Source organism: Cibotium barometz, chromosome 57 (genome assembly GCF_041138505.1).
Source record: "Cibotium barometz isolate CiBa-2024 chromosome 57, ASM4113850v1, whole genome shotgun sequence".
NCBI classification, from domain to species: Eukaryota; Viridiplantae; Streptophyta; class Polypodiopsida; order Cyatheales; family Cibotiaceae; genus Cibotium; species Cibotium barometz.
Window position 1 is genome coordinate 8,522,526 of NC_141102.1, and position 72,089 is coordinate 8,594,614.

Here is a 72,089-nt window from a genome sequence, read left to right on the forward strand (position 1 = left end):
CGTGGTGGGAGGAGGCGCGGTGGCATTGGAAGAATCCTCACGATAGTTGCTGTTCACCAGGTAATCTCTTCTTGGATGTGTTTCAAGGAGGGTTAGGGTGAGCCATAACATTTTTGGCACCACTGTCGGGGAGCCATCCCTTGGTTTTTTCCATCGTTTTTCCTCTAATCTACACATAACACATTGCCCATTATCTTGATTAATGGTTTCCCATGAAAAATATGTGGATTTGATGGTGATTTGTGTGAGATTTGGTGTAGAGTAGGTCTCTTTTTTATTTTTGAAATGAATGCCTTTTGCTTAATTTTTAGCTTATTTGTTGTTTTTGTTGTTGTTTTTGTTGTTGTTATTGTGGTTTTTCATGTTCTTAGGGCTTGCACATAATTTGTATTAGGCTTAGTTTGTAACCATTGCATCCAAAAATGCAATAGAATGCAATTTTTAGTGAATGTTAGCTCTCTTTAGTGTTAAACATAGAACTAAGATCATTAATTTTAGTTTAATTGTGTGGTTGTTGAAATTATTTGGATTAGAGTGTTAGTAAGCATTAGGAGTAGCTTAATCTTTCAAAAAAATTCTTAAAACCATCAAAAAATCCTTGAATTTGACTAATTTCTCTTAATGGACTAGTTTTTGTCATTAAGGGTGATCAATCTTCGGCAACCGCACAAAAAAAAATTTCAAAATTTATAAAACCCGTGAAGTTCGTCGACATGAAACGGGGTCCGTCGGTAAAAAAACAAAACACCCCTGTTTGGAGGCCCGTATCTCCTAAACCATATATCCGATGAAGGCGCTCCATGGCTCATTAGAAAGTTGATATCGAGCTCTTCGACTTTGGACTTGGCTGTACGAAGTCAAAATCGACCACTTTGGCCTCCGACCAAGAGCCTCAAAATTCGACCCCGAAAATCGAGACAAAAAACAGCCCAAAAACCATGAAAAATTAAAAAAAACAACGCAAAGACGACGAGCCATATTCGGGCTACGTTTTGAAGGTCTAAATGACAGAATCATGGACTAATCAGGAAAACAAAGTTGTAGTACTCCAAAAATACTACAACTCCCTCATATAGAGTTTTTCAAAATTCCTTTTGGAACACCCTCAAAAACATGCTGCAAAACAGGGAAAAGATTCTTGAATTTTTTTCGTCTTGAGACAGTGATGGAAAATAGGTTTTAGAACCTCCTTCTCCGTCTGGGAAGTTACTAGCATACGCTTTTTCCAAAAAATTATCTCAGGTCGTTCACGTGTGCGTATAGTGCCACCTAAGCTATTTAGGGCTAATAACAGACACCCGTTTGACCCAACGAAGAGAACGCCAGGCCTCTTGAGATTGTAACGGGCTATGAGAAAATATAAAAAGCAAAAAAAAAACGTGTTTGCTCATTAAGGAGCATTTAGGCACTGTGACATGGCCACGATGGAGGGATTGCCGGGGATCACACAAGGACTGAACCCAATGGGGCTGACATCTAGCACCACTGTGCTTTGCTAGAGCGATAGAGTCATCATGATGGTCAACGACAAAAAGTTGACAATGCCATATTGCAAGGAAGAGGATCCAACTTTAATGGATTTCTATGATGCTGAACACAAAAGGATACAAGCCTCTTCCACAAAAGCCCCTCTACACAATGACCTACCATCTGCATCAACAACCGACTCCATTAGAGCATCTACTCCTTCAAACCCATCCTCACCTACAAAGTTTGATGCCAAAACCTCGCAAACAATGACTATTCCTAAAGAAGTTCCCATATCCCAACCATTTATCTCTAATAAGGAACTCAAAGCGAAGACCCCGGAGTCTATGCATCTTCATTGACAAACCTCACCAAAGTAGACAACCACATGGTCAAAGGCCTCGTCATCGTCGACAGCCACTCCACAAGAGACTCTAGCCTCATCATTGTCAACAATGCCCATGAGTCTCAAACTTATAGCCTCAGCGCAACCAAAGTCAAGGAGGGCCCAAACCTTCCACATCAACCCAAAAGAAAACTCCACCACAATCAAGGTATCTTAATAGTATCAAGATGTGGGTGGAGAAGCAGCTACTTGTAGCTCAAGGCTACTATGAAGGTGCCAATCAAATTTGGATGCCTCGACAGTCAAAGCCTCTTCCTCAACGCAGCACTCTGAGGCCAAGGAAAAAGAAAAGTACTCCACAACATAGTCCACAAAAGCCTATGCGAGTTCCTCAAAAAACTTCACCAAGTCATCAAGGGTGGGTACCAAAAAACACTGCTGCAAGCACAAGGGTACTACCAAAGAAATACCAAAGCTTGGGTCCCCAAGCGTATCACAAAGTCCCCTAAGCTCGCACAAAGAAGGAAGCCTTAGCACCAAGCACATCGGCCACCAGTTTATAATGTTTATCAAAGATGGGTGCCTATGCATGTGCTTCAACAACAAGGATACTATGATGGTAATTCCATCATATGGTTGCCAAAATCGAAAAATGTGAAGAAAACCTCACCACCGACTTCAACCCCAACAACTTCACCTAAAGTTCAACAAGAATGGAGGCCCAAGAAACAACAAGCAAATCACTCAACCACGCTCGTGCATTTAGCACCAACACAAGAGCTTGTGTGTTCAAGCAAACTATCAGCAGTCTTACCTACTACCTCGACAACATTTGAGCAACAAATTCAAGAATCAATACCCACCTTTGCATGGAGACTTATGAGCGCATCAATGACAATATAACAATGCTCTTATCGCCCCTCTGGATGTGAGAAATAAGTGCACAAGAAGTTGTTGCTCACAAGTCATGACCTAGCTGACCCATAAAATCAATTAAAATAAAAAACTATCGAGGTCAATACCTGCAACTTCACAAGCTCAAAACCTGCAGGCGGCATAGGGGAGATGTTGCAATCAACTTGCCACATGTGAGTGACATCACTATTACAAAACCACACCCACTCTGATGTCTTCCCTTGGGGATGGGAATATTGTGACCAAAAGCATGGGGCTAGCACACCTTTGTTGCAATTTGTGAGTAGTTGACCACATTTCCCCTCACCTGCAACCCATCCCAGACACTTCACCTTGCTTTTTAGTTTTTTTTGTTGAATGGCCCAAAATGTCTTGTGGAAATCTTGCTCTAGCATGTGCAGGGCAGGAACCTATGGTTCTGTTTTATGACTTCTTAACATGCCCCCTATGGCTCTATAGGAGTGGAGAAATGCAATTGGCGTGGTCTTAAAATGCAAAATATATATAAAGTATTAAACTGCATAAGAGAGATATTAAAAAATAAAAGAAAAGTATATATATATATATATATATATATATATATATATATAAAGTATTAAACTGCATAAGAGAGATATTAAAAAATAAAAGAAAAGTATATATATATATATATATATATATATATATATATATTGAGAGAGAGAGAGAGGGAGAGAAGGCTTATTACATGTTTATATATATATATATATATATATATATATATATATATAAAGTATTAAATTGCATAAGAGAGGTATTTAAAAAAAGATATATATATATATATATATATTGAGAGGAGAGAGAAAGGCTTAGAGAGAGAGAGAGTATTAAAACTAAGAAGAAGAAAAAGGGGGGAGGGCTGTACGCGAAGGGCGCTACAGCCCTTCCTCTTTTTTTTTGCTTAGGTTTAATGCCTTCTCTCTCTCTCTCTCTCTCTCTCTCTCTCTCTCTCTCTCTCTCTCTCTCTCTCTCTCTCAATTAAATGCCTTTTCTCTCTCTGTAAAGATTCCCTCCCCCCTTTTTTGCTTAGGTTTAATGCCTTCTCTCAGTCTCTGTCTCTCTCTCTCTAAAGCCAAAAAAGGCCCCTTCTCTCTGTCTCTCTCTGTCTCTCTCTCTCTCTCTCTCTCTCTCTCTCTCTCAAAAGGCATTAAACCTAAGCAAAAAAAGGGTGGGACAGCCCGGTGCTATAGCTCTCCCACCCTCTTTTTGCTTAGGTTTAATGCCTTCTCTCTCTCTCTCTCTTTCTCTCTCTCAATTTAATATTTTATCTCTCTCTAAAGCCAAAAGAAGCCCCTTCTTTTGGCTTTAGAGAGAGATAAAATATTAAATCGAGAGAGAGAGAGAGAGAGAGCATTAAACCTAGGCAAAACCAAGGTGTCTGGAGGACTAGTCTAGGTGGCAATAGAGGCATGCAGGTTGTAGTTTACAACAGCCATGTTTTTTTATGATTTTAATGTTGTTGAGATATCGAGCTCGTCTAGTGAGGCGGTGGACACTGATGACCCGCCTGGGGGATAGGCCCCGCACTTACACCACTGGCATGGTTGGTGAGATCTTGGGTGATATGCGACCAGTGGGATGACAAGCTATGTGACAGCCATTCTAGAGACTGGCATAGTTATAGCGCCAGCTCATTTAGTCGGGTTCACACTATAGAGAACCCGTGTATGTATTGGTTGAGTACCTTTCATATTGTGTGTACTCTTATTCTTGTATATGGTGTGTTGAGTGTTGAGTAGAGAAGAAGAAGATTTCAACCTCTCACCTTGTGTGTTCTCTATTAGGGTTTTGTGAGTGTGTGTGTGCGCTTGCAAGAGCTCAAGCTCTCTTCCCCCTGCATCTTTTCATGGTATCAGAGCCTGGTTCGTGCTAAGGGCTGAGCTACAAGCAAGAGAACCACATGAAGCGGTACGAGGGTAAGAGCTTCAACTACTCTTCCCTATTGTGTTGGTGACTACACCCTTGTCGGGAGCTCTACGGGAGGCACCGGCAAACGATCTCTGATTGAGAAGATTTCTTCGCGGGAGTAAAGAACTATACAGTCCTTCGGACTACAATTTCTGGGCCGAAAACGCGTTTCGGGCGCGTCTGGGCCTCCGTTTTTCAGAAAGCAGGCGATTTTGAGCACTGCGGTTAAGTCATCAATTCTCTGCAGAACTCTGTTTTAAGAACTGCAGGAAGACAGATTGACTGTGCAGACACTGTGGGTGCTGCAAAGAGGTCTACAGCTGCCATTGGGTGTATGTATGCACATTGAAGTCACTGGTTGTGACATTTGAGAGTACTACAGTACCATTGTGCAGAAAATACAATAGTTTGTGTAGAAAAACCAGTGCAGGTTCTGGTAAAATTGTGTGTTTGGCAAGATGTCAAATGATGGGATAACTCAAATTGTGGCTGAGAAGCTGGATAAGAATAACTTCCATGCTTGGAGGTTTAGGTTAACGAATTTCCTGATGGGAAAAGGCTATTGGGACTACATAGAAGGTGAGCATGAAGAGGCACCGGAGATACCGGGATATAAATCCGACTGCTGCAGATGTGAAAGAGTTTAAAGACTGGAACCAAGGAGCCAGGAAGGTTATGTATTGGCTATCCATTAGTATACAGGACACCATGATTGGGCACATTCAGGATGCCAAGTCCCCCAAGGAGGCGTGGGACACCTTGGTAAAGCTTTATGAAACAAATACCAAGGCACGTAAGATACAGTTGAAGAATGAACTTCATACTGTGGAAAAAAAGAGCATGTCTGTGAATGACTATGCGTTGAAGATAAAGGGTATTGTGGAATCCCTTGCATCTATTGGTGTGTCAGTAGATGATGATGACAAGGTGGAGGTCTGTCTACGTGGTCTCGGGCCACAATACAAGGCGTTTAAGACGTCCATTCAGCTCGGGAAAACATTTCCAACTTTACAGATTTGGTGTCTATGCTGATTATCGAAGAGAAGAGCTTGGGTGAAGACCAACAGTCTTCACAAAGCAAAAACAGTTCAGAGCAACAAGCCTTCTACACGAGTTCAGGAAGAGGACGAGGTAGAGGAGGCCGTGGACGCGGTCAAGGAGGTGGCCGAACAGGTAATCAGAATTATGGTCAGCAACAGCAGCAACAACAACAGTCCCAGAGTCAACAACAACAACAACAACACGCAGGTGGAAGAGGCAAATTTAGAGGCAGGGGGAGTCAAAGAGGCCGTGGAAATTGGCAAAGGCAATATAATGATGCACGTGAATGCTATTATTGTGGTAAGCCTGGACATGTGCAGTCAGAATGTTATAAGAAGCAGGCTAACATGCAAAATGGGAAAGTGCAGCAAAACAACTATGCATCCTCAAGCAGAAATAATGAGGACAATGAAAGGTTGTTTGTTATGCAGCATGTTGTGAATGCCATGTCTGAAAATGTTGATGCAGCACAAAAAGATAATGTATGGTATGTGGATTCAGGCGCTTCGAACCACATGACAAGTCATGGGGAGTGGTTCAAGGAGATGAAAAATCCGAAAAGACCAGGTTTTGTGGAAACAGGGGATGACACTGCTCATCCAATTGCCCACGTTGGAGATGTGCCATTGTCTATGCAGGATGGCAAAGTGAAGTACCTTGCAGATGTACTTCATGTACCGAACATAACAAAGAATCTGGTTTCAGTTGGCCAGATGATTGAGCAGGGTTTGCAGGTTCGGTTTAACCCTGATGGGTGTTATGTTGAAGATTTCAAAGACAAGTGTAGGTTGGTTGCAAAAGGCAACAGAGTGGGCAGAATGTTTACGTTGAATGTAGACATGCCTGAAATGAGTGCTGCGATGTTTGCAAATGGTTCAGGAATTGTTGCAGACACAGACATATGGCATAAAAGAATTGGACATGTGAATGTGCAGAGATTGAAGTCTATGCAGACAAAAGGAATTGTGACAGGGCTGCCAAAATTTAAAGTGGAAGGTATGCATAAAATCTGTGAAGCATGCCAATTTGGGAAGCAAACAAAGCATGTGTTTCCACGTAACAGATATGTGAGCAGAAATGCACTAGATGTTGTGCATTCAGATGTATGGGGTCCTACGAAGACCATATCTATGGGAGGCTGCAGGTATTATGTGACTTTCATTGATGACCACACAAGGAAAGTGTGGGTATATTTCATGAAAGAGAAGAGTGAGGTGTTCACTCACTTTCAGAATTTCAGAGTTTTGGTTGAAAAGCAAACAGGGAAATATGTAAAGTGCCTAAGGTCAGATGGAGGGGGAGAGTACTTCTCCAATAAGTTCTCTGAATATTTGAAGAAGAATGGTATTCGGAGACAGTATACATGCAGATACACTCCGCAGCAAAATGGAGTTGCTGAGCGGAAAAACAGGCACATTGCTGAGATTGCGCGAGCATTGATGGAAGAGAAGAATATGCCGCATTGCTATTGGGCTGAGGCTGTTTCTACAGCAGTATACATCATGAACAGGACTCCAACTGCAGCCATACATGATGTAACTCCAGAGGAGAGGTTTACTGGCAGAAAACCAGATTTGTCTCATCTGAAAGTCTTTGGATGCATTGCATATGGGCATGTGCCAGATGAGCTGAGAACTAAGCTGGATCCAAAAGCTGAAAAATGTGTGTTTATTGGATACTCCCTTGAGCAAAAGGGATATAGGTGTTATAACCCTGCTACACGTGAGTTGAGGGTAAGCAGGGATGTTGTCTTTGATGAGATGAGCAGCTGGTATGCTGCTGAAAAAGAAGCTGTTGGGGCTGATGTGAGTGGAAGTGTGGTTGCACAGAATGCAGGTCAGCAATCACAGTCTTTGAGTGGACCAGGAGAGTCCTCATCTAGTGGGTCTGTTGATAGACCATGGAGTGGCAGGCTGCGTCATAATACCAGTCCTGCAAATGTGATTACTACATCACGTAAAGGAAAAGAGAAAGTGGTTGAGCCCCTTGGTATGCCTGACATTTCTGCAGGGCATTCTCATGTTGATGGAGAGACTAATGGCTCAGATATGAGCCTTGATGAAGAGCTTGGGATCCCAGCTATGAGAACACCTAGTGTAAAGAAGGCTATGGAAGCCATGAATGAAAAGTTGCGAAGATCAGGGAGAGTGAAGAACCCTGTGCAGAGATTTACATATGATGGTTATGTGGCACATCACTATGCATATATGGCAAAGGTTGTGCAGGTTGTAGAGCCCACATGCATTGATGAGGCTGTTGGAAATGTGTGTTGGGAGAAAGCTATGGATGAGGAGATGGATGCACTATATGGAAATGAAACTTGGGACTTAGTGCAATTGCCTGAAGGCAAGAAAGCCATTGGATGCAAGTGGGTGTACAAAGTTAAACATAACAGTGATGGGAGCATAAACAGGTACAAGGCTAGATTGGTAGCCAAAGGATATGCGCAGACATATGGGATTGATTATGAGGAAACTTTCAGCCCAGTTGCCAAGATGGCAACGGTGAGAGTTGTGATAGCAGTGGCTGCGTCAAAGCAATGGTCTTTACATCAGATGGATGTAAAGAATGCATTCTTGCATGGGGATTTGCAAGAAGAGGTGTATATGTTGCAGCCACCTGGTTATGAGGATGTGGGTCACCCCGAGCATGTTTGCAGGTTGAAGAAAGCCTTGTCACTATTGGCTTTCATGTAGCCAATGCAGATTTCTCGTTGTATGTGAGACATGGTGATAGAGGAGTTGTGCTTGTTGTCATCTATGTAGATGACTTGATCATTACGGGGGACCATGATGCACAGATCTTTGATGTAAAGATCCTGCTTAGACAGAAGTTCGAGATGAAGGATCTGGGGGAGCTCAGATATTTCTTGGGCATTGAGGTGATTAGGTCACCACATGGTATTGGATTACTGCAGAGACAGTATGGCTTGGACATGTTGTCCAAGTATGGTATGACAGGCTGTAAGCCTATTTCTGTGCCATTGGATCAGAATGGCAAGTTGAGTGCAGATTCAGGAGAGATCTTGGAGGATCCTACTATGTATAGACGCATAGTAGGAAGTTTGATCTACATGACGATCACCAGACCAGATTTGAGCTATGATGTTGGGTTGGTGAGTCAGTTTATGCAGGTTCCACGGAAACCGCATTTGGATGCAGTGAGACGCATACTGAGGTATGTGAAGTCTACTTTGCATTGTGGACTATTCTATGAGACTGGGACAGAGATATGTGTACATGGGTACACAGATGCTGATTGGGCTGGTAGAAGATCTACCAATGGATTCATGTTTTCTTTGAGGAGTGCTGCTGTGACTTGGAGCAGCAAGAAGCAGCCTACGGTTGCTCTATCGAGTACAGAGGCCGAGTACAGAGGAGCTGCTATGGCAGCATGTGAGGTAGCTTAGTTGAGAAAGCTACTTGCAGATTTGGGTCTATCAGTGGATAGACAAGTTGTCATTTTCTGTGACAACATTAGCAGTATACAGTTGGCCAGGAACCCAGTCTTTCATGCTCGTACGAAGCACATAGAGGTCCACTACCACTTCGTCAGAGAGAAGGTCTTGGCAGGAGACCTTGACCTTGTTTATGTCAGCACAGAGGATCAGGTAGCTGACATCTTCACCAAAGCATTAGGTACAGAGAAGCTCCGCAGATTCAGGGCTTCGCTTGGTGTACATGAGATGGAGTTGAGCTCGAGGGGGAGTGTTGAGATATCGAGCTCGAGGGGGAGTGTTGAGATATCGAGCTCGTCTAGTGAGGCGGTGGACACTGATGACCCGCCTGGGGGATAGGCCCCACACTTACACCACTGGCATGGTTGGTGAGATCTTGGGTGATATGCGGCCAGTGGGATGATAGGCTGTGTGACAGCAATTCTAGAGACTGGCATAGTTATAGCGCCAGCTCATTTAGTCGGGTTCACACTATAGAGAACCCGTGTATGTATTGGTTGAGTACCTTTCATATTGTGTGTACTCTTATTCTTGTATATGGTGTGTTGAGTGTTGAGTAGAGAAGAAGAAGATTTCAACCTCTCACCTTGTGTGTTCTCTATTAGGGTTTTGTGAGTGTGTGTGTGTGCTTGCAAGAGCTCAAGCTCTCTTCCCCCCTGCATCTTTTCAAATGTTACATATGACATCCACATGGGTTTTGATATTGGGATGAGTATACCTAAAGCCAAAAAAAGGCCCCTTCTTTTGGCTTTAGAGAGAGATAAAATATTAAATTGAGAGAGAGAGAGAGAGAGAGAGAGAGAGAGAGAGAGAGCATTAAACCTAGGCAAAACCAAGGTGTCTGGAGGACTAGTCTAGGTGGCAGTAGAGGCATGCAGGTTGTAGTTTACAATAGCCATGTTTTTTATGATTTTAATGTTACATATGACATCCACATGGGTTTTGATATTGGGATGAGTATACCTAATGTGTATACAGGAGAGCCATCAAGTTTTGAAGAGTTTGGACATGTGGGTCGCACTAGGATAGGTCAAAACAATGAGCAACAAGGTAAGCTATAAGTAGAGCACAACAAGCAAAGTTGGGGTCCGCACAACCATAATAGGAGTACTATTGGCAAGCTGACATCACGAGGGTCTAGTAAATATATTGGACTATCACCAAGTCAACAAAACCAAGGTTTTTGGATCCATCTACAACCATGGTCTAGGTGGCAGTAGAGGCATGCAAACTGTAATTTATAATACAACCCTATTTTTGCTGATTTTGATGTTACAGATCACATCCACATGGGTTTTGATATTAGGATGAGTACACCAATGTGTATATAGGTGAGCCATCAAGTTTTATGTGGGTCCCCTAGGACATGGCAAAACATTAAGCAGTAGGACAAGGTAGAAGTAGTGCACAATAAGCAAAGTTGTCAATTTCACTAGGTCTGCATAACCAAACCGTAAGTGCTAGTGGAAAGCTAACATAACCAGAGTCTAGTAGATATATTGGACTATTATTAGGTCAAAACCTAGGCAAAACCTAGGCAAAACCAAGGTGGTTGTGGACCCATTTATAGCCATGGTCTAGGTGGCATGAAAGTTGCAGTTTACAACAGCCTTGTTTTTTATGATTTTGATGTTATAAATGACATCCACATGGGTTTGGATACTGGGATGAGTAAATCTAGCATGTATACATGAGCAATCAAGTTTTGAAGGGTTTGTACATGCAGGTCAAAATAGTTAGCAACAAGGTAGGCATGTATATTGCCACACATACGGACGGACCATACACCCCACAATGATTACAAATTCCACAAAAAAGATCACATGGATCCCATTCTAACCACGCATGCCACACTGGGACGATAACACAGATCTTAGACATCCCATTCCGATTATGTACACATGTTATATAAACCACCATGGATCCCATTCTAACCATGCATGCCACACTGGGACGATAACACAGATCTTAGACATCCCATTCCGATTATGTACACATGTTATATAAACCATACATCGAGATGATAACTGACTATGTAAATATCTCAAGAGATTTATTTCGACCATGTACATAAATTATGGACCGTACAAACCACACCTAGATAACACCGAGCATGTAAAGATCTCGGTTAGCCCATTCTGACCATGTGTCAACCATGTCAATGTCGCATAAATTCCATTACCATAGTATATAGGCCACAAAGACCATGCGGACCAAACATGGGCTATATTGAACATATATAGATTACTTAGAGGCCATCCCAATTAAAAACATGCTACATGGACCATATAGGCCATGTATTTAGCCCATTGTCACCTTATGTACATACTATACAATTCACACAAACCTTGTACATACTATATTGAACCCATAAAGATCACATGTAGTCCATTTCCACACCAATAGACCATATAGACCATACATACTATACAAGGGCTATATTGAACACATAAAGATCACATGTGGCCTTTCAAAGGATACGCATATAGTTTGGACCTCCCAAGAGGACAATACCAACCATATAAAGATCAGCTCTGATCAATTTTGAACTGATGTGGACCATATAGACCATAGACCACACAAACACTATATTAAGCATGTAAAGATCACATGGAGCCCATTCTGATAATATATGTATTAAATAGACCGTATGAAGTAGAAATAGGAACAACGCTACCACACAAAGACTATATTAAGCATGTAAATATCACATGGAGCCCACTTTGATAATATACAAATCAAATGGACCGTACGATGTAGAGATATGAACAATACTCCCACGTAAAGACCACATGTAGTCCATTCCAACCATACAAGAACCATGTGGATCATACAAACCACTCAAAAATCCCATTCTCAACATGTAGTCCATTCCAACCATACAAGAACCATGTGGATCATACAAACCACTCAAAAATCCCATTCTCAACATGTACACTGACGAGATACAAATCCCATATACAGCTACTACACACACGAACCATAGACACTACATAGAGGATATACCGACCACATAATCACCACATGCATCCCATTCTAACCATACAGGCCACGTCAAGATGATACTAAGCATTTAAAGACTTTGGCTAGCCTATTCCAACCTAGTATGTGCTTGAGTTGGCACTATATGGACCATACAAGCCACACCAGGGCAAGGCCAGGCATGTAAAAATCTCAGGTGGCTTTTTTCAATCATATGTAGATCACATGGATTGCACATACCATACCAAGATGACACCGCAGATATAAAGATCTTGAGCAGTCCATTCTGACCTTGTACAGATCCCATGCACCACCATGCAAAGCACACCGTGAGATGATCGAGAATGGCAGTCCATTCTGACCATGTACAGATCACATGGACCACCATCATGCAAAGCACACCGTGAGATGCTCAAGCATCTAGAGATTGTATAGAGCCCATTCTAACCATGTATGGGGTGATGCATGGCCCATATAGACCACACCAAGATGACACCAAGCATGTAAAGGTCTTGGGTAGCCCATTGGGACCATGTATAGGTCACAAAGCACAAGGCAGAGCATAGTTTGAGAAGCCCATGCAAATAGAAATGGCATAGAGCCCATTCTGACCATTATGGATCACATGGACCATATAGAGCACATTGGGAGAAGAACAAGCATTTGGAGATTCCATGTACAAATCACATGGACCATGCATAGCACACCAAGAGAAGCCCATTCCACACATGTACGTACCATATGGACCATCCAAGGCCATGTAGACCACACCGATGTTAAAAACCCTAATATAGGATTGATCATGGTGATTAGTAACATAGATTAAGCACAACTAAGGTGGGTTAAACCACGCCAAAAACTCCATGACTAGAGAGAGGGAGAGTAGCACACTCAACACAACATCTCTATTGCATATCACAATGAGCCATACCGATGAGGCTTCTAATATAGATAGCCCTCATCTCACTTTACATGTGTCACTCTCTTTTCCACATGAGTGGCCACAACTCACACCACACAATATTTAGCACTTTTAGAGTACTTTCCCACACACGCATAAACCGAGCTTACATATTTCAACACCCCCTCTTAAGCGAGGTGTATCTCACTCACTTATCACCACCCATACAATTTAGAATTGCCCTCATGCAACACATCTCTCAACACTCCCACTCAATGATAAATTGGAGTGTTATCATGTGGCTAGATGCATGTAGACCCACTCACATGTGTCAATGTGTGTGTGCCGTATCTACCCAACATAGACACCAAGTTCGTTTGAGCACCACTTGATCGGACGAATCCACCCTCATCCTTTTTGAACCATTATAGTGTTCGAGAAAGGCACCAACCCATGCACACCACCACTTGTGAAAGCCAACTACTCTCACAACCATCTCGAAATCCATCGAGAATCACACATGCATACAAATCACTTTTGAGACTCTAGGTGGGCTCGGGCAGAGAACCCTCATACCATGGGTGAATCAATCATTCCTCGTTTTGAGCACGCAGGCTCGGGTGTACAATCATACGCTGTGGGTGAAAATAAAAAATTACAAAGCCTTTTGACCAAAGCCAGTGGACCCAATGTGTGAACATGAGATAATGTCTCCACAGCTTCAGAGCATAAACTACTGAGAGTAACTCCAAGTCATGGACATAATTTCTCTCACATGTTCTGAGTTTTCTAGATTCATAGGCCACTGCATGACCTTCCTGCATAAGAGCACCACCTAAGGCAAACCCACTGGCATCAGTAATAACTACCTCAAGGGTTTGGTAAAATCTGGAAATTTAAGGACAGGGTTGGTTACTAAGGCTGTCTTCAGCTTATCAAAGGAACTCTGACACATTGTAGTCCACTGAAAAAGGGTACTCTTCTTGAGAAGGTTAGTTAAAGGGGATGCTATCTGAGCATACCTAGGTATAAAGATCCTATGCGCACATGATCTTCATGATCTGCAGCATTCTTTGAGTATACCAAGATATCATCAAAGAAGACAAGAACAAAATCATCCAAGTATTCTCTGAGAATATCCTGCATAAGACGATTAAATGTCGCCGGGGCATTAGTCAATCCAAACAACATGACTGTGAACTCATAATGCCCATAGCAAGTATTGAATTCTGTCTTTTGGGATGTCCTGTTCCTTGATTCTGATCTGGTAGGTAGTACCCGGATTTGAGATCTATCTTTGTGAACATTTGGGTCCCACTTAACTGATCCAGAAGTTGTTCAATCCTATGAATAGGATACTTATTCTTAATTGTTCATTAATTCAATCCTCTGTAGTCAATACAGAGTCTTAGCGTTCCATCTTTCTTCTTTTTTGAAAGAGAATGGGCGCACCCCAAGGTGAGACACTAGATCTGACGAATCCCTGCTCTAATAGTTGTCTTAACTGCTCCTTAAGTTCTATGGCTTCAGGGACTGGCATTTTGTATGCACGTTAAGCCACTGGCTCATGATATACTTCGCGAGACGGAGGCATCTCAGTCAGCTCTTCAGGGAACACATCTGTATACTCACTTAACCACTCTAGTTCTTTAGCCTTGCATTTTATGTCTACTGGATTCATCATAACGACATTAACAGCTTGCCTCTTTCTGAGCCCTTTTAATAATTTAGAAGCCTTGACTAATTGTAGCATTGGGGATCCAAAAATTCCAGTTCCTTGGACTTTATTCGCGTGAAGGTCAAGGAAAGAGATGGTTCCTTTGTGATAATGAATATCAGCTTGAAATCCATTCCAAGGATTCCATCATAGACCCAAGGGTAGGACTCTGAAAACTGGCACTCTGTTACGTTCCCATCTAGGCTAAACTGAATAAGGTCTGTCTCAAGGTGTGTAAAAAGAAACTTTCCACTGGCCAATTCCACTTGCATAGGCTTCCTTGGCCCACAGAAGGAGATGGGGAATCCTTGAGCTGGTGCCCAAACCCCTGACATCCGAAGCACATGTTCTCACTTCGAAGCTCTTCCCTTTGCATTCTTGAGAGAGCCGGAGTTCCTGAGAAAGTACTTCGAGGGAAAGATCTTCCTTCATTCTTGAAGCTTCCCCTCTCCTTATTCTGGTTGGGATTCTGGTGTCTCTTTGGAGGCGGAAGGTTGGAAGAACTTCCCGGTGTCTGGAATCTTTTGAAGGATGAGGGAGCTGGCTTTGGTGGGACTTTTATGATGAAAGCTTTGGCGAAATCCTTTGCCATTATGACAGCTTCTGTTATCATGGACACTGGCTTGGCATTCTTGACCAGTGTGTCTAAGGGTTCGTTCGTTCCCCGAATGAACCTGACCATGAGTTTCTCTTCGTCTAGAGAAGGTGGTCAATACTTGAGTAGAAGAGCAAATGCCTCCTGATATTCTTCGATGGTTTTGCTCCCTTGGTTTAGCTCTAAGAATTCATTCATTTTGGTTTCTAAAAACCCGGGGGGACAAAATCTCTTCCTCAAATAGGTTTTAAGATCGTTCCAAGACTGGGTATTCCTGTCCAGATGGTTGGTGTCACAATGGTTCCTCCATGCCAGCGTGGCTGTTTCCACTATTTTCAGCTTGGTAAGAGCCATTTTGCTCCACTCATTATAGCATGTGATATCAAAATACTCTTCCATAGCTTCCACCCATTTCTCCACAGCCTTGCCTAGGTTCTCCCCTTCTCTTTTGAAGGGTCCTGGCTGAGTTCTGTGAAGAGCCTTATGAACGTCGGGGTCAAGCTCTTCTTCTTCAGAGAGAGGGTTCATTAATGAGGCTTACGGAATGAAAATACAATATGTAAATGCTCTTTTTGAGTTTTTATTATACAAATTTATGATAAGAATTCATTTGTCCTTATTAGCTTTCAACAAAGCTCTGATACCAGTTGTGAGATCCCCCTTCAGGGGCGTCGGCGACGACGGAAGCAGCGTTGGCCTCCCACGCCGAGAGGGGATCCACACTCAGAGCCTCACCCGCGCATGTCCGGACGAGAGACTAGCTTGGCGGTTCCTCCGAACACCGAGCCCGAAAAAACTCCCCTCGCCCGGAAGGCACGGGCGATTCCGCCATGGGAAAATCTTCTAACGAGGGAATTACTCTACGAGTCAAAGTCTTAACAAGTTAAACTGATCTGACCAAACCTGAAGTCACATGGTCAGATCAAGAAGGTACTTGCACTTGGTCCATGGAATCACCGCTTTTTTCCTCCTTTAACGAGGCACAACCTCGCTAATCCCCTCCCACAGAACAAGGTCTTCTCATGACTTAATCTAACTAACGTAACTAATCACATCTTAATTGTTTCGCAGGAATCCTTAGATCCAGCACCGGGGCCCATGGGTTAGCCAACCACCCGCCGACCACCACTGTATTGGTGGGATTCCTTTATAAAGATTTGATTGTGTTTTGCCTGGGTACCGAGGAAAAGAGTTCCCAGGCCCCCTAGCCACCCGGCGATTCATGCAAAAATTAAGGTAGGCATACCACGTTACGTACACACCCAATATGAAATTACCATTTATAATAGATTTGGCTAGCTTTAAAACAATCCTTCAATAAAAATCATAATATTATTGATCATCATCCTCCAAAATTCTGAGTCCATTATATTACAAAATGTGTCCTCTGGACTCTTCGTTGAAGACCGGCCAACCAACGAGATCCAGTATCAAAATTTGATTCACAAAAATCTTTCCTTTTAGTCCATCCGAATCTTCCTCGACGCACGCACGGGTGTCCTAGCAACCGCGAGCCCATGCATTGCCTGGTCAGAACCCTCTAGGATCCTTCTTAGGTGTCCTAGCACTTTACTCAGGGACCGCTTCGTCGGTCCTCGCCCATCGTACCAGAAGCGCACCATTTTAACCATACCGAGGCTGGTCATCAAGACCTCGGCAAGCTTTGCCGCGAGCAACGTCCCTCGACGCAACGAACCTCCTCTTAGTAAAACACATGCCAAATGCTTTCTCCAGAATTCTAGCATAAAAAAGTCCTTTAAATGAAAACAGAGGTTCCAATGCAAGTAAAATTTCCAGTTTGAGATTGGTTCCACAAAACCCCTTTTTCCACAATTCCCAGTTTCATAATGAGGATCCTTGATCTCTCATCAGGGTAATCTACCCATCATTTGACTGATTGTCCAACTAGATTCTTGGTGAGTTTGGTCAAAGAAAAACTAGTTTAGTTCAACGGTAGTCTATTCTTTGTATTTAGGAACTGGAATTGGTCACGAAGTTTTTGCTTGATTCAGATCGAGAGATGGACAAGTAGGTTTACTGTCCATCCCTCTCATAGTCTAACCAATTTCATTCGGTTTAGTTCTAACAAGGATTCCTTCAGATAAACATCTAGTTTTGGGTAAATACCAATTTAGTGATTTAACCACATATAAAATATCTAAAGATATTCTTTCTACCATTTAATTTCTCAACCTTAATTCCCTAGGTAGAATTATGGTGGAAATTCATCTTTTGACACTAAAAATTAATTCAAATCCTTCTTTTCTTAAATATCATAAAAATTCTTCTTTTAACTTAATACCAATATCTATTTTTTTGAATAAACTTGAAATACCTCCTCTCTTTAAATTAAATAAAAATATTCAATATTTCAAATATACCCAGAATTCTTCTTTTTCCATTTAAATGATTGAATTTCAAATATGATGGGAATTCCTCTTTTATCATTTAAATCTATTCATGCATAAAATAAATTTAACTAAAATTTCTCTTAAAAATTACATAAAAGTATCCATTAATCCTAATATGACAAGAATTCCACTTTTTTCATTTAAACGATTGAATTCCAAATATGGTGGGAATTCCTCTTATAGACGGGATAAGATGGGCCATAACAAGTGCAACATCGATTGGGATGCACGAACAGCGGCCTCGAGTCAAGTTATGGTCCTCATGAGAGATGAGGAGCCCATACCCGCTGCTCCCACATTCCAAGAAGTCGTCTCTCTTACACCCCCCACCATCACTCCACCTTCACACCCTCACAAATCCATCCCACTCAAGAAGAGGCCGCTCACACTTCCAACCACATCATTGTCTCTCACACCCTCCCCACCACCACACTCGGCAGCAACCCACTCCAACATCCCCCCAATCACACAAGCTGCCGAAAACTAACTACATTAACACTTCTAACTGTACTAACATACGCACAGGCATGCCTTCTCTAACTTTGGTGCCTAAGAAGCTCCTAAAGCACACAGGGTTTCTATGAGGGCACATTGGTACGGTCGTGGCAAAGTCGGAACGGTCAAGGAAAATCTAAAGTCCTAAAGGGTATGGCTGTGGCAAATAGGAAATTCTAAGGGTACGACCGTGGTATATTTGGTACAGCCGTGGCACTTTTTTGGGGTATCCTGAATCAGGTTTTGTACCCATGGGCTATGCTGCCAGCACTTATACAACAGTCTATATTTTGCTAAGACTTATGATGCCAACATGCATACCAGGGAAGGATAATGAGGGCCATCCACAAAGGGTACAACTCATTAGAGATGCCCTATAGTTTCTTCTCACCACCACACGCTGGACAGACAGATTCAGTAGGTGCAGCATGACTACCCTGGCCCGCGTGCACCAGGGACAAATGGTTAACTTGGCAAAGTATTTGCACAAAGAACTTCACGGAGTATGTTCTAACCTGTAGGGGAAGCTGGTAGCGGCCACTTTATTGACCAAAGTACTTTATCATGTGGCTGGCGGGTGGCTGGTAGCGGCCACTTTATTGACCAAAGTACTTTATCATGTGGCTGGCGGGTGGGAGTAGTTACCCCGCGCCATCTAGTTGAGTGGCCCAGATGCGGTGCTGACATCTCTGCCCCTGCCCACAGTCCTCTCCCCACTCCCCACCAGCTAAGAGGCACCACCACTCCCCACCAAAGCACCACCCGAAACCCAAGGGCAAAGAGCAAGCACCCCCACCGCCCAGTCCAAGCCCTACACACGAGGAGCTGGCAGCTGAGGAAGCACGAAGAAAGGCTGAGGAGAAGGAGAAGCAAAAACATGGATTTTTCCAGCATAACCTCTTGAAACACTGCCCCAGAGTACTTTACAGATTTCCCCCCTTTCCCAGAGGCTGGACCCTTCTCCCCTCATGCATCTCATCAAAATACATTAGACACTCTCCGTTGGGCACGGTTAGGCAGTTTCAAATCCAGCTAGGCATACGAGGAGAGCGTGCATGCAGCCCATGGCGATGTGCCCAATTTTGTACTGGGTTTTTCACACATGGCCAGGGAGTTGATCACTCAAATGACGGATTGTATCTACCGTCAAACAGGTGGTGGCCGCAGTTTCACAATGGGAGATGCTGCTGGCCAAGGCGCAGGAGAGGCAGATCTCTAAAGATCTCTACCAGGTTAATCTACATAACCTCCAACTGCAGAACAAGATCGATGAAAAGGAGTAGCAGCTCAGGCAGGCCATTTCCAGGATCACAAAACTCCAACTGCAAAACAAGATCCTAGATTACATAACCCAACTGCAAAACAAGATCGATGAAAAGGAGTAGTAGCTCAAGCATGCCATTTCCAGACCTTCATTACAGGAGCATCAAGCTCAGCCTCCTCCAACACAATGTCTTTGTGGATGAGCCACTCTCCCGCCAGACCTACACCTATCTCCTCACCAAGCTCCCTATCGCGCCAGCATCGCCCTCATCCCCCACTTCTACTTCCAGGGCCTCATTTCATTCAACCACCCCACGACTTCCTCCCCACCCTCTCCAAAGCCATTTTGATTAGCTGGAGTCACCTCCTTCACTTCGCCATTCCATCTGACCCAGCCGAGGTTATCGACCTATCCGTTTTCTGGAAGGTCTGTGCCCACACCCCTACCCTTTCCCAGAGGACGACCGATGCCTTGCAACATCTACATGGTAGGGGATGGCACGTCGTCAATGAAGCCCACCCCTCCCTCGGCATTGACACCCTTCCCCCTTATTCTGCAAGGACGGGCTGGCCTCCTTATCTTATACCACAGATGTCATGAGAAAATGGAGGACATGGCAGCCACCGAAATCTGCCAGTTTGATGACTCCCACGTTGCCTTCCCAATGGAATTCACCTCCGAGGAAGTGGCAACAACAACTGAACCCTTTTTCCAATCCCAAGGACCCGCTGACTCAACAAAAGGTGATCATGCACTACTCGACGGCCATGATGGAGGTGACGACGGCCACGACAGCCTCCCACCTCCACCCCCACTTTCCCCTCCACCACCCAGTTCCTCTCACCAAAGTACTAGCACCCAACCACCACCACCCCCATCTGGTACATCCACACTACCACTCTTCCCTCCCCAAACCTCTTCTTCCCCCATTCATTTTCCTACACCACCTCCCTCACCAACCCCACCGTCCTTGTCATTACAGCTGGGAATGCACACTGCATTATTCCGTGACATCCCGCTTACCTCAACCAAACCCCCACCCCTCTTTGATGCAAACCTTGCCACAGGAGCCTCCACATCGACAACCCCTCCACCCTCGCACCGACACATCACCCCTCCCACCCAACCCTAGAAGAAGGCGAAATTCTGCCCCACCGCCACCACTAGACATGAGGAGATCGACCCTTGTCTTAACCCTCTCAACTGGCAGGACCCCCTCGACCGCACGGAGTTCAAGCAAGCGATTGCTATCCTACTCGATCAACAGCTTCAGGACACGCCCACCACCCGCATAACGGACCGCATGGATATCAACGTCCTATGTCCATACCTTGAGACCAAACATCGACCATGGCGGCGAGAGCATCCACCCAAAGAGCGCGGAGGATACCATCGGCCACCCGTTGTTGCTACTCGCCCCATCACGTTCAAACTCATGAACGAGCACCCAGCCTGAGACGCCCATTTCTGTTGAAGCCGTTCATTTGGGAAACCTACTACAAGGCGCCCGAGCACTCCGCATCAGCCCAAATGACCTACCCATAAGAAGACGATGAATGTGAAATCTCTTCCAAACCACAAGGAGCAAAAGAAGAACCCGAAGCAGCAATTCAATTTTCCGTGGTTCGCTCCTCCAATGATGCAACAGCCCTATACGGAAGATACAATGATCAAGCACTTCAACAAGTTTATCCGCTATGATCAAGTCCCAGACACAACCGTGATCGCGACGATCAGATTTTTCCACTTGATCATCACGTTGGTGGAGTCCTCCTTTCCAAGTTGGAACCATTACCATGAAGGTGCGCAGGGCTTGGCGTTCGACATCAACAAAGGACCAATGCTCAAGCAGATTTTTGGATATTATAAGCGCATAATGTGGATGCCCGCCTGGAGACTGCAGACTTTTGAAGATATGATGGAGACAACATTTTGGGCCAGCTACAAAGTCTTCCATCGAGGCCCCTCTACTCCAACCTCACGCCGCAACTCCATCCAAACATATTCGATCTACTACCGATAGATTTGACCAGCTCCAAGGACAGACCTAAATTAGGAAGGTAGCATTACTTTTACAAGCATGGCCACACTTATTGTATTCATCTTTTGTAACTGTGCTAAGCGCTTAATGTAAAAGAGACTTGGGATGACCGAGCTTACAGCTTATGTAATGCCGGTCATGAGCAATAGTTATACATAGAGCTAGGAAGAAGGTTAGTTTTGGACCCCCAATTGTAAACAGGCGACTAGCCATTGTTGTAACTATGAGCTCTTGTATATAAGACATTTATGAAATATGAAAAAAGACAATCCCATTAGTCTCATTTAAGCTTTGCCTCTTCTCTCTCTCATTTAAGCTTGTGGAAATATGCTTGCTTATGTTGACTTGCTTGCATGCTTGATTGTTGGTGTGTGCTTGTAAGGATGGTGATGCTCTAACCTCTCTTCCTCTTCCCTCTCTTTGCTCTCTACCAAGTCCATCTTGCATGCATGTGGCATGAGATAAAGGTTGACCTTTCCACAACTCCCTCCTTGCTCTCTACACCTAGCCATTGAATCTTTCCTTGGGTGACACAGGAAGAGGTGGAGTGAGCCCCTAACGGCTTCACATTGAAAAGTTAAGCCTCATTAGGATTGACTAAGTACAACTCTCCCGACTCAACCCTTGCATGTTGTCTCTTCTCTTCTCTCTCCCTCTTGTGTGCAAGGTAGTATGTTAAGTTCAACAATCTTCTACTGAAAGTCACCTCTCATCAAAGGGCCTCTTGTATATATTTTCACTCACCATCATATACACTCACTCACTCATTTTCATGCTGCGTTGATTTGCTCTGATCTCTTGTACAGATTGCCCATTCGCAGCCCGTGTCCTTTGCAATGCTTGTCTTTGGCAGATTATCTTATGCAATGATGTACTTTCAAGTTTTTTTGTGCATTGTGGATATTACATTTTAAGTGTTGGCACATATTGTTCACGAGACGGTGCCCAAGGACGTTCACACCTAGCCGGTGTAGTTACACTTTAAACTTTCGTATACAGATTTTTCTTTTTTGAGTTATGATGTATCTTTCAAGTTTTTTTGTGCATTGTGGATATTACATTTTAAGCGTTGGCGCATATTGTTCACGAGACGGTACCCAAGGACGTTCACACCTATCCAACGTAGTTACACTCTAAACTTTCATATGCAGATTTTTCCCTTTTGAGTTATTTCCTCAGCAATATTACAAGATTACTTAGACCTACCTACATTTTACAAAGGCAAACCAAAATAATAAGCCTACTAGTTACTAGTAGTTTTTGATGGATCCTATGCATTTTCATGGAACCTGATGCCAACCCAAAAGAAGGGGAAATCTCACTCACTTGTGGCATAGACAAGAGCCTTGGCCTGCTCATCAATGCTCTCCCAATTTATGGTGTAAAGAATCCATGTATAGTTAAAAGCACAATACAAGTTTGTCAGTAGTTTGTTATAGTGGGGTAAGCTCAGTTAGTGATGTGCTCATACACACTTGTTTACAAACGCTCCAACAAATTTATACGGTCGGGTGGTGGTGGTGTTAATAGAGACTACAGAGTGTTCCCAGAACCTACTGGCCTGAGAGAATACATGTAGAGTACAATTCAGAACTTTATCTTTGAGTGCTGCTAAAAAGGTATCCCATCAATCTTGCACATCTCCTCGCATAATATGATCAAGCCTTCCAAACTCCTCGGAAACACGAGATTCTTCCATTGGCAACCCGTAGATACCAGTCCTCGAGGAGGGACAATCATTAGTACATTCTCCTGCCTTTGCACTATTCCCATCACAGTCACTGTGCTTCCCTCTTTGATATACCTGCAAGCCCACAAATCAACAAAACCTATAAATCAACAAAACCTATTGTATCACACAAAGATATAACTAGACTGGTAATGCTGATGAGGTTAAGCCAACAGTAATTAGTGGCTCAATTATAGGATGTTAGGCACTAATTGAGCATTCGTCAGTTCCTTTAATGAGCTAGTGTGAAGTGAGTACTAACTGAGTATTAGTACGTTCCTATTGATGCTCATGAAATCTTACAAGGTAAGGACAATCTCAACCATGGTCTGTAACGATTAGGCACATTGATAGGCATTCCCCAGAGGGTGGGATTAGTAAACAGATCGAGCCTAAGTTTGGCACAAGCCTCACACCAGGAAGGTGGGTTCTTGTGGTATGGGACAGCCGGGCTTGGGTGAAGAGTCAAGCATGGTGTTGGTCTTACCGCCATGCTCCTGAGCAGAGTTATGGCCGGATGGTGAGATGGTGAGCTATCCAAGATCTAAACCAGTCAAAGAGATGAGATGCATTATTAGCTTACCCTTCCTTTAGACGCATCACCCGGTCATCACACGAGAGGTTTTTGTTGCCCATCCAACGGACAAAATCAGCTGGCGACTCCTTGTTTCTTACAGAAATATCAACAACTGTACTCTCATGAACAAGAGGTGTTACAGGTGCACCATATCCGGCTTTAACTAGAGCTCTGAGTCCAGATTGAAAATCAGAAATGTAGAAATCAACAACATGCCTCTGCATAACACCAAAAACATAGATCAATTGTCTTCAAATTTCCCAATTTGATCAGTACAGCAGGTAGGGAAGCACTGTAATTTGTACCTCCGAGTACCTCAGTGCCCATGTGAATCGCCGGTGCCCAGATTTGGCTGGCTTTGACTTTAACCCTCTGTACTCATGAAGCCCGGTAGATGTATATATACATCTATTTGCCCTCTGGTAGGATGACTCCAATGGCACACTCCCACATGTGACAACCTACATAGCAAGTGTGCACCAGGTATTTTAACTGAAGTGTTAAAAAGAGGTGAAATGTCATACTTCATATCAAAAAACTGTCATAATTGAAAGATTAATGCGTGTTTATGTCCACTTTAGCCTCAAAGAAGACCTTACCCCAGTCACCTTGACATGTTGGCCGTCCTTTGCATTGCGTAAATCTGCATCCTCATATGCAGCCAGGAAGCTACCAGGAGACCTATCCCCCCAGTATAGATTCCAGCTGAGAAGCAACACAACACACACAAAAAGACACCCGACGACTATTAACAAGATTGGGTTATGCACGGTCACAAAGATAAATCCACCTGCTATGAAGCCCACAATAAACAAGGGCACAATGGTCCACAAAATGACCCTTGGAAGGCTTCTTTTGATCACCAAAGTCTGCTGGTTGATGTTGTTTATGGCATTGTGTGCAGCTGACCCCTTGATGGGTGCACCAGAAGCATCTAGAGGCCCCGAAAATGGCTTCTTCGGAGCCCCTGATGCATTGAGAGGGCCTGATGTGATGGGGCCAGATGTTATAAGGCCTGTTGCTGGCAAGAGACTACCAGAGTTCTGACGAACTATAGTTGGTGCACCACTCCCTGAGAGGGGGCCCGAGTTTTTCTGGCTGTTCCCTCCAGACCCAGGCCTGTTAGCACCACCAATGTCACCAGCACCCCTTGACAGTGGCCCTGAATGAGAAGCCGGACGGCTGCCTCCAGTCAAAGGCCCTGAACGATTCTGCCCGGAATATGCCAAGTTCTGCCTTGGAAGCCCAGCAGAAGTGAGCGGTCCTGAAGTAGAATAAGAAGGCTTTGGAGTTCCGCTGGAAGATAAGGGCCCCGAGTTTGATGAAGCCCCACCATAGCCACCCCCAGGTTTGCTGTGATGAGAAGAGGTTGGGGTAGATTTTCGCGACTTTGGAAGCTCCACAACAGGGATGTCAAACATCTTGCCCAACTCTCCAGATTTCTTAATGTCCCCACCGGTGTATGGCATGACCGTTGATGTGAATGAGGGCTGCCTTTCCTTGTACTGTTCCGGGTGCCCGGAGACATATAAGCCACTGCTAAGCTGATGTGAAGGAAATCTGGTAGTATTGGATCCCATGGTCTTTTAATATCTTCTGATGTATGCCCAAAAATGGCTTAATTTCTGCAAAGAGACAACCTCTGTATGCCAAGCTCCTCTTTAAGTACTTAAGCTATAATTTCTCTAGATTAAACACAGCCTGCAAAGAGTTTCTCTAAATAAACACCAGATTCCTCTTACGTAAGGCCAAGATTCCCATTTTACACTTGACCAGCTTTTCCAAAAAAAGTCTTATATAGCCCGCTTGCTTGCACTGTGAGCAAGCTAGCCTATGAGCTCAAGTCATTTGTACAAGGGTAATCTGTCAAAAAGCAAGGGTTACTAGGCCAAAGAGCAACGGGTACTGAGCCAATATGCAAGGAGACGAGTTCCAAAAAGCAGGTACTAAATACCGTAATTAATTTGTAGGGTTAGTAGACTTGGACGATTTTAAGTTTTGCAAGTTGTGCACAACTGGAAGAGACTGCTGGCAAGGCGCACCTATGAAGAATTGAACCCGCGACCTGCAAAGAGTTTGGTGGCAGATCTTTGAGAAGGGGGGCACGTTTGAGAAAAGCTTTGCAAGGTCGGCTACAGAGCGTCAGGGGGAGGTACATTTGCGAAGAAATGCCAAAAAAAAAGGGGGGGGGGGGGGAGGGGAATGAAAATGCAGAGAAAAAAGGAAAAATGCGAGCTTAGCAAAGCATTCTTACCTGTAAGCTTGGAGCCCAGAAGCGAGGGCAGTAGGGCGGTGAGCGCCAACAGGAAGAAGAGCAAAATACCGAGGACCCAACAACAGAAAAGTTGAAGGAAAGACGGGAGATCTTGCCTTTCATAGCAAGTAACTGTCGAGGATGGGATTTTCTTGGGTTAGGTTAAGGACTGATGATAATGCAGAGCCCAATTCTGTTGAATTGGTTGTAGAGTATGATGATGTAGGGAAGAGGGTATCAGAAGGGAGAGTGGCGAGATTAAGAACGGGTGTGCGCTCGCAGAGAGAGAGAGAGAGAGAGAGAGAGATGGGGAGGGGGGGGGAGCGAGGAAATCAAGGCTGTTTTGCTTCTGTCCTTCAATAGAGGTCTCTTCACACCATAACCCACACACCGTCTCCCTGTGCGCTCTCACGCCCTTGTGGGCACGCGACCCTTCTTCAACACCACCACCTTATTGTTGTCGTTCTTTTCACATCACCACCCACCAACACCATAGTAATGGGAATCATTCTTAATACCCCTAATCTAGATTGCATCACCATTGATTGCCACCTTGCCATATTGTGTGCTCTCCATCTAAGAGTGCATTCTCACGGAACACCACCTCGAGCATGTTCTGCAACCATTCCAAACGTATATGCTCTTCATTCCTCACCACCACAAGAGGTATCATTTTGTCAATGCTAGACCCTTGCAAACATTCCAATCGTATATTTGCTATTCATTCCTCACCACACAAGAGGTATCATTTTGTCGATGCTAGACCGTTGCAAACCTGCCTCCAATTCTATGAAGACCTTGTTGGCACAACTAAGCCTAAACCTACTAGAAATTCACTTTTCTACAAAGCTAGCATGGGACCACACGTGAGGCATAAAGTGGAAGTACACTCACCTCCCACAACCTCTCTGCTCCAAATGCACATGTCTAATAACCTCAATGGCATGTCCGTACCTTCTAACCTTGATGAGCCATGTCATCGCACGCATGCATGTGCAAATGCACACATTAGAGTGAGCATGCTTCCGTTATGTCAAGATTGGCAAGGAGAATAACTCTTTGTTGATGGAGTTGAGAAATGAATGTACCTCCACCTTGTACCACTATCTTAGATGTTACACTCATTGTTGATGGAGTTGAGAAGTGAATGTACCTCCACCTTGTACCACTATCTTAGATGTAACACTCATTGTGATAATGTGGATGCTACCTAAGTGTCTCCTATGTATGTGTAAACACATGCACACACATACATGCTCGTGTATTTTGTTAGATGGGTGCTCAAGTTATATGTGTGCATGCATGCCTACTCTTGTGCAAAGGCAAGGTGTAAAAGATGTGGGTATGCATGTGTATACATAATAAGTGTCACAACAAAGGCAAGTCACATAATGTATACACAAAATAAGTGTCATAAGTGACACTTATTATGTGTATACATAATGAGTGTCATAAAACGAAGACAAGTCACACCACTTCCAAGCAAGGGATTCAACAAATGTTACATGCACACCAACAAAGATGCATGTTCCAACCCTCTAATGCACAAACAAACAACCCATGCATGTGCAAAGTGTCGCATACTCTCAATCGCAGTCACATATCGCACTCATCAACTCTTCACATGATCATCAAAAAATTTGGTACATTTGAATTGCTTGGAGTGCCTAATGTAAAAATCTTTATACCTAAGCTTCAATCCAAAACTTGCTACTAAATCTATTATTGAATATTATTTTAACTTAATTAAGTTAAAATGGCATGTTTGATTAGATTTGCTTGTTCTATGTGGGAGAGCATTTGATACATGGCTAAGCCTCGGCAAGAGATTGATCTTATTTTTAGGTTTTATTATACTTTATGATGCCATAAAACTTGCTTTGTGTTGCTACTACTTAGTATAATTATCTTCTCTTTAGGTTTAATTTAGTTTCTTTCAATTAGGTGTCGATGCTCAAAAATCAAAAACATATCATTACTTACACCACATGAAATCTCTCACCTTTTTCACTCTTTTTACATTCACCTCTCACCAGATAACCTTAGAGTAAATAAAACATTTTTCTTCTTCTTACCCTCACAAAAAAAACATTCACCTCTCACCAGATAACCTTAGAGTAAATAAAACCTTTTTCTTCTTCTTACCCTCACAAAAAAAACATTTGTTAAAATCATCATGGCCATGTTATAAGTATCTAAAGAATGTCCACATCTTGGGCATCATGCTTGTACCATGAAGTGTGTACCATGCAAAAATGACAATCAAGGCCATACACATGTAAATGAGCTAGATCTGGGAAATGGGCACCCTCAAGTCACTTAATCTTGGGCAACCTAGTGAGAAATGGCTTACAAAGTACATATAATCTTGGGCTACCTAGTGAGAAATGGGTTACAAAGTACATATAAGTCGATTTCTTCTTCTTCTTTATAAAGGAATTCCCATTTGTGCAATAGATTGAGTGTGTTCTCTCTACTCTCTCTCCAACTCTATGCTAGGATGTCTAATTATGTTGATGCTTAGGGTTTGGGAAGACAACTCCATCATCCATTAGGTTACATGTCATCTCTTAAGTACATGTGGATATATTGATGCTTAAGGTAGCAATGTCATTCATTAGATTGTGTGTCCTCTTCTCTTCCCTCATCTTCTTCTCCCTTCTATCTTCTTGTGGGTCTAGCCATTGCATGTAAGTAGTTTAGAGCTTGAAGCTTCCACACAAGCTTTAGATTCATCAATCGCTACACCTACAACATAAGAAACCACCTCAGTGTGACGAGTGTGGGAAGATCACTTTGCCACTAATATAGGGGTTGAACATTAAGGCTGACTTTGTGGTAAAGACTAAACATTTTTGCACCATATTGGTAGGGAGCACTGTTAAGCTTTGCTAATTGCCGTTTTCATTTCTTTGTATGTAGAGTCTCTTGTGCAACTTAGTATCAACACTGCTGAGAAAAGCATATAGTTCTCATGTTGTTTTGGAGGTGTTTTGTGTTGTTTTTTTGTTCAAATTAAAAGGCTTGAGCAAAGGAAGCATAAGTACAAGATTTTAGTCTAAGGAATGTGATTTCAAGTAAGGTGTGTGCTTAATTTTTGTTTTTATTTTGTATATTTTATGTTTTCTCTATTTTTGCTTATTGGAGTAGAGATGAAGATATCAACACACACACAGATGTAGCAAGCAAGGAGAGATAGAGAGAAGCATAACACTCAAAGTAAGTTGATGAGAATGGTTTGTGGAAATCCATAATGCAATAGTAGAGGTGTTTACCACCATCAGCCTTGGCTTACTCAATGAGGCTTCTGAGTGTGAAGATGTGATCGAGGGTGGAGAAGGTCTACCTGAACCTTGCCTGGCATCATGCTCTATATCCCTCTCTCTCTACCCTATGAGTGCACCTCAATGTTCTTTGTATGAGCATGAAACATTGGGTTCCTCGATGGCTAATTCTCTCTGGCTGTTAGTGAAGATGGAGGTGGGGGACTATTATCTCAACACCAAAATCTACCAAAAGGAGTTTGAGCCATGCACACTCTCTATTGTCGCTATAAAATCTATTTTATACTCATCTTCACACAGCTCAAATTGGTCACCATTGGCTGCTTCTTTGCTAATCCATGATACACATGAATCACCAAGGTGAAAGAAAAAGCCATGATATACATAAATCACCAAGGTAAGCCACTACTAGTGATACTCACGTGCAATAACATCCAGCCCAATGGGAGTGAGTGAAAGCACATTGTAGCTGAATATCAATAGCCTAAGGGACTAAGTGTCATGTAAGTATCGCTAGGTGGTGTAACCACAATGGTTAACGTTTTCCTAAACGTGGTTACGCTTCATGTAATTCATTTTTATTCTGCAAATCGCACTAAGCGTTCCAAGTAAAAAGGCATGGTATGACTGAGCTTACGACATGTGTAACGCCGGCCATAAGCAACAAGCCTAGGTATACATAGAGCTAGAGAACCAATTTTGTGTCCCCAATTGTTAAATGGGTGGCCTACCATTGTAAAAAGGGAGGTCATGTATATAAGTAACTTATGAAATATGAAAAGGATATACAATCCCATTATCACAATTGAATCTTCTTCTCTTTCCCTCTTTCTCTCTTGTAGCTATGGTGGTGAGCTTGTGTGTGGATGCATGCTTTGCTTGCTTGATTGTATGTGTGTGCCTGTAGATGATGCTTGTGTGTTGATGCATTCTTGCTTGCTTGCTTGATTGTATGTGTGTGCTTGTAGGTGATGCTCCCTTTCTTGCCTCTTCTCCTTTTTCTTGATCTCTCTCTCTCTTTCACTCTTGCACACACCAAGGAATTGAGATAGAAGCTGATCTCTCCATAGCTCCTTCTCTCATTGCTCCCTATCTAGCTCAAGGAAATCTCCACTTGGATGACACAAGTTGGTGGTGGAGTGAGTCCCTAGTGGCTTCACATCAAGGAGTTAACCCTCTTTAGGGTTGGCTAAGTGCATGTTCCCGAACCGACCCTTGCATTGTCTCTCTTCTCTCGTATACAAGGAGAATGCTCATTTAGGTGAACATCTTTGGTGCCGATGCCAGGGATAGCACTTAGCTTAGGGTCCTCCACAATCTATTCCTAAGCTAGAGTCTTGATTTGTCCAGATGGAATGCAAATCTATTGGAAGTTGGTTAAGAGAGAGAGAGGGAGAGAGAGATACACACAGAAAAAATGGATGTATGAAGGGTGCAATCATTGTATGCTCTCAATTGGTAGTTGACAATCTCCAATAATTTTAGAAAGTAATCATGAGTGATGTTGCCATTCCATCATGTCTATGCGTTACTCTCTGCACTATGTTGATTAAGCATGTTGTGTCTCTATTTTAATGAACATGCTGTGTATATGTGAGAGAGTGAGTGAGATGTGCAGTGGCGAGTTGCAGAGTGAGAGTTGAGAGAGTGTGAGTGAAGGTCTGCATAACAGAGTGGTGTTCTGAGTGTCCCCATGACCACTTAAGAGTTAGTGTTTGTATCTAGAAACTCTGGTGGATGACTGCAAGTCTCCCACGGCATTACATGACTGGTCTGTCATGCCAGACTGTTGTCTTGCCATTTGCTGAGAGGAAAATCAGCGAGTAACACCTGGCGATCTTGCTGGGGACAAATTTCCTACTGGGAACTGTACTAAGGAAAACCCTTACCACAACTCTAATGGACCACTATTGTAACTCCACTGAGTGGGAAACTTTATAGAATCTTGGCTAGAAATATCTCAAGTTGAGGAAATCGCGGGTGAAGCAGAAAAACCTCCACTGAGTAGCGTTTTGCACCTTCAAGAAGTGAAGGAAAATGCTGAAAAAGAAAGTTGTGGGTCCACTTAAAATAAGTGTGCAGAGAAACCATAACATGGAAGGAATTTTCTGAAAAAGTTAGTGTGGAGAACCTTTCACCACACAACCCAACCACATTCAGGTATGCTTTCTGCATGATCGTGAATCTAAGGATGAAGAAAAGTAATGACTTCCAAGAGATCTGTTTACGATCAAGAAGTCAGTGTGGAAACTTTTGCAGCTCTGCACGAGCAAGAGGGAGTGTTAGAATTCAAGCACAATTCGGACCAAGAAAAAGAGTGCCAAGAGCAAGAAGCTGGGCATAGTCCAGGTCCGAAAAGCCCAAAAAGGGTGGAGCAGCAAAACCAAGAAGAACAACCACAACAAAACCCTTGGAAAAGGTTCAAGGGAGGCATGGCCTCATTAACAAAAAATTTCCCGGTGTTCTCAAGAGAGAAAGGGGAAGATGCAGATCTACATGTGAGGAGGTTTACGCAGTATTAGGAAGTGGCTAGACCTCAGTATGTGGAAGAGTGAGTGAAATCCGTAGAGATGCTTTCATAAATACCTTCAAAGATAGAGCCACGAAGTGGGTGTCAAGATATCAAGACAACCATTTCCAGACTTATGAAGAGGTCATGAGTGCTTTTTTGGGAAGATTCCACAAGATAAAGTTTACAACTCAAATCTGTGATCAAACGAGAGAGCTTCAACAAGAGGACATGGATGTAGAAGTCTATGCAACAAAGCTACTAAGCTTGAGGCAAGAGTTGTAGAACAAACCTGACCCTCAATTTCAAATTATTGCTGATTGGTTTGTCCAAGGGCTTAAGCCAGACATTCACGTAGCAGTGGAAACTGAAGAGGAGTTTGAGGAACTGGTGGTTGAGCTGGCCAAAATGGCAGAAAAAAGAAGTCGAGAAAGAAGACAAAAGAGGAAGCAACTCCTTACAAGACACTTCAATGGCGGTAAAGAAAAAGAAGACAAAAGAGGAAGCGACTCCTTACAAGACACTCCAATGGTGGTAAAGAAAAAGAAGACAAAAGAGGAAGCGACGCCTTCCAAGACACTCCAATGGCGTAAAGAAAAAGAAAAGACAAAAAGAAGAAAATTGGGAAGACACAAGAAAGCCCTAGAGAATTGATGCTGCAGGTAAAGTAGCTGATGCAAGAAATGAAAAAGAGCAAAGGCTCAGATTTTTGTAAAAATGTGTTCTGTTCCCAATGCAAAAAGGAAGGTCACCTCAAGGAGGAATGCACTGTGCCACCAACTTGTACCATTTGTAACATGTACACTCATAGTACATGGAACTACAGGTACAACATGAAAAATAGAGCTCCCATGGTGAATAGCATGGAAGGAGCAAAATGAAGACCCCTAGGAATGGGAAGGTATGGGAATAGAGGCTACAAAAATTATTCAGGGTCTTCCGGAAACAAGTGGAAGTAAGCGTGCAGAGAACCTCAATGAGGAATGCTTGGAAGAAAGCTAGAGGAATGTCAATTGGTTACAAACCAATGTAGTGTCAATGTTGCTAGTAGATAGACAGTCTGGCTGAGAGACAAGTGCTGGACTTATGTCCGAGATTCAAGGCCAAAATTCTAATAGCATGCATTGATGGATTGAGCAAGGAATTTAAGCACTCAGTAGAAGAAGAAACCTCGAAATATGCAAGCCAAAGAACCCCCAGCATCCAGTAGAAGAAGAAACCTCGAAATGTGGCAATATGCAAGCCAAAGAACCCCCAGCGTCCATAGATGATGAAGTGGCCAAAGTCACAATTCAACTGAACAATGTACTCACATTAATGATGCAGTGCTGGATGGAGGATCCGGAGTGAATGTCATCACTATGGAAACTACATTGGGATTGGGCCTCAAGTGGGAGCCCATTCCGTTTAACATAAGAATGGTAGATAACATGGTGGTAGTGCCTAAAGGAATCATAAAAAAATGTCCCAATGAAAATCAAACAAGTTGACTTCAAGGTCAACTTAGTGGTTATTACCACAAAAAACCACATCGGGTCTTACCAGGTGTTATAAGGAAGGCCCTGGTTGAGACATGGCAAGGTAAAGCAGTAGGGCAGAAACATAATCACCATCAGAAAGGGAAAGCGGAAAGTTCATGTTGATCTTTCTGATGCAAGGGGATCAGTAAAACCTGCTCAAAGGCCAATTCATGCTGAAACATTCAACATGTCAGAAGGCTTTGATGATGATAAAGAGAACAGAATACTCCCTGAACACCTGGACCTATTACCCCTACATGTTACATGTGGATGAAGTAATAGGGCATTATGCGGAAGCAAAGGGTGAAAACGTGGAAGCAGTAGACAAACAAATGAAGAAAAAAGAAGCAGATTTTGTAAAAATAGAGGGCTCAAAATTGAGCAAAATCCTCGAAAGATATTAAAGGGGCCTGAAATCTGGAGCAAGAAGAAGAGATCCAAGAGATCCGAGACTGGGTCCAAAAGAAAAAGGAGAACCAAAACAACAATGCCACAAAAGTAAGCCCGAACAAACTACAGGAGGGAAATCTAGGGGATGGAAAAGAAGAAAAGCTTTTGAAGATTAGTCTGGAACTAGAAGAAGAATTCAAACAAGAGTTGGTGTCCTTGCTAAAGGAATACCACGATGTCTTTGCTTGGTCATATGAAGACATGGAGGCCATCGACCCTAAATTCTTCAGCACAGCATCAACTTAAAAGAGGGAGCCATACCTTTAGACAACAGAGGCACAGATTGAACCAAGAAGAAATTGACAGACTACTGAGGGTGGGTTTCATTGTGCTAGTGGAAAAAGCTGCCTCGATATCCCCAATTGTAGTGATTCCCAAAAGAACATGAAAATCAGAATCTGTGGACTACCGCAAACTGAGTGCCGCACTAAACTGTCGGATCCCTTTTCACTTCCGTTCATGGACTCCTTGCTAGATGAGGTAGCCAAAAAGGAAATGTACTCATTTTTAGATGGATTCAGCAGGTACAACTAGGTGAAGATGGAACCAGAAGACTGGGAGAAGATTGCCTTCATCACTGAATGGGGTGTCTTTGTGGGTGACCATCATGATGTTTGGCTTGAAAAATGCACCTGCTACCTTCAAGAATGGTGCACGAGATTTTCTATGACTGAAAAGATGCAGGGGGGAAGAGAGCTTGAGCTCTTGCAAGCGCACACACACACACACAAAACCCTAATAGAGAACACACAAGGTGAGAGACTGAAATCTTCTTCTTCTTCACTCAACACTCAACACTCCATATACAAGAATAAGAGTACACATAATATGAAAGGTACTCAACCAATACATACACGGGTTCTCTATAGTGTGAACCCGACTAAATGAGCTGGCGCTATAACTATGCCAATCTCTAGAATGGCTGTCACACAGCCTGTCATCCCACTGGCCGCATATCTCCCATGATCTCACCAATCATGCCAGTGGTGTAAGTGTGGGGCCTATCCCCCAGGCGGGTCATCAGTGTCCACCGCCTCACTAGACGAGCTCGATATCTCAACACTTCCCCTCGAGCTCAACTCCATCTCATGTACACCAAGCGAAGCCCTGAATCTGCGGAGCTTCTCTGTACCTAATGCTTTGGTGAAGATGTCAGCTACCTGATCCTCTGTGCTAACATAAACAAGGTCAAGATCTCCTGCCAAGACCTTCTCTCTGACGAAGTGGTAGTGGACCTCTATGTGCTTCGTACGAGCATGAAAGATTGGGTTCCTGGCCAACTGTATACTGCTAATGTTGTCACAGAAAATGACAACTTGTCTATCCACTGATAGACCCAAATCTGCAAGTAGCGTTCTCAACCAAGCTACCTCACATGCTGCCATAGCAGCTCCTCTGTACTCGGCCTCTGTACTGGGATAGAGCAACCGTAGGTTGCTTCTTGCTGCTCCAAGTCACAGCAGCACTCCCCAAAGAAAACATGAATCCACTGGTAGATCTTCTATCTGAGATACTACCAGCCCAATCAGCATCTGTGTACCCATGTACACATATCTCTGTCCCAATCTCATAGAATAGTCCACAATGCAAAGTAGACTTCACATACCTCAGTATGCGTCTCACTACATCCAAATGCGGTTTCCGTGGAACCTGCATAAACTGACTCACCAACCCAACAGCATAGCTCAAATCTGGTCTGGTGATCGTCATGTAGATCAAACTTCCTACTATGCTCCTGTACATAGTAGGATCCTCCAAAATCTCTCCTGAATCTGCACTCAACTTGCCATTCTGATCCAATGGCACAGAAATAGGCTTACAGCCTGTCATACCATACTTGGACAACATGTCCAAGCCATACTGTCTCTGCAGTAATCCAATACCATGTGGTGACCTAATCACCTCAATGCCCAAGAAATATCTGAGCTCCCCCAGATCCTTCATCTCGAACTTCTATCTAAGCAAGATCTTTACACCAAGGATCTCTGCATCATGGTCCCCTGTAATGATCAAGTCATCTACATAGATGACAACAAGCACAACTCCTCTATCACCATGTCTCACATACAGCGAGAAATCTGCATTGGCTACATGAAAGCCAATAGTGACAAGATATTCAGAAATCTTGTCAGACCATGCTCTTGCTTGCTTTAAGCCATACAAGGCTTTCTTCAACCTGCAAACACGCTCAGGGTGACCCACATCCTCATAACCAGGTGGCTGCAACATATACACCTCTTCTTGCAAATCCCCATGCAAGAATGCATTCTTTATATCCATCTGATGTAAAGACCATTGCTTTGACACAGCCACTGCTATCACAACTCTCACAATTGCCATCTTGGCAACTGGGCTGAAAGTTTCCTCATAATCAATTCCATATGTCTGCGCATATCCTTTGGCTACCAATCTAGCCTTGTACCTGTTTATGCTTCCATCACTGTTATGTTTAACTTTGTACACCCACTTGCATCCAATGGCTTTCTTGCCTTCAGGCAATTATACTAAATCCCAAGTTTCATTTCCATATAGTGCATCCATCTCCTCATCCATAGCTTTCTCCCAACACACATTTCCAACAGCCTCATCAATGCATGTGGGCTCTACAACCTGCACAACCTTTGCCATATATGCATAGTGATGTGCCACATAACCATCATATGTAAATCTCTGCACAGGGTTCTTCACTTTGCCTGATCTTCGCAGCTTTTCATTCATGGCTTCCATAGCCTTCTTTACACCAGGTGTTCTCATAGCTGGGATCCCAAGCTCCTCATCAAGGCTCATATCTGAGCCACTAGACTCTCCATCAACATGAGAATGCCCTACAGAAATGTCAGGCATACCAAGGGGCTCAACCACTTTCTCTTTTCCTTTACGTGATGTACTAATCACATTTGCAAGACTGGTATTATGACGCAGCCTGCCACTCCATGGTCTATCAATAGACCCACTAGATGAGGACTCTCCTATCAATAGACCCACTAGATGAGGACTCTATCAAGTGGGTCTATCAATAGACCCACTACATGAGGACTCTCCTAGTCCACTCAAAGACTGTGATTGCTGACCTGCATTCTGTGCAACCACACTTCCACTCACATCAGCCCCAACAGCTTCTTTTTCAACAGCATACCAGCTGCTCATCTCATCAAAGACAACATCCCTGCTTACCCTCAACTCACGTGTAACAGGGTTATAACACCTGTATCCCTTTTGCTCTCAAGGGAGTATCCAATAAACACACATTTTTTAGCTTTTGGATCTAGCTTAGTTCTCAGCTCATCTGGCACATGCACATATGCAATGCATCCAAAGACTTTCAGATGAGACAAATCTGGTTTTCTGCCAGTAAACCTCTCCTCTGGAGTTACATCATGTATGGCTGCAGTTGGAGTCCTGTTCATGATGTATACTGCTGTAGAAACAGCCTCAGCCCAATAGCAATGCGGCATATTCTTCTCTTCCATCAATGCTCGCACAATCTCAGCAATGTGCCTGTTTTTTCGCTCAGCAACTCCATTTTGCTACGGAGTGTATCTGCATGTAAACTGTCTCCGAATACCATTCTTCTTCAAAAATTCAGAGAACTCATTGGAGAAGTACTCTCCCCCTCCATCTAACCTTAGGCACTTTACATATTTCCCTGTTTGCTAAACTCTGAAATTCTGAAAGTGAGTGAATACCTCACTCTTCTCCTTCATGAAATATACCCACACTTTCCTTGTGTGGTCATCAATGAAAGTCACATAATACTTGCAGCCTCCCATAGATATGGTCTTCGTAGGATCCCATACATCTAAATGCACAACATCTAGTGCATTTCTGCTCACATATCTGTTACGTGGAAACACATGCTTTGTTTGCTTCCCAAATTGGCATGCTTCACATATTGTCTGCATACCTTCCACTTTAAATTTTGGCAGCCCTGTCACAATTCCTTTTGTGTGCATAGACTTCAATCTCTGCACATTTACATGTCCAATCCTTTTATGCCAAATGTCTGTGTTTGCAACAATTCCTGAACCATTTGCAAACATCGCAGCACTCATTTCAGGCATGTCTACATTCAATGTAAACATTCTGTCCACTCTGTTGCCTTTTGCAACCAACCTGCACTTGTCTTTAAAGTCTTCAACATAACAACCATCAGGGTTAAACCGAACCTGCAAACCCTGCTCAATCATTTGTCCAACTGAAACCAGATTCTTTGTTATGTTCGGTACATGAAGTACATCCGCAAGGTACTTCACTTTGCCATCATGCATAGACAATGGCACATCTCCAACATGGGCAATTGGATGAGCAGTGTCATCCCCTGCTTCCACAAAACCTAGTCTTTCCGAGTTTTTCATCTCCTTGAACCACTCCCCATGACTCGTCATGTGGTTCGAAGCGCCTGAATCCACATACTATACATTATCTTTTTGTGCTGCATCAACATTTTCAGACATGGCATTCATCACGACATGCTGCATAACAAATAACCTTTCATTATCCTCATTATTTCTGCTTGAGGATGCATAGTTGTTTTGCTGCACTTTCCCATTTTGCATGTCAGCCTGCTTCTTATAACATTCTGCCTGCACATGTCCAGGATTACCACAGTAATAGCATTCACGTGCATCATTATATTGCCTTTGCCAATTTCCATGGCCTCTTTGACTCCCCCTGCCTCTGAATTTGCCTCTTCCACTTGCGTGTTGTTGTTTTTGTTGTTGATTCTGGGACTGTTGTTGCTGCTGCTGCTGTTGGCCATAATTCTGATTACCTGTTTGGCCACCTCCTTGACCGCGTCCACGGCCTCCTCTACCTCGTCCTCTTCCTGAACTCGTGTAGAAGGCCTGTTGCTCTGAACTGTTTTTGCTTTGTGAAGACTATTGGTCTTCACCCAAGCTCTTCTCTTCGATAATCAGCATAGACACCAAATCTGTAAAGTTGGGAATGTTTTCCCGAGTCTGAATAGACGTCTTGAACGCCTTGTATTGTGGCACGAGACCACGTAGACAGACCTCCACCTTATCATCATCATCTACTGACACACCAATAGATGCAAGGGATTCCACAATACCCTTTATCTTCAACGCATAGTCATTCACAGATATGCTCTTTTTCTCCACACTATGAAGTTCATTCTTCAACTGTATCTTGCGTGCCTTGGTATTTGTTTCATAAAGCTTTACCAAGGTGTCCCACGCCTCCTTGGGGGACTTGGCATCCTGAATGTGCCCAATCATGGTGTCCTGTATACTAATGGATAGCCAATACATAACCTTCCTGGCTCCTTGGTTCCAATCTTTAAACTCTTTCACATCTGCAGCAGCAGTCGGATTTATATCCGGTATCTCTGGTGCCTCTTCATGCTCACCTTCTATGTAGTCCCAATAGCCTTTTCCCATCAGGAAATTCATCAACCTGAATCTCCAAGCATGGAAGTTATTCTTATCAAGCTTCTCAGCCACAATATGAGTAATCCCATCATTTGACATCTTGCCAAACACACAATTTTACCAAAAACTGCACTTTGGTTTTTTCTGCACAAACTGCTGTATTTTCTGCACAGCGGTACTGTAGTACTCTCAAATGTCACAACTAGTGACTTCAATGTGCATACATACACCTAATGGCAACTGTAGACTTCTTTGCAGCACCCACAATGTCTGCACAGTCAATCTGTCTCCCTGCAGTTCTTAAAACAGAGTTCTGCAGAGAATCGATGACTTACCTGCAGTGCTCGAAATCGCCTGCTTTCTGAAAAACGGAGGTCCAGACGTGCCCGAAACGCATTTTTGGCCCAAAAAAGTAGTCCGATAGGATAGTTTAGTTGCCCTATAGCTTTACTCCCGCGAAGAAAGCTCCTCAATCAGAGATCGTTTGCCGGTGCCTCCCGTAGAGCTCCCGACAAGGGTGTAGTCACCAACACAAATAGGGAAGAGTAGTTGAAGCTCTTACTCTCGTACTGCTTCCTGTGGTTCTCTTGCTTGCAACTCAGCCCTTAGCACGAACCAGGCTCTGATACCATGAAAAGATGCAAGGGGGAAGAGAGCTTGAGCTCTTGCAAGCACACACACACACTCACAAAACCCTAATAGAGAACACACAAGGTGAGAGGCTGAAATCTTCTTCTTCTTCACTCAACACTCAACACTCCATATACAAGAATAAGAGTACATATAATATGAAAGGTACTCAACCAGTACATACACGGGTTCTCTATAGTGTGAACCCGACTAAATGAGCTGGCGCTATAACTATGCCAGTCTCTAGAATGGCTATCACACAGCCTGTCATCCCACTGGCCGCATATCTCCCATGATCTCACCAACCATGCCAGTGGTGTAAGTGTGGGGCCTATCCCCCAGGCAGGTCATCAGTGTCCACCGCCTCACTAGACGAGCTCGATATCTCAACAATGACTACCTGACAGATTTCATGAAAGCATTTGTAGATGATTTCAGTGTGTCCAGTGTGTTCAGAGATAAGGCAAAGCACATCTATCATTTGAGGCTATGTCTGTAAGAGATGTAGAGATATAAGGTTGAAGTTAAATCAGGCCAAGTGTGCTTTTGCAGTAAAATTAGGAACACTGTTAGGGCACATTGTGTCAGCCCAACAAGGATTGGCTATAAATCTGGCTAAGGTGGAGGCCATATCTAAAATGCCTGCTCCTCAGAACATTAAGCACCTTGAAAGGTTCCTTGGTTGGTGAAGTGGCATGCTAGATTTTTAAAATATCTAGCACATGTAGCTTACCCATTTACCAAGAAGGATGCAAAGTATGAATGGAGTCCGGAGTGTTAGAAGGCATTTTAATGGCTGAAGAGCATGTTGTCATCTGCACGAGTGATGATCAATCTGGAATGGAATCTAATGCTCCATGTTTATGTAGATGCGATAAAGCAATGGGCAGTGCACTGATGGAGGAAAAGAAAAAAGAGCCCATCCATTATTCCAGGAAAGCCCTCACAAGGGTGGAGAGGAACTACATCACAATAGAGCATGAAGCCCTTTCAATGATCTTTTCCCTCGTGAACAAGTTCCGACACTATCTCTTGGGAAACAAATTTGTTTTCCATGTGGACCATCAAGCCCTCATTTATCTAGTGAACAAAGCTTTTCTAGTGGGAAAAATGGCAAGATAGATGCTCCTACTTCAAGAGTTTAAGTTCACCATCCAGCACACCCAAAAGAGAAAATGTAGTGTGGCAAACTTTTTATCCAGACTGGATTTTGGAGAACCTACTCTTGATGCAGTAGATGATCAACTCCCAGACACCAACTTATTCACAGTAGTAGGAGTTGCTAAGGTGGAAGAAAACTAGTATTATGATATGATACAGTTTCTGGAAGTTGGGACTTTTTTGGAAGGGTACACTACGGACATGAAGAAGAGAATTTCCCTAAGGAGCTACTAAGGAGCTAGAATTTCCCTAAGGAGCTACTAAGGTGGAAGAAAACTAGTATTATAATATGATGCAGTTTCTGGAAGATGGGACTTTTTGGAAGGGTACACTGTGGACAAGAAGAAGAGAATTGCCCTAAGGAGCAGAAATTTCACCATGATTATTGGGTAGCTTTACAAAAGAGGCATAGACTAAATCCTACGTAGATGTGTCCCGGATCATGAGCAACAAGCACTGTTGAGAGAAGCACACTGTGGTATCACCGAATGACACATGGACAGAGAAATAACAGCCCGAAAAATTTTGCAAGCTGGCCTGTGGTGCCCAACTGTCATGAGGGATGCCAACACTAAAGTAAAGCACTGTGATGTCTGTGGTGCGGATGGGTCAAGCCAGAGATTCTGATAGATTTCCCATCTCGCCCATACTGCCGCTATCTCCATTCATGAAGTGGGGATTGGATTTTGTTGGACCAATTAAGCCACACAAACACAAAAGGCAGCAAATGTGAATACATCATTGTGGCTACTGACTATTTCACCAAGCAGCCGAAAGCTAAAGCTGTAAAGAGAAACTCCACAGAGAAGGTGGTGAAGTTGCTCTTCAAGGACATCATTGCTAGGCATGGGTTGCCGGTGGAAATAGTCAATGACCAAGGTATGCATTTAATGAACAAAGTAATGAAAGGGTTGATGGGAGGTACCTGATCAATCACAAAAAGTCCTCACCCTACTACCCACAGTGCAACGGCCAGGCGGAGTCCACCAACAAGGTTCTGACCAAAATTTTAAAGAAAATTATAAAGCCAACAAAAATGATTGGGACCGGAAGCTAGATCTTGCCCTATGGGCATTCCACACATCCTACAAAGTCTCAAGTGGGCAAACACCATTCAAGCTAGTTTAAGGGTTGGAGGCAGTAATGCCCATGGAATTTGTGGTGCCAAATCTGAGATTGGCCATTCAAGAGAAGTTGCTAATGGAAGAATCCTGGGAGCATAGAATACAAGAACTCCTAGCCTTAGAGGAAGGAAGGCAAATCAGCTCTCTATAGGCCGAGATAGTGTAGCAGAGAGGAAAGGCGTGAACTGACAGGCATCTCAAGTACAAGATTCTCAAGAAAGGAGACCTTGTATTGGTCTACAATTCCAAGCTAGGATCTCACCCCGAAGAAAAGTTCAAAATCCGGTGCCACAGAAAGCACAAAAATGATGTCACCCAAAGTACCCAAAAAGGAGTGCGGGGAGCTACTAGTTGAAGTCCGAAAGTTGCAAGACGTCAACCAAGCCCTACTCAAAGAAAATGAGCACTTGAAAGACCGACTGGTGAACAGCTCAATAGCTCCATGGGCTGGCCTAGACAATCCATTCTTTGAGGCCTCACATGTGATGTTCTCTAAGCTATTGAAGGCTAATAGAGAGCTGCCACAATATTTTCAGAATGTTTGATTAAGGTCCAAATAAGGTTCCAAAGGGCCAATAGGATTAATCCAAGTTTTGGGATGAGAAAAATACAAAGAATAAAAGAAAATCCCCCAAAAATGAGTAAATGCTCACATAAGATGAAGAGTGGACCAAGGACTAGGTTTATTAGTAAAAAAATGGGATATTTTGGTAAAATTATGAAATTTTGACACCTCAATAAGGAGGGAGAGAGCCCCATCAAGTAGGCACCTTTTTTTCTCATCATTACTTGACATTTTTTATTCAAAAAAATGAGATATTTCTATCTCTCCTCTCTCCTGATGCAAACTGGATAAAAAAGGGAGCAAACTGGATAAAAAAGGGAGCAAAATTGGTCCAAAACTTGTCCAAAATGGATCAAATTGAAGCTGGAAGCCTCTAGAACCCAATTGGACTTGGTTAGTGACCTCCTTCACCTATAAATAAACCCTCATTCCTTTGTATTTTCATCTTTGAGTAATTGCATGCCAGTATTATCTTCATTTTAGTGTAATTTCTATTATCCCTCTATTTTGCCTCTTCTTTTGAGAGCTTTGGAGCGTCTCTATTTTCCATCCTCTCTTGAAGATTACCCTCCCCCTCTTGGTGGCCAAGGACTTGCTTGTGGGCTTCACTTCTATCCAAAGAATCAAGCCAAAATCAAAGGTAAACCCTAATTTAATGTATTGAATGGATGTGAATGGATATAGGAACGATGTGAATGAATGTAGGCCTACCAGGTTTATCTCTTTGACCTTGGCTAGGCCATCATAAGAGGTCCCTGGTTGTCCATTATAAGACCTTTGGGCTGAGTCATTTTGGACAAATCTATGGGCCATTTGGAACATCTTGAAATGTTTAGGCACCTGTCTGGTCTCTTGACTTTAGCACTTTCTTCTTCTACCAGCCGTTTGGGTTCTTTTTCTGTGAGTGCTAACTTTTTGTTGTGTGCTCTATGCATTGAGTGACATAGCTTTTCTTGTTTTGGTTTGGAATCAATGGGTCCCCAGTAGTAGCGGCACTAAAGATGTTAAGCCTAACATACTACCTTGCACATAAAGAGGGAGAGAGAAGAGAAGAGAGACACATGCAAGGGTCGGGTCTGGAGAGTTGCACTTAGCCAACCCTAATGAGGCTCAACTCTTGGATGTGAAGTTGCTAGGGGCTCACTCCACCTCTTCTTGTGTCACCCAAGAAGAGATTCAATGGCTAGGTAGAGAGCAAGAAAGAGGGAGCTATAGAAAGCTCAACCTTCACTTCATGCCACATGCATGAAAAAGGGACTTGGTAGAGAGCAAAGAGAGGGGAGTGAAGGAGAGAGGTTAGAGCATCACCATCCCTACAAGCACACACCAACAACCAAGCATGCAAGCAAGAAAAACCAAGCTAGCATACCTCCACAAGCTCCAATGAGAGAGAGAGAGAGAGAAGAGACAAAGATAAAATGAGATTAATGGGATTGTAACGTGGACCAGAAGGGAACTATTAGCGAACTCCTTTTGCCATATTTCGTTGTTGAAGTGGTCATGTGATTCCACAACCCCAACATACTTTAGCCAGTGGGTTGTCTGAATTGTTTGGGAAGACATGTCATTTTGGCTTGGGGAATCCATCAGGCATGTGAGTCCTGTTGGAACGTGTGTCCCTTGATGGCTCTGCTCTAATGGCTTGTTCAAGTTCTTGGGTGGCGACATTGGGCAGGTATGCTGAGATAAGCATATGTAATCTCCTACCTGTCTGCCATAGCAAACCTCGTGCCGGTGTGTCTAGGAAAAATGTCGAGGATGGCAAGGATATGCATCCAGTTCTCAGAGTCTTTCGCCTATTGAAGAGGTGCACACGCCTCACCATCCTTTTCATCTTCGAGTGTCTTGTGGTATGTCTGACACAAATGGATTGCAGTGGATTGGGTTGTTGTGATTGAGTCCTCTACGAATGGTCTGCCACTCATGGGGTGTACCTTCCATGTGCACAAATTGATCTTGAATGTTTGATCCTTTCTCTGAATGTAAATGTGGTCGGTATCCCAGTCGTGAATCATTTTTTATTCTCTCATGAATGGTCTACCAATGATGCAATCGTAAGAAACTGGCTGACGTCCAAAGTTCATCGCCACAAAGGTGTGGTGGTAAGTAATTACAAGGATCTTAATTTTCAGATCCCTCAGTAGACTAATGGGTCTAGTTGTGGCTCCATTAGCAAGTTTGACCAACAATGTGGTGCCATCCATGGTGGGCGCTCCCCATTTTTCCCAGCATTGTTTTGTAACAATGTTCACTCCTGCTCCCTTATCCAAGATTGATGTGACTTGGAGGCCATCAAAGGTTATCAGTAAAACTGCATTAAGTTCGTCGCCTTCTTCAAAGTATTCTCCAAGCTTATTTACTCAAACCGTGGGGGTGCTAGTTATCTCGTTGGGTATAACAAGTTCATATTCCTTGGATTCATTAGAGCTGTATTAATCCATAGATATAGGGATTTGGATCTAAGAAGAAAGGAAGGAAGAGAGACCAGCAATGTCTCTAGGAGCAAAGACTGTCCTGTGAGGAAGGTTGATTTGGCTTAGTCTTAAGCTCCTTTGAGTGTATGGGATGTGAACAGGGATTTTTGTACTCGTTCTCCTAAGATGGTTGTCCCCCAGATTTCTAAGATATTCGGTCACCCACCTTGTTTCCCCTACTAGGGGTAGCTATTGCAGTGGGAACTGTCGCATCTATTACCCTTTGCGGGGGTGGCTAGTTTGGAAGCTTTCCAGGATGTACCTAAGCTTCTTCAATAGGTCTCAAGTTTGAGACCGATGGGCATGGCTCAAGGTAGGTGGTAGGAGGAGGCTCATCTTCTATTTTCACTTTGGCAATCCCAGACCAACTCTTGGGCTGCCAAGAGTAGTCTCTCCTTTTCCTCTATGGGGTTAGAATATTCAGCAAGCTTTTTCGGGAGTTGGTGAGCGTCAATAGGTTCTCTAGCTCGAGTGGCAAAGCGTAGTAAATCTTCCTCTTGAGATGAAGAAGTCGATGCATAAGTTGTCATGCTATCTTTTGAACCACTTTTGATAACCACCTGGCTCTCACCTTTGTCGATATTTGTAGTTTTCTTCCTTGATCACCTAGTCGCTCCTACTCTCACCTTTCAAGGACCTAAACCATTGGCATGCTTTACCAGTGAGGCCGAAGGCACTCACCTTAACTTGATCTTCTATGTGGCCAAAGGCTTCGCAAATTTGATTAAACATCTCTAAATGTGGGATGGGATCTCCACTCCCATAAAAATTAGTGATAAGCTTTGAGATGTTTGCGGGTTTGTTCCGCTCTAATCTTGGTGTAGGTTACACTAGAGCTGGGGGCGTGATGCCTGCAACCACCCCCTCCCTATTTCTAAATGTGGGATGGGATCTCCAATCCTATAGTGATAAGCTTTGAGATGTTTGTGGGTTTGTTTTGCTCTAATCTTGGTGCAGGTTACACTAGAGCTGGGGGCGTGATGCCTGCAACCAACCCCTCCCTATTTCCATGCCTAATCTCAACATTTCTGGTGTCAGCCTTGCCATGGCTGGTGGAGCAAGTGTAGGTTGAGGAAAGGTTGGTGGAGGAGCGGGGCCATGAGAATAATATACCATTGGAGGCCCTAATCTAATAGGTGGATTAGATTGTGCCCCTTATGGTCCCATGTGGTACCAAGGGTAAACTCCCTATGGTGGGTACTGCTGATATACAGGCAGACTGGGCTAATGTGAAGGGCCTAGGTAGACCCTTTCTCTTTGGTATGATGTTTCTGGTCCTTGAGATGATGGACCTTGCCCTAGGTTTTGTATAGGTCTTTGGGCCCTATAAGAATCAGCCACACTTGAGACAGGCACGGCTCTCCAGACTGGTGGTTCAGTCTGGGTCTATTGGCTTTCACTTTTCCTTACTTCTGCTCTAGGATCTGAAGATGGTGTGGTATCACTTTCTTATGGTTGGTCGATACCTCTCACCCTAGGTTTTGCAGTTCTTTCGACGTGTGTTTCCCATGATAAAATTGCGGAGCCTCCAAGCTGTTGAAATTTGAGCAAAATGATGAGCTATGGTGGATCAAACACTAGAATCAACATGATTAACAAAGTGATTAAGAAATAATTGAGACGTAATTAGTGAATAATTAGCAAATAGATTAATGTAGGCATGGATACTCAAAAACCAGCAAATTCTCATTAGGGCTATGCCTCAATTTATAGAGTTTACATCAAGCATCAAATCCCATTGATTTCTCCATGATTCACTCCCAGAATATCTCCACCTTTTGCCTGATTCTCTCCACCTCTTCTCTTTTCCCTGAATATCTCCCAGAATATCTCCACACTCCTAAATTCCCTCATGCTACCCTTTATTCTCTCCCAGTAGATTCTTCTCACCTTTTCACAGGTTCTTTCACAATTACATCTTCTCTTTTACAGCCTCTATCCAAGAGCTTGTTCCCACACACACCCTATTCACTTGTATTTTTCAACACCTCCCCTCAAGTGAATAATCCTAGCACACCTGGACCCTGTATCAAGTTTGCCACCCCTTTATTCTCTCCCAGTAGATTCTTCTCACCTTTTCACAGGTTCTTTCACAATTACATCTTCTCTTTTACAGCCTCTATCCAAGAGCTTGTTCCCACACACACCCTATTCACTTGTATTTTTCAACACCTCCCCTCAAGTGAATAATCCTAGCACACCTGGACCCTGTATCAAGTTTGCCACCCCTTACTTGGTAGTCCGCGACCAGTGTCTACTCCTCCCCTCAAGTTATCTCAGCACACCTGGACCCTGTATCAAGTTTCTCTCTTACTTGACAGTCCGCGACCAGTGCCTCAAGTCCCTAAACTCCATAGTCCTTGACACTCTCTCTCTCTCTATGTGTCCAAGGCTACTATAAGTGCCCGTGACCTTGACTAAAGTGCTCACACATACATCTACCACTTGGCCTACATCATCGGTGGCTCAGAGGTGGTTTTACTTTATTGGGGCAGGTTACATTGGTTGTGGGGTCTCTCTCTCTCTCTCTCTCTCTCTCTCTCTCTCTCTCTCTCTCTCTCTCTCTCTCTCTCTCTCTCTCTCTCTCTCTCTCTCTCTCTCTCTCTCTCTCTCTCTCTCTCTCTCTCTCTCTCTCTCAGAGATTTTCACATGGCTCCTCACTCTTTGGAGCCTCACATCTTCTCTTGTCTTCAGTCTTCTTGTCATGGCAGCATCTCTCCACGCGTCCGTCTCTTCTTTCAGTCTTCTCGGGGCAGCTTCTCTTCTTGTGGCAGCTTCTCTTCTCGTGTCCATGTCTTCCTTCAGATCTTCTTGGTGTGGATCCTCTTCTTGGGAAGAGATATTCTTCTTCTTTCATGGCTGGGGCCATGAGCTCGTCCGTCAGGTCATTTTGCTCCATGTGAGCAACATGTTTCAATGTTTTGCTGACAGTTCCTTTGGGTTTTTTATGTTTATCTTGTATCATTATGCAATGCAAACCCAAATTTATGCGGGAGGTCTTACCTCTTGCCTTATTCTGGACAAGGGCAGTGTCTGTTCCCATTTTTACACTGATGCAATGTGCCCAATACATAATGCGTATAGCATTCATTCTCATGCACATTCCAAATGCAACTCTGGCTGTGAATAATCTTGAATTTGAGTGAGATTTACAGGCATTAACCAAGGGTTGAATGCAAAATGATGATTTTCACAAATTTATCAGCACAATTTTACCAGAAATTACATTAAATCAAGGGTAACCAATTTGTACGGGATGGTTGGAGTATCAAACCAACTCCGATTTGCAATCTGAAGTTATAGGGATCTGTATCAGATACCTAATGGTTAATTTGAACCCTCAATTGTACCAAAATACAGTGATTAGCACTGATTAATCACTGATTTGCAAATTAATGCTCTGGTTTGTGTGCAGAAAACAGAGTATGCGGGGAGTCCAGATCTGGTGCCTTCCACTTCAAATGAGCTCAAATGCTTTCAAAGGCATCAATAGCAATGAGTCTAGTAGAGGATTAAGCCAAGAAACACAAGATTTGACCAAATATTGAAAGCTTAATCTCTGTTTTACCAAGGTCACCTGCAGATTTGATGAAGAGCTTGGATCTCAATGTAGACTTGATGAAACTCAATTCTGTCTTCACCAGCTTGTAGAGCATGCTTGATTACCCCTTGGGCTAAGAGGAATTAGAGACCTTTGATCTGTGGAAGTAGAAATCACCAAATCATCTCAGAAAAACGTAGCTTTTTAATCAGCAAAAATCGGGAGCTTCCATGGGCGGTTTGCGCTTCTGATTCAATGGGCTGGAGCTCCTATGGGTTAGCTAGCTTGTGTTAGAAGCTTATGCCCCAATTCTTTGTGTGCAAGGTGCTAGAGAACCTCCACTGGCTGGGGGTGAAGGGGAGAAGTGAAAACTCACTAAAAATTTGATTTTTTGCTAATTATCTACTAATCCTAATTAATTAACTAATGGGCTCATAAATCTAATTGATTCTAGGCATGGCTCTGATACCATGTTGAAATTTGAGCAAAATGATGAGCTATGGTGGATCAAACACTAGAATCAACATGATTAACAAAGTGATTAAGAAATAATTAAGACGTAATTAGTGAATAATTAGCAAATAGATTAATGTAAGCATGGATACTCAAAAACCAGCAAATTCTCATTAGGGCTATGCCTCAATTTATAGAGTTTACATCAAGCATCAAATCCCATTGATTTCTCCATGATTCACTCCCAGAATATCTCCACCTTTTGCCTGATTCTCTCCACCTCTTCTCTTTTCCCTGAATATCTCCCAGAATATCTCCACACTCCTAAATTCCCTCATGCTACCCTTTATTCTCTCCCAGTAGATTCTTCTCACCTTTTCACAGGTTCTTTCACAATTACATCTTCTCTTTTACAGCCTCTATCCAAGAGCTTGTTCCCACACACACCCTATTCACTTGTATTTTTCAACACAAGCAAGGCTTCTCTGTGAATGTGTGGGAGAGGTAGGAGCTTGCTCCTGGACAGATGGTCCATCCAAGCACTTAGGTTCAGGCTCTCCTATCTCGAGGTCAAGAGTTCCTTGTCCCGTACTGGGGTGGTCTTCGCTTTCGTTGGTGCTATCAAAGGCAAGCATTGCTTGACTCCACATGATATTGACCGATAGGTCCGAATATGCGAGGGAGATTCAAGAGAGTTCACTTTGTCAAAAAGAGAGTTATTTCACACCAATTTACCCGAACGTAGGTGCATGGAAATGTGGAACTACCGTGCAGAACCCCCCTATGAAAAGCCTTTTTTTGGGAAAATGGTATGGGCGTACACTTTGGAATGGTATGGGCATACGTTTTCAAAAACTGAAGGGAATGGGTGTACTCTTCTCAGGGGGAAAATGGCATGAACGTTCGCTTTCTGAAGGACATGGGCAGGGCTTCACAAAGGAATGGGCCTGTGGTTTAAAATGGAGAAGGTATGGGCATGGCAGTTGTTGGAACAAGCGTACCAAGCTAGAGCCGAGAAGGGAACGGGCATGGTAAGATTGCCATGGGCATACGCTTGAGGCAAAACAACTGGTAGGGGCATTCACTTTAGTCAGGACAAGTGGCATGGGCGTGGCAAAACTGACACGGCCGTGGAAAACACAATGAGTGCTCTGGAATGGGCATATCCTTCAAGAAGGAATGACCGTGGAAATATTGGAATGGGCCGTGTCACTGTTAGATTCATAGATTTTTAAGATCGGTTTGGGGATTTCAGCGAGTTTAAGGTTGCAGGTCTAACAGCCACCCACTATATTCCCTAATAAATTCAGTTGTACCAACTTGATTGAATGCACTTTACATAATGCAATTATTCTAGTTTTAATGCAACTACCACATTCAAGGCTAAAGACCTTACCAGATTTGGCCAATTGAGAAGGGAACAAGCGTGGCAGATGTGCCACGGTTGTGGCCTATAAAGCAAACGGCCGTTCGCTTCTCATCAGAATAGCCAATAGAATGTAATTTTTGCCTGGTTTTTTGTTAGGAATAACATGCTACCTTGCACATAAGAAAGAAAGAGAAGAGAAGAGAGACACATGCAAGGGTCGAGTCTAGAGAGTTGCACTTAGCCAACCGTAACAGGGTTAACTCCTCGATGTGAAGCCGCTAGGGGCTCACTCCATCTCTTCTTGTGTCACCCAAGAAGAGATTCAAAGGCTAGGTAGAGACCAAGAAGGAGGGAGCTTTGGAGAGCTCAACCTTCACCTCATGCAACAAGCATGCAAAAGGGACTTGGTTAGAGCCTCCCTCTCCTATAAATAGAGCCTGAGCCCTTTGTAAAAAAATAGGAGAATTATACTATACCAGAATTATGCTGAAAAAATGATAATTTTTTTTATTCTCTGAAATTCTCTCCAAATTTAAGAAATTGAAAAAAGGCATTCCCCTCTCTTCTTTAGTAAATCCAACCATTCCTTATCCTAGATGAATGATTAATGGACAAAATCAAGTTTTTCATAATGTTTCTCTAAAATAAGTAGAAAATGTTTACATTAGAATGATTTAAATACTCTTGGTGAAATTCTAATTAATTTTAGAGAGTTAAAAATTGAAAAATGGTCAGCCATACAAAGGAGGTTATGGCAAAATTTTTCTAAAATTGTATAAAATAAGTTTTACTTTTTTATTCAAAAAGAGTAATTCCCATCGTATATGTATTCTTAAAGTGTTATTTTTCATCCTAGGTATAGAAAAATGCATACTAAAAATAATTTATTAAAAAAGTGTTACTTTCTTTAGAATTAAATTCTATGCATAGAAGGAAGCATATTGAAATTGTTATTTTGATTATAAAAGTGTTATTTTCATCATAAATAATTTGTATGCATAAACATATGCATAAAAGATTTTTTTAAATATTAAAAGCGTGATTTTCATCATAAATAAAATTTATGCATAAATTAGATGCATAAAAGAAATTCTTTTATATTAAAAGAGTGATTTTCATCATAAAAAAATTGTATGCATAAACATATGCATAAAATATTTTTATATATATTAAAAGCGTGATTTTCATCATAATTAGAATTTATGCATAAATTAGATGCATAAACGAAATTATTTTATATTAAAATAGTGATTTTCATCATAAATGATTTGTATGCATAAAAGATTTTTTTATATAAAACGCGTGATTTTCATCATAAATGGATTTTATACATAAATTTGATGTATAAGAGAAATTCTTTTATTCTAAAAGTGTAATTCCTACTAAATTAGATTTATCCATGGAAAGATGCATAAAGAGTTTATTTTAATTCAAAAGTGTTATTCTCATCAATTTTGATTTTATGCATAAATAGATGCATAAAGAATTTTATTTTTAATCCAAAAGAGTTATTCTTATCAATTTTGCTTTTATGCATAGAAAGATACATAAAAGATTTGTTTTTATTTCGAAAGTATTATTTTCATTGAAATTGAATTTATGCATAGATAGATGCATAAAAGATTTATTTTTATTTTAAAAGTATTATTCTCATCAAAATGAAATTTATGCATAGTAAAATGCATAAAAGGTTTATTTTTAATTCGAAAGTGTTATTTGACTTAAAATTGAATTTATGCATAAATAGATGCAGAAAAGGATTTTCATAAAAGTGTTATTCCTACTAAAGTTGTCTTTATGCCTAATTAGACGCGTAATCTTTATATCAAAAAATTAGAATTCTCTTACATTCTATAAGTGGATGTGGAAATGGATGTATGGATGTGGATGTGGATGTGGATGTGGATGTGGATGTATGAATGTGGATGTGGATATGGATGTGGATGTATGGATGTAGATGTGGATGTGGATGTAGATATGGATGTGGATGTATGAATGTAGATGTCGATGTGGATGTATGAATGTGGATGTGGATGTGGATATGGATGTGGATGTATGGATGTAGATGTGGATGTGGATGTGAAAATGGATGTATGGATGTAGATGAGGATGTGGATGTATGGATGTAGATGTGAATGTGGATGTATGGATGTGAATGTGGATGTATGAATGCGGATGTGGATGTGGATGTATGAATGTGGATGTGGATATGGAGGTATGGATGTAGATGTGGATGTGGATGTGGATGTAAGAATGTGGATGTGGATGTGGATGTATGAATGTGGATGTGGATATGGATGTATGGATGTAGATGTATGGATGTAGATGTGGATGTGGATGTGGATGTATGAATGTGGATGTGAAAATGGATGTATGGATGTGGATGTATGAATGTGGATGTGAAAATGGATGTATGGATGTAGATGTGGATGTGGATGTAGATATGGATGTGGATGTATGAATGTAGATGTGGATGTGGATGTATGAATGTGGATGTGGATGTGAAAATGGATGTATGGATGTAGATGTGGATCGATGTAGATGTGGATGTGGATGTGAAAATGGATGTATGGATGTGGATGTATGAATGTGGATGTGAAAATGGATGTATGGATGTAGATGTGAATGTGGATGTATGGATGTGAATGTGGATGTGAAAATGTATGTATGGATGTAGATGTGGATGTGAATGTATGAATGTGGATGTGGATGTGGATGTATGGATGTGGATGTATGAATGTGGATGTGGATGTGGATGTATGAATGTGGATGTGGATATGGATGTATGGATGTAGATGTGGATGTGGATGTGGATGTATGGATGTGGATGTGGATGTGGATGTGGATGTGGATGTATGGATGTGGACGTATGGATGTGGACGTATGGATGTGGATGTGGATGTGGATGTATGAATGTGGATGTGGATATGGATGTATGAATGTAGATGTGGATGTGGATGTGGATGTGGATGTATGAATGTGGATGTGGAAATGGATGTATGGATGTGGATGTGGATGTATGAATGTGGATGTGGATGTGGATGTATGGATGTGGATGTATGAATGCAGATGTGGATGTGGATGTATGGATGTGGATGTACGAATGTGGATGTGTATGTGGAATAATGAATGTGAATGTGTATGTGAAAGGATGTGACGTCGATATGAGTGAATGGATGAGATGTGATGACATGCGAATCAGGACGTGAATGAATGAAATGGGATGTGAATGAATGTTATGTGATGTGAATGAATGAAATGGGATGTGAATGAATGTTATGTGATGTGAATGAATCTGATGTGATGAGATGGAAAATGATGTGATTGGATGAGAATGGGTACACATATGAATTGAATGTGGAATAAGTAATGTGGATTGATGAGGGATAATGTGGAAAGACGAGAGTTCATTATAGAAACTGTATCTATGACCTGTTTGTAAATGATTGTTTTATGTCAAGAATGCTGGGGAAGCATTTTGACTGTCTTGTGAATAAGGTCGTGGAGACCTAACTGATAAAGTTGCAACAGCTGACGGAGAGTCAACGGAGGACATCTCGTGTAGCAAGGTCGGCCGAGGTCTTGACCACCCGCCGATTTAAATGGTGAGCTTCCAGTACGGTGGATGAGGGACCAAGGAAGCGGCCTATGAGTAAAGCGCTAGGTGACCTGCTGACCATACGGTGCTCAGGCTCTGGGTCCTAGAGGGTGCTGACCATACAGTGCTCGGGCTCTGGGTCCTAGAGGGTGTTGACCATACAGTGCTCGGGCTCTGGGTCGCCGAAGATACCCACACGTGCGTCGTGGAAGATATTGGAACAAGGAGTAAGAGTTGTTTCTTAAACCCAGTATGGATCTGGTTGATTGACCTTGTTGGTCCTCAACTGATGAGTCCATAGCTCTCTTATATGAATCTGTTGGTTGATCTCGGTGATCTTCAACGAGGATTCCATCTTGATTTTTATATGTGAATATATTGCTGCTTACTATGAGCTAGGAACTATCGAAAAGGCCCCTGTGTGAACAGGTGGTGAGCGTTCTAGTTGCCAATGATGCCATAAGTACACCGATGAAGGAATGATTGGAAATAAAGATTCAACCAGAGATTTTGAGAATTGTGATCAATGACAATCTTTTCATTAAAGAATTGTTTTAAAGATAGCTGATGCTGAGAAAAAGGCAATTTCATATTGGGTGTGTAAGTGGTGTGACTAGTTTTATGTTTGCATGAACATCCGGCTAGGGGGCTTGGGAACTCTTTCCCATGGTACCCAGGACAAAACCTAACCAAATTCCTAATTGGATCCCATCACTACAGTGGTTGGGGGCGGTTGGCTAACCCATGGGACTAGATGGGGTTAGGCTGGACTGATGGATCCGTAAATCGAGACTCAATTTCTGTTTAGTTCGATAGATAAAGTTAATCCCGGACAAAAATTATTCTATGGAAAAAGAATCAACGGCTGTGCCTCTCGCTGAGGAAAAAAGCGTTGGTCTCTATGATCCAAGTGCAATCTGTCCCTATGATCCAAGTGCAATTTGTCCCTTGATCTGAGTATGGAACTTACGAGTATGGAAAAAGAATCAACGGCTGTGCCTCTCGATGAGGAAAAAAGCGTTGGTCTCTATGATCCAAGTGCAATCTGTCCCTATGATCCAAGTGCAATCTGTCCCTTGATCTGAGTATGGAACTTACGAGTTTGGTCAGATCAGTTCAGTTAGTTAAGGCTTTTGACTACGTTAGGGAAAAGTTATCTTGGTGGAATCGCCCGTGCTTTCCGGGCAAAGGAAGTTTTTCCGAGTTCGGTTTTGGAAAAAACCGATGGATTAGTCTCTTGTCCGGATATCCGTGGGCGAGGCCCCGAGTGTGGGACCCTGCCCCGTGCAAGAAGTGCTACTTCCGTTGCTAGCAACCCAGAATTCTTTACACAGTGAGGTCAGGGATCTTACAATTGGTATCAGAGCTATTTGGGTAATGAGAATCGACCGAGAAGCCAAATATGTCAAAAATTTATCAAGAACCAGTAAAAGGTTGTAATTGTGTAATAAAATTCGTACGATTTGATGTTCAAACTGAAATTCGTAATTTGGTAATTGGGTCTTCAGATGGAAGTACCGCAATTGTATAGAACCCCTGATTTTGAAACATAACAGTGGATGGTAGCATAAGGTAGGTACAAGGCTAGATTGGTAGCCAAAGGATATGCGTAGACACATGGGATTGATTATGAGGAAACATTTGCCCTGTTTGCAAAGATGAAACTGTGAGAGTTATGATTGTGGTGGTTGCAACTAAAGGTTGGTTTTTACATCGCATGGATGTAAAAAATGTGTTCTTGCATAGTGACTTGCAAGTAGAAGTGTATATGGATCAGCCACCTGGTTTTGAGGATACAGGTCACCCGGAGTATGTATGTAAGCTATGTATGTAAGCTTCATAAGGCTTTGTATGGGCTGAAGCAAGCTCCACGAGCATGGCATGACAAGATTGCTGAGTATCTTGTCACTATTGGTTTTCCATATGGTAAATGCAGATCACTCTTTGTATGTGCGCAAGAGTGATAAGGGTATTGTGATCATCACCATCTATGTAGATGATCTTATTGTTGGGGGTGACAACTTGGATGAGATTGAGCATGTGAAAAGTCTTCTCACAAAAGGAAGTCTGAGATGAAGGATTTGGAAGATCTGCACTACTTTTTGGGAATTGAGGTCATTCGCACACTTGATGGTATTTGTCTATCAGAGAGACAATATGTATTGGACATGTTGTCCAAGTATGGGATGGCTGATTGTAACTCAATCTCGGTGCCATTAGATCAAAATGGCAAGCTTAGTGTGGATGCAGGTTATGTGTTGGTGGAGGATCCCACTATGTACAGGAAGATTGTGGGGAGTTTTATCTATGTCACGATCAGCAAGCTAGATTTGAGTTAAAATGTTGGCTTAGAGAGCCAATTTATGCAAGTTTCGAACAAACTACATCTTGATAGTGTGTGATGCACACTTTGGTATTTGAGGGCCATTGTTGATTATGCATTGTTTTATGCAGTAGGTGTACCCATTGGAGGTATATGGGTACACAGATGTAGATTGGGCAGGTAGCATCTCAGACAAGAGATCTACCAGTTGTCATGAACCTATAGCATACATGTAAATGGGCCCATGGGTAAAACACTATAAATAGGGCCTTGGGCACATGGATAGGACCTTTTGTCATTTTACTAATCTTGGACATTCCATTGTACCTTTGGCTCCTACTATGGAGATGGCCATCTATGGTCAAGGCTCATGGCTAGCTTTCAAGCCATCCTCTTGGTGAGAGGTTAACACACTTAGGCCATTGTGTATCTTTATCTTTGCTACATACACATATGGATTCTCTCTCTTGTTCATCTTTGGCTATGATGCTTGGAAATGCTAATTTCATGTGTAATGCATGCTAGAATTCATCTTTCATGTGTTTGATTTCATCTTTATCTCTAGATCCTTTCCATTTGGTATTAGAGCCTTGATTTTGATCCACTTTCAAGGTTCTTGGTGCATGAGATTGGTATTTCTTGATTTTCTTAAAAAATTTCTTGAAGTTCCTGGTCCTTCCTTGGTTAATGCTCCCTAATCATGCTCTAAATCTATTTATCTTGAGGGATTAGGAGATATTTGGGTGCTAGAGGTCCCATTTTGATCAATTTTGGCCAAAAATTGGGCTCTGGGACCAAATTTTGGGATGCCCACACCAAAAATTTAAACTACAAGACCAAAATTGGGGGAAAATTAACTAATCTTGATTAACTTTTCCTTAATCCTCACATTTTTCACTAATTACCCTTTTTCTAGCCATGTATTTGCTCGTGAGGAAAAATCTATGGGGCTAGTTGAGGGAAGAGATGAATGCCCAGAGGTGAGTGGGGAAAATGAGTGGAAGATTAGAGATGAGAAAGCATTAGGACTCATCGCACTCAGTTTAAATGATAAAATCATTCATCACATCACAGGGATACAATGGGCAAAAGATGCATGGGATGAACTAAATAAATTATTTGGCACTCGAGCAAAAAATTCAAAGATAAATCTGTTAATGCAATTCTACAAACTGGATATGAAGGAAAGTGAAAATGGAACTTGTTTGGGCCCTATTCTATTATGGATTGTAAATAATAATTATGTTGGAAAGTTACCCGACTCATCGGGTCCACCTGTCCATAGGAAATGATGCCATCAAGGCATCCATCCACCCACGCACCCGATCATTTTTGTTATCTAATTAGGTCCTACCACACTGTGAAACATATAAAAATACATCCTTAATTAGGGATCTTACAGAATGTTCCTTAAAACAGCCTTTGAGAGCAATATTTACATCAAACAATTCTTATAGCAAAATGTTCACAAAAGAGACCCTAAAACCAAGTCAAAGCAAATTCCAAGCTTCCATATCCATGTCCATAGACATATCCAAACTAATACCAATCCACTGATGATCTAGAATTAGGTCTTCCAGCCTACCAGCTCGGCATACCTCACAAACCATACTCCCTCGTCATCGACCAGTCTCGGTGTAAGATTCCTCCCTCCAGCTTTTGAGGTGTAAAGGAGTAAGGACCTCCCCTTATGATCTTATAATTATTCCCCTCTCTGAAATAAAAGCCTGTTTTACCCTGTTTTGGCCTGGAGAGTGAAAATGTCTAGAGGGAGGTAGTCGAATTGAGATATTTTTGGATATAGAAATCCTCCTAGTGTCTAAAATGGTTTCCCGAAACAAAAATTCAAAAAGAACTTTCCAATGTGCAATTGGAATTAATTAAAAATAGGTATAAAGGACCTTAGCCTAAGGGTCTAGATTTTCAGAAATTTTTGGATTATGGTCCAATTAAGGTTCCTATGGGCCAATAGGATCAATCCAAGTGTGGGGAGGAGATAAATCCAATTTATAAAAGAAAAATACCCAAAAATGAGTAAATGCCCACATAAGATGAAGAGTTGACTGAGTACAAGGTTTATAAAAAAACTATGAATATTACTAAAAAAATGAGATATTTTGGGTATAATGATACATTTTGACACCTTGGAAAGGAGAAGGGGGCACTTCAAGGAGGCACCTATTTCACATGTGTGGAGGAGTTTTAAACTCAAAAATAATAAGATATTTTTATCTCTCCTCTCTTCTGGATCAAACCAAATCAAAAGGGAGCCAAACTAGGTCCAAATCTTGTCCAAATTCAGCCAAACTGAACCTAGAAAATTCTAGAACCTAGTTGGACTTGGTTAGAGGACTCCCTCACCTATAAATAGATCCTTAGTCCTTTGTAAAAAATATGTGAACTATACCATGCCAGTATTATACTAAAATAATGATATTTTTTATTATCCTCTAAAAATCCTCTACAATTTGGAGAGATTGGATCTTCTCTCTCTCTTCAACCTTCTTTGGAGCCTTCCTCAACATACTAACCAATTGATTGGTTGGGGGCCTCTCCAATGACTAAAGAATCAAGCAAAACAAGAGGTAAAGTGTGGTTTTATGGTCTTTTTCTTAATCTTCTAAATGTTTTTCACTTCTCAACCCCTCTCAAGCTTGAGAAGCATTCAATTGAATGGTTCTTTAATGCAAATGAATCTCTCTAATGAATTTTAGTGATAAATCATATAAAGTTTACATTTATGCTTAAATTAGAATGCTTTTATTTTTATCTCTCTCTCCCCCAAAGAATGGTCATTCCTATGACCAATTCTCTATTCAATTAGTGCTTCTCATGGGAGAAATTCTCTATTCACAAATCAAACTCTAGGCTTGTGAAGCTAGAGGTTTAAAAAAATGGTTTTTATACTTATCTGCTTGAAAAATATGGTAATATTATGAGATAAATCCATAAATTGGATTTGAGGCTAAAAAATAGTTATACTATCATAATTACTTTACTATGTCTTATTCTTTTCATAAAAATTAAAAATTGCAAGTAATAGCAGAGCGGAGCTATGGCAAAATTTTTAAGAAATTGATGCATAATTCATTCTTATGCATAACGTGAAAAGAGGACTTCCTACCATATTCTAGGATTGAATATCCTAGACTAAAAGAATGGTTTTTGTCACATTCAATGGAAAACTAATTTTTAAGTTTATTAAATAATTAAGAAAAGAGAAAATTATGGTAATTATACATAAATGATAAAAGAGGAATTCCTATGATATTTGGAATTCAATCATTTAGATGGGAAAAGAGAAATTCCTAGCATATTGGAATTAATGGATATTTTATTTAAATTCAAAGATGAATTTTAGATAAATTTATTTTATCTATGAGAAATATATAAATAATAAAAGAGAAATTCTTATGACATTTAGAATTCAATCATTCAGATGGAAAAATAGAAATTCCTAGCATATTGGAATTAATGGATATTTTATTTAAATTCAAAGATGAATTTTAGATAAATTTATTTTATCTATGAGAAATATTTAAATGATAAAAGAGGAATTCCTATGAAGTTTGAAATTCAATAATTTAAATGGAAAAATAGAAATTCCTAGCATATTGAATTAATGGATATTTTATTTTAGAGGAATTTATTTTATGAGAAATATTTGATGATAAAAGAGGAATTCCCATAACATTGAAATGCAAATAATTAAATGCAAAAAGAGGAATTTCCATGGTATTTGAGATACAAGAAATTAAATGAGAAAAAGAGAAGTTTTTAGTATAATTCAATTTATGATTATTTATCAAAAGTGAAAATATGGTAGAATTGATTTCTGTAAATCCCATGAATTCTTTTATTCAAAAAGAGGAATATTGAATATAATTCATTTGAGAAATTGAGAAAGGATATGGAAATAGTCGTCGAGAAAAAGAACCTTTATCTAGGCCAAGCAATTGGTAAAAATTTAGAAAAAGTCCCATTATCAGTATCGAAGTAGAAAAAGCTACTAAATGGGAATAGGATGTGAAATGGATGCGATAAGATGTAAATGAGATGTGATAGGACGTGAATGGATGTGATAAGATGTAAATGGGATGCGATAGGATGTGATAAGATGTAAATGAGATGTGAATGGATGTGACTGGATTTGATAAGATGTGAATGGATGTGACTGGATTTGATAAGATGTGATAGGATGTGAATGGATGTGATAAAGTGTAAATGGGATGCGATAGGATGTGAATGGATGTGATAAGATGTAAATGGGATGTGATAAGATGTGGTGTAATGAAAATGAATGTGGATGAGATGTGAAGTAAATGGATGTGGGTGTGGAATGATGAGATGAGAATGAGATGAGAGGATATGTGAAAGTGTGAGATGGGAAGTAAATGGATGTGGATGTGTATGTGTATGTGAAAGGATGTGAAGTAAATGGATGTGGATGTGTATGTGAAAGGATGTGATGTAAATGGATGTGGATGTGTATGTGAAAGAATGTGATGTAAATGAATGTGGATGTGTATGTGAAAGAATGGATGTGGATGTGTATGTGAAAGAATGTGATGTGATGAAAAGGGATGTGGATGTGAATGTGATGTAGATGTGGATGAGATGTGGTGTAATGTAAAGAGATGTGGATCTGAATGTGATGTGGATGCGGATGAGATGTGATGTGGATGAGATGTGATGTGAATATATGTGTATGTGAAGTGATAAATGTGAATGTATGGATAAATGTGGATAGTCATGTATGTGAATGATTGGATGGATGTGGATGAATGAGATGGGATGTGTATGAATGAGATATGATGTGGATGTGATATAATGTGGATAGAATGTATGTGATGGGATGGGGATACAATGAATGTGATGAATATGGATGTGATGTGAGTCGGATAAGTATGAATGGGTGAGATGTGATGTGGAATGGATGTGATGTGATATGATGTAAATTGTGATAGATGTGAATGGATGATATGTGATGTGAATGGATGAGATGTCATGTCATGTGAATGGATGATGTGTGATGTGAATGGATGAGATGTCATGTCATGTGAATCGGGATGTGAATGGATGAGATGTGATGTCATGTGAATCGAGATGTGAATGAATGATATGGGATGTGAATGGATGAGATGTGATGTGATGTGAATCGAGATGTGAATGAATGAGATGTGATGTGAAATGGATGTGATGTAAATTGGGATAGATGTGAATGGATGATATGTGATGTGAATGAATGTGATGTGATGTGAAATGGATGTGATGTAAATTGGGATAGATGTGAATGGATGATATGTGATGTGAATTGGGATAGATGTGGATGAATGAGATGTGATGTGAATGGATGTGATGTAAATTGGGATAGATGTGAATGGATGATATGTGATGTGAATTGGGATAGATGTGGATGAATGAGATGTGATGTGAATGGATGAGATGTGATGGGATGTGATGGGATGTGAATGGATGTGATGGGATGTGAATCGGGATAGATGAATGAATGAGAGAGAATCAAGCCAAACTTGGAGGTAAAATCAAATTTTATGGTTTTTTCTAATTTTCTCAATAACTTTCTTCTTCTCAACCCCTCTCAGCTTCAGAAGCTTTCTAAATGATTGTTTTAATTCAAATCAAGCTTTCCCTAAAAGTCTTAATGTTTAATTAAGAGAAAAATAATCTTTATGCTTATTTGTAATGCTTTCTTTAAGTAAATCTCAACTCTCTAAAAGAATAGCCATCTTTATGGCTAAATCCCTTGAAAAAGGATACTTCTCAATGATAATCTCTTAATTCAAAGCTAAACTCTGGGCTTGATAAGCTAGAGATTAAGAAAATGATACTTTCATGATTTTGTACTATTAAAATAATGGTAAATTCTTTTAGATTGTTTATGAGTAGTTAAAAACTACTCTAATTCATTCTAAATGAGAAATGGATTAAATATTTTTTTTGTAATTATGCATAATTAATTGATTCTAAGAAAAAGATAATTTTTGGTAAATTTATTTTTATGCAAAAAGAGGAAATCCCATGATATTTGAGATCCAAGTAATTAAATGGTAAAAGAGAAATTTTTGGCATAATTCAAATTATGAGTATTTATCAAAAGTGAAATTTTGAGCATTATTAATTTTATTGGGACATATGGGTAGAATTGATTTTTGTAAATCCCATGAATCTTTTACTCAAAAAGAAGAATATTGAATATATTTTACTTGAGAAATTTGATAAAGAATATGAAAATATCCATCGAGAAAACTTGGATAATTCTTATTCAGAAAAAAGAGAATCTAGAATCCCTGAGAGGATCGAGGATCCAATGAGTAAACGGAAGTTTAGATTTAGTTATCATTAATGAAGCTTAAGGAATGAAAATACAATATGTAAATGCTCTTTCTGAGTTTTACTATTCAGTTTTGATAAGGTTTATTTTCCCTTTTTAAACCTTCAACAACACTCTGATACACGTAGATTCAATGGGATCGAGAAAAAGTACCTTTAACTAGGCCAAGCAATTGGCAGAAACTTAAAAAAGTCCTATCAGTATCTAAAGTAGAAAACGGTGCTAAAAGTGGATGTGATAAGATGTGATGTGGATGTGAATGAATGTAAATGAATGTGATGGGATGTAAATATATGCGATGTGATTAGATGTGAATGTGAATGTGATGTAATAAGATGTGAAGGTGATGTGATGAGATGTGAGTGGATGTGATGAGATGTGATGTGATGTAAATGGATATGGATGTGAATGTGATGAGATGTGAATCAGATATGATGATATGTAAAAGAATGTGATGTGATGAAAATGGATGAGAATGAGATGTGCATGTGAATGAATGAATGGATGTGGATGAATGTGATGAGTTATGAATGGATGTGGTGTGATATGGATAGATGTGGATGTGATGTAATGTGGATGGAATGAATGTGATGTGATATGGATGGATGTGACGAGATGTGATAAGATGAGGATAGATGTGATGAGATGTAAATGAATGTGGGATGTGAATGGGTGTGATGGATGTGAATGGATGTGATGAAATGTGAGTGGATGTGGTGAGATGTGAATGTGATGTGAATGGATGTGATGTGATGTGGATCTGGTTATGAATGGATGAAATATGATGTAGATAGATGAGATGTGATGTGATGTGGATCTGGTTAGATATGAATGGATGAGATATGATGTGTATAGATGAGATGTGATGTGATGTGGACTTGGGTAGATGTGAATGGATGTGAAGTGATGTAAATAGATGTGACTTAATGTGATGATATGTGGATGTGATGTGGATCTGAATGAATGTAGATGGATGTGATGTGATATGAATGGATGAGATGTAATGTGGATACGTTGTGACGTGATATGATGAGGATAGATATGGATAGATGTGATGAGATGTAATATGATGTGATTTGATGACAATGGATGAAGGACGATGGGAATACATATAACTGGATGGGAATACATATAACTGGAATAAGCAATGTGAATTGATGTAGAAGAATGTGGAATAACGAGAAATGATGTGGAACAATGTGGAAAGATGAGAGTTCATTAGAAACTGTATTAATGAAACCTGTTTTTAAATGACTGTTTTATGTCAAGAATGCTAGGGAAGCATTTTGACCATCTTGTGATCAAGGTCGTGGAGACCTAAGTGATAAAGTTGCAACAACTGACGAAGAGTTAATGGAGGACGTCTCGCGTAGCCAAGTCGACCGAGCTCTTGACCAGTCTCGGTTCAATTCAAATGGTGAGCTTTCGGTACGGTGGATAAGGGACCAAGGAAGCGGCCTATGAGTGAAGCGTTAAGTGACCTGCGAGAAGGAGCCTTGAGGGTGCTGACCATACGGTGCTCAAGCTCTGGGTCGTCGAAGATACCCATACGTGCATCGAGGAAGAAAATGGAATAAGGAGTTAGAGTTGCTTTCTGAACTCGGGTATGGATCTAGTTGATTGGCCTTGCTGGTCCTCAACAACGGATGAGTCTATGACTCTTTTATATGGATCTGGTTGATTGGCCTTGCTGGTCCTCAATGGATGAGTCTATGACTCTTTTATATGGATCTGTTGGTTATCTTGCTGATCTTCAACGGAGAGTCCATCTAGATTTTTCTTATGTGATTATATTTTTGGGTACTATGAGCTAAGAACTATTGAAAAGACCCCTGAGTGAACAGGTGGTGAGCGTTCTAGTTGCCAATGATGCCATAGGTACACCGATGAAGGAATGGAAATTAGAATTCAAGCTAGATATTTTGGAGGATTATGATCAGTGATACTATAGTTTTATTAGAAGATTGTTTTAAAGACAGCTGAATCTGTGAAACAGGCAATTTCATATTGGGTGTGTAAGTGGTGTGACTATCTTGAAGTTTGCTTGAAGCATCAGCTAAGGGGCCTGGGAACTCTTTTCCCTGGTTACACGGCAAAACATAACCAAATTTCTAAATGGATCTTATCACTACAGTGGTTGGGCGGTTGGCTAACCCATGGGATTGGATGTGGGGTTAGGCTGGACTGATGGATCCCTAAAATGAGACTCAATTCTGTTAAGTTACAATAGTTGAAGTAAATCTCGGATAACCCTTGTTCTATGGAAAAGAATTAACGGATGTGCCTCTTGATGAGGAAAAAAACGTCGGTCTCTATGATCCAAGTGCAAGTCTCTTCCTTGATCTGACCATGTGACTTATGGGTACGGTCGGATCAGTTTGGTTAGTTAAGACCTTGACTACGTTAGAATAAAATATCCTGGAGAAATCGCCTATGTCTGATGGGTGAGGGAAGTTTTTTTGGATTCGGTTTTGGAAGAACTGAGGGATTAATCTCTTGTCCAGATATCCGTGGGGCGAGGCCTCGAGTGAGAGGCTCTGCCCTGCACAAGAAGTGCTACTTCCGCTGCTAGCACCCCGGAATTCGTTGCGTGAAGGGAGCAAGGATCTTTCATTCGGACTGCTATCTAAACTATTATCTTCATCCTCGAGGTTAGGGAAGTCTTCGACTTCATATGTAATTGCTAGGCTAGTAAAAGACTGCCATGGACTATTTTTAAGTCATGGCTAGCCAACTGTGAACACTAGTCACATGTACATAAGTCAATTTCTCAATAAGCAAAGCATAATCATTCCCCTTTGCAATAGATTGTATGTGAGCTCTCTCTCTCTCTCTCTCTCTCGCATGTGATTTGTTGTAATCTTGCATTGCATGATGGAGTGCAATTGTGATTAGGACATGATTAGTGGTTTTCTTTTTTATAATCTTTTCTTTTTCAAGTGAGTGTGAGAGATTACCAAAGTAGAGACTTGACTCTTCTTGCTTCCATATATCATAGCAAGATTGAGCACACTCTTTATATCCCATTGTCTATGGAGCTCTCCAGTGTGACACTCTTTATATCCCATTGTCTATGGAGCTCTCCAGTGTGACAACGGAGTGATGATGTGGATGATCGGCTAGCCACCCACAAGAGGAAGTTGCACATTACCACCACCTGCAGCTCTTTGGCAACGATAATCGGTGGAAGACAAGGTAAGTGCTTCTAATTAACACATTTGGCATCGGGGGAATAGCCTTAGGGCTTAGGCTTAATTCCATACATTCCAAGGATTGGCTATACCCAATATTGCCCATTGTTGATTACGAGGTCACACTCCAAAAAACAATGGTATCAGATAATTGGAAGTGATTTTGAAGGATTTTGACTGTATATTGATGTTGTTTTACATGCTTTTTTTATTTGGATTAATTTGCATTGCATTAGAGTAGAGAATTTGCAAGAAAAATAGCATTTAGGAAGAGGGTTTATGCTTGAAAAGAGAGATAAATCTATGATTTTTTGCATTAATCTAGTGTTTTTGTGTTTGTTTTAATTGTATAATCTTGTGTATCAAGTGTATAAGGTCATTAGGAATGAAAAACATTGCACAAAACCTCCATAAATTGCTTAATTTTTGCTAATTAATCCTTAATTTTTGGTTTTTGATGATGTAAATCAAGTCACAACAATCTTGGATAGTGATGTTGGTGTCAGTAGAATCACCAAGAATTGCTGGGAGACTTGGGGAAGCCCACCACTCATAGACACCAGTATCTTGGTCAAACTAGCTATAATACAATGCAGCCAATGGTGGGTATACTTACAAATGTAAAGATCAAGACCTTTGGTATCACATTTAGCCACACATTTGTGATAATGAACTTTCAAAGAAAAGGGTTGTACATAATGATTCTCGGAAGACTGTAAATGAGAGAAGCCCGATTAGTGCATGATTAGAAAACCAATCACATCTACATCCGAAAAGGAGGTCAAGCATTAAAAGTGGACCTCAATTCTTGGAAAACACACCATATGGGTTGAGGAATATTGGTAGATGAGTTTGACACCACTTTGTCTCTTGGTGTTAGTTTCATACAACTTCACCAAGGTCCACTCGTCCCATGACTCCTTGGGTGACTTGGCATCCTGTATATGCCCAATCATGGTGTCTTGTATACTAATAGAAAGCCAATCCATGACTTTTCTTGCTCCTTGATTCCAATCCTCGTATTCTTTTACATTTGCAGCAATTGGATTAATCTTCGGTATCTCTGGTGCCTCCTTATGTTCACATTCAATGTAGTCTCAATAGCCTTTTCCCACCAAGAAATTTGTTAATCTAAACCTCCAAGCATAGAAGTTGTTCTTGTCAAGCTTTCTTCACAACAAAAAGGGTTCTAATAAAAGATAAGGAAAATAAAACATAAGTACTAAAGTACTATGTACATGCGGTCCATAATGTGAACATGCTAAGTGGAGAGTGGGTAAGTGTGGACTAGTCGGTGTAGTCTAGCTATAGAATCTTTGGCGAAGATATATCGATGCCAACTACCAAACCCGCTAGTGATATAAATGTCGAATGGTCACATAAGCACCTCGTGAGTGTCAGCTCATGTTGAGCTTGACATCTCAACAGGAGGGTTGAACTAGAGAAAGTTGAATTGCAGCTTAGGGTTCTCCTTTTGTTCCGTGTGGAAGAGGTCTCAAGCCTATTTTGACGGTGAATGGAGAGGTAGGCTGGGTTGATGCAAAGATGGCGAGGTGCTCTGCAGGGTGGTTGCAAGATGGTTTTGTTTAGTGGGAGTCTTGGGTTTAGCGTGAAAAGAGGTAATTTTCCAAGAAGAATAGCCAATCTCTCCTAGTTAGCCAAGGAGTTTCCCTTCAAGGTCTTCTAATTAAACATCACATGTAAAGTTGGGTAGCTAAAACTATACTCTGATCGAGTATCCAATAATTACAAAGCCCCTTTTGTTTGGGCAAAAAAAAAATTATATAGGTCCTGTTGGGTTTGGATATATACAATAAATGTGACTAAATTGCTTACTATAACTTTTACATTATTACTCATATGATGTTCCCACTTTGCATATCACAATTTCACATAACATAGAGCTTAACTCAAGACTGTAATTTTTAATGTGTTTTACTATTTTCTATATTATTTTTAAAGGCATTAGAATTGTTAAAAAAAACGTACTGTTTTGTTCTCACACCATATCTACCATTTAAAATGTTCAATTTTTATAGATCTGGTGATGATTGGATTGGGAAAGATTAGTAGAATAAGGTTCTAAGGTAAAATTACAAATCTAACGGTTGGCTTAATTTAAGTATGGGAAGATCCATTTTCAATCCTCCCAAGTGAAAATTTCCATATTGTGTCCACTGTCCCCTTTTCAAGTCTAAAACCAATCCTAGTTAGGTTTGGAAATCTAGGCTTGGTAATCTTCAAAGATATCATGGCATGTGTGAGCCTTGGGTGGGTACAAATCTTATATGTACATGCAACTTTATGTCCACATCAGCTTAGAGAGGATCCATATAAGCACCATGCCACCTCCACCCTCCATGTCAACATGGTCAATCTAGTTGACTTTCCACCTCATCATCCTAGTCATCATTAATGGCACATCTTCTTGTCACCTTTGCATGCCACCTTGGTCAATCTAGTTGACTTCCCACCTCATCATCCTAGTCATCATTAATGGCACATCTTCTTGTCACCTTTGCATGCCACCTTTGCATGTCACCTTCTTGTCACCTTTGCATGCCACCTTTGGTGACATGGCATGCCACATCATGGAATGCCATGTCATGCATTATTCCACATTATCCCTCTATATGTCAACCTATGTAGACATGGGGAGTATAGCCACATCAACCATAATAGTGTCACATCACGGCATGCCACATTATGGAATGCCATGTCATGCATCATTCCACATCATCCCTCTATATATCAACCCATGTAGACATGGGGAGTATAGCCACATCAGCCATAATAGTGTCACATGTCAAGTGAATACCGCTTAGCATGTATGCTTGACACGTGGCTCTCTCCCATCTTTCTATTTTTTTAAAATATTATAAAAATATTTAAAAAATAATTTAGTATATTTCTAATATTTTTAAAAAAGATAATAAAAATATAAATTTTAAAAAATAAAATAAATATAACTTATAAATATAAAAATAAAAATCATCAATTTTAAAGGATTATATTTTAAAAATTAGATAAATCATAATTTTTTTAAGTCCATGTTATCTCATTTAAAAATAATAATTTTTTAAATTTAATATTTTCTAAAAATATTTTTGTAAGAAAAACCTTTGAATAAAATTTTAAAAAAACACATTATGGAATAAAATATAGTTATATTATCAAATAAAATATAATTTTAATATATATAGTAATGATAAAAAAAATTAGATTTATAATTTATTATTATTATTAATATTAATATTTTAAGTGGATAATAGATTTCTGTTTATCTTTATGTTTATCTTAAGTATCCAATCAATCATGTACTATATAGATAGGAAATCCAATGAGATGTAAAGTGGATAAGCTATTTTTCCTATATAAACACACATCTCTAGTACTATCCCACACACATCTCTAGTACTATCCCATCATTGAGTCGTCTCATAATTTTTTCTCTCTTAGCTTCCTTCTTTGAGAATGGGTTCTCAAAGTCGTAGGAGAAAAAAACGTGACACGACTAGACTTCCGTTCGTCCCCAAGCTCAAGAGGACGAGAGGAAAAGGGTAGCTCATGAGAGAAAGAGAGAGTGGAGAGCATGCCAACAAGAAACACCTTCTGTTTGGCGACAATCCATGCCTTTCCCCTCCTCTTCCTCTCCCTCCATCCTCTTCTCCACCACTATTGCTTAGTTTAGATAATCCACATGAACCAACACTTCCTCCTTCTTAAGAACCTCCTTCTCTTCCACAAGCACCCCCCCTTCTCTTCCAGAAGAACCCCACCCCCCTCCTTTGGGCACCTATAATGTGGATAGGAAAGAACTATCAAAGTCAGGGGCGCATCGCCATGCCCATGCAATCTTCCAATCCTATTTCAAAGACCTCACACCTTCATCACAAGTATGCGTGCTTGATGCTTTAATTGATCTGCCCAACACAGCTGAGTGCAGGGCCCATTTTGACATTAGAGATCGAAGAGAGAGGAGAGCTAGCGTGGCGGTGCTACAAAGTGTTTGTCGTTCCTATGTAGTAACAAGAAGAGAAACTTTGCAGACACTTTGGCTACTCGACGGCTATTGTGGCAGCCATAAGTAGCTCCCAAATGAAGGGTAAGGTGAGTTCCACATCTCGCATTCTTTTCAGAGCACCACACACACTTAGAGTTGGCTCTAGTAGACGGCAAAGTTTAAATGCCAATGAGACTGGTGCTTTGTGGGCGAGTAGGGGTCATGTAGTTAGGCATGATCGTCTACTACTAGATGAAACCACTAGAGCCTTGATAGAAAGGTTTTGGGATGAAAATTGGCGTGCCTCGCTAGTTTTCAAGAAAGCTTTACACAAGAGACTCGCAAGAGGAGTGTTTGTTGAGCACGTCACTTGCTTTCTTGAAATGACCCAGGAAGAGTTGTATTCTCAATTTGTGGCATCATTTAATTGGGCAAAGGTCATCTGAGGGGTGTAAGCCTTTGTTTGTGAGGTACTCATGACAACATTACACATGTTGTTGCTACTACCCTGCTGAGTTTCAACTTTTTTATGAAGTGTTCTGTTCTCTTGGTGGGCATAGAGAGATGCTTCACAATCCTCATGATTTCATTCACTCTCTTTTGTGTGCATGCATGGGGGATGCCCATTACCATATGATGCCTTGTGTGGAGAGCAGTTACACATCATGTGGTTCACTTGCACAGCAATAGATGGTAGATCTTGATACAAGTGACAAAGAGATAGTGACACGGTGACATTATGAGTATGTGACACATTAACTCTAGAGTGGTAAGTAGTCTAGGAAGTTGGAGCTTGTGGGCAAACATACACTACGTTGTCACTTCACAGCCACATTTAGGGAGCAAATCTACCCCTATATACAGTACACTCATTGTGCCAAGTGATAGGATTGTTAGTTCTGAGCATGCCTTGGGGAGTTTCCTATTGGTGTGGTGGTCTTTGTGATCGATTTTGTAGAGAACTACAACTTCACACCTTTTCAAGAGATACAATCTGAGTATCGCTTCTTGGAGCAGGTAATGGTTATATTTCATATTATTTGTTTCATGTTTGAGCTATATTACTTAATTGAATTTTTGTGTCCTAAATCGTCTCTTCTCCTAACCTCATCAGGTTTTGCTATTATGGTCCACATAAGCTATCGGCATGCAAAAGCACATGTAGATGGGATAGCGAGTACCCCCTAGGCCCGTGCCATTTTTCGATAGTATCATTTCTACATAAGTGATGTGATTGCTCACATGATGCACATTTTGTGCAACACTATTTCCATCTCCCACGATGATTTTTTACGAGATTATGGGGGTCACATAGCATCAACGATGGGTTTGGTCGGATGGTTATGGTGTACAGTTTAAGTCAGCACAATAATTCTATTGGCTCTATTGGTAGTACTTATAGTTCTCAAGGATCCATAAATAAATTAAATTCACTAGAACATCTTAAAGAAAATAATGACCAAGATTTATTTTTTGGGTTTATGGGTGGCATGTGCAGTCCAATATCCCAATGATTTGGTCATTCTTTGAGACTGGTCACGGGAAGGGTGAGCATGATGGTGCGCGCACATGTAAGAAACGTGCTTTGAGACATCATCAAGTGGGGCAAGATGCTGAGTGGGTCAGAGATCCGCATCGCATGGTCGAGTAGGGCTCCCAGCATTTGTGTATGAGTGCAGCATCATCATATTCCTCACATGATGCTCAGATTGTGGATGGTGGCCTTATTGATCGTAGAGGCCCGCACGACCGTGACACAGTACCAGGCATCTTGGGCTTTACATTCCATTAAGAGCACATGCATGGTGGTGCCCACACTTTAGACACAATGGTTTTCATGATTTTGTGGAGTATGTATGGATGGTGATTGGTTAGATTATGCCTCGAGAGGATGGGTAGATGCATGGATACAGACAGTGCTCTCTCCCAAGCATCCTTCACATCGAGTGTTTATCCGATGAGCACATCGGTCCTATGTTCATGGCCAACTGTGATGAGCTAATAGATTTGCTACAGAGGAGGGTGATGTATTTA

At 41.5% G+C, this 72,089-nt stretch overlaps 1 protein-coding gene across 2 annotated transcripts; it reads right to left on the reverse strand.

The window, feature by feature from the left end:
• Window positions 1-22,931: 22,931 nt before the first annotated feature.
• On the reverse strand, window positions 22,932-26,532 carry LOC147606386 (protein SHOU4-like). 2 transcript variants are annotated; one of them, XM_086791710.1, is made up of 6 exons: window positions 26,119-26,469; window positions 25,819-25,929; window positions 24,464-25,727; window positions 24,170-24,325; window positions 23,871-24,082; window positions 22,932-23,362 (listed from the first exon to the last, which is right to left on the reverse strand). In XM_086791710.1, the coding sequence occupies exons 3-6, from the start codon at window positions 25,442-25,444 to the stop codon at window positions 23,170-23,172; spliced, it is 1,542 nt and encodes a 513-aa protein (XP_086647836.1). In that variant the 5' UTR covers window positions 25,445-25,727; window positions 25,819-25,929; window positions 26,119-26,469; the 3' UTR covers window positions 22,932-23,169. The 2 variants fall into 2 exon arrangements, with proteins under 2 accessions (XP_086647836.1, XP_086647835.1); XM_086791709.1 differs by having other exon boundaries at window positions 24,464-25,929; window positions 26,119-26,532.
• Window positions 26,533-72,089: the final 45,557 nt, after the last annotated feature.

What these genes read in the sequence shown, in the direction of transcription:
- LOC147606386 (XM_086791709.1), bottom strand. Translation starts at nt 25,444, where the DNA reads ATGGGATCCAATACTACCAGATTTCCTTCACATCAGCTTAGCAGTGGC. An exon ending in GGGCACTGAGGTACTCGGAG is followed by an intron (nt 24,083 to 24,169) that starts GTACAAATTACA and finishes GGTGTTATGCAG; the next exon opens with AGGCATGTTGTTGATTTCTA. An exon ending in GTGATGCGTCTAAAGGAAGG is followed by an intron (nt 23,363 to 23,870) that starts GTAAGCTAATAA and finishes GTGGGCTTGCAG; the next exon opens with GTATATCAAAGAGGGAAGCA.